Source organism: Anomaloglossus baeobatrachus, chromosome 4, assembly GCF_048569485.1.
Source record: "Anomaloglossus baeobatrachus isolate aAnoBae1 chromosome 4, aAnoBae1.hap1, whole genome shotgun sequence".
NCBI lineage: Eukaryota > Metazoa > Chordata > Amphibia > Anura > Aromobatidae > Anomaloglossus > Anomaloglossus baeobatrachus.
The window spans coordinates 400,200,355-400,272,443 of NC_134356.1; positions in this window are offsets into that span (position 1 = coordinate 400,200,355).

The window sequence follows — 72,089 nt, forward strand, 5'->3', positions numbered from 1 at the left end:
TTGTAGCGCCACCTTTTGCTGCGATTACAGCTGCAAGTCGCTTGGGGTATGTCTCTATCAGTTTTGCACATCGAGAGAATAAAATTCTTGCCCATTCTTCCTTTGCAAACAGCTCGAGCTGAGTGAGGTTGGATAGAGAGCGTTTGTGAACAGCAGTTTTCAGCTCTTTCCACAGATTCTCGATTGGATTCAGGTCTGGACTTTGACTTGGCCATTCTAACACCTGGATACATTTATTTGTGAACCATTCCATTGTATACTTTGCTTTATGTTTGGGATCATTCTCTTCTTGAAAGACAAATCTCCGTCCCAGTCTCAGGTCTTCTGCAGCCTCCAACAGGTTTTCTTCAAGAATGGTCCTGTATTTGGCTCCATCCATGTTCCCAACAATTTTAACCATTTTCCCTGTCCCTGCCGAAGAAAAGCAGGTGCAAACCATAATGCTGCCACCACCATGCTTGACAGTAGGGATGGCGTATTCAGGGTGATGAGCTGAGTTGTTTTTATGCCAAACATATCATTTGGCTTTGTGCCCAAAAATTTCAATTTTGGTTTCATCTGACCAGAGCACCTTCTTCCACATGTTTGGTGTGTCTCCCAGGTAGCTTGTGGCAAACTTTAAATTACACTTTTTATGGCTATCTTTGAGAAATGGCTTTCTTCTTGCCACTCTTCCATAAAGGTCAGATTTGTGCAGTGTACGACTGATTGTTGTCCTATGGACAGACTCTCCCACCTCAGCTGTTGATCTCTGCAGTTCATCCAGAGTGATCATGGGCCTCTTGGCTGCATCTCTGATCAGTCTTCTCCTTGTTTGACATGAAATTTTTGAGGGACTGTTGGGTCTTGGTAGATTTGCAGTAGTATGAAACTCCTTCCATTTTAATATGATCACTTGCACAGTGCTTCTTTGGATGTTTAAAGTTTTAGAACCAAATCCGTCTTTAAACATCTCCACAACAGTATCATGGACCTGCCTGTTGTGTTCCTTGGTCTTCATGATGCTCTCTGCACTTTAAACAGAACACTGGAGACTATCACAGAGACTGTGCATTTATACGGAGACTTCATTACACACAGGTGGCTTATATTCATCATCATCAGTCATTTATGACAACACTGGATCATTCAGAGATCCTCAATGAACTTCTGGAGTGAGTTTGCTGCACTGAAAGTAAAGGGGACGAATAATATTGCACGCCCCACTTTTCAGTTTTCTATTTTTTACAAAACTTTAAAATAAGCAATACTTTTTATACAACTTCACAATTGTGTCCCACTTGTTGTTGATTCTTCACCATAACATTTCAATTTTTAACTTTATGTTTGAAGCCTGAAATGTGGGAAAAGGTTGAAAAATTCAAGGAGGCTGAATACTTTCACAAGGCACTGTGTGTGTATGTATACATATCATTATCGTGAAGTATGTATATTGGAAGAATTATGTCATTTTTGCCAGAATTTTCAAGGCAATAAGTCATCCAAAACATTTGTTGCTAAAGAAGAAAATTTGCTGATTCATTATAATACTCATGGGATAGGAAAATACTCCCTTACACACTTGACTGATTATGTGACTGAATGATCTTCACACAAGCCATTTTTGGCTTGGAAAAACAGGATGAATTTCATTATTTTTGTGACATCTTTCTTAAACGTGTTGTTCCAAGTGCTTTTTAGTTCTGTAAAGTAGCCCATAACAAAAAGCCTGAACAAAAAGCTATGCCTTAAGTATGCTGTGTTTTATTAACCAAAAATAAAATACACTAAATGTGTGAAAAAGCTACAAAATAATGCATTGGCTGTGATGGTTTTATTATCTAGGCTTACATGTAACCACTGGCTACAGTGTTTAATGCTAAAAAGAAAAATAAATAAATGAGCAAACTTGTTGAAAATGCCAGAAATAAAACTGAAAACATGGTTGTTAAAAAAAAAAAAAATCATCGGAATGTTCCCTATAGGCTGGAACAGCAGCCACTGCCAGAAATGTTTGGGGAGGAAAAGTACGTCTTTTAATCCGTAAAATATGGTATGTAATGCAATTCTCTTACTATAATTATTATTGCTGTTTTTAGTAGTACTAATTTAATAGTAGAATTCTTTTTGTCTTTTTAGAAATTAAAATCATTTTACTATTCAATTTTTAATTACTATTTATTGAAAGTTTTAATATTTTTTCCATCCTATTCCAGTCGGTTTCCGTAAAGATTTTAACTAGAGTTGAACAAGTACCTTACTATTCGTACTCGCTATACTCATATCGTGTACTGTCTATTACTCGCATATTCATTGTGAATAGCGTGTGCAATGCAAGCCAATGGGGAAAACTTCGCAAAGTAACGAGTAACCCGAATGTTGTACTATTTGCTACTCGCATGAATAGTACGGCATTCGAGTTACTCGTTACTTTGCGAGTTTTTCACCATTGACTTGCAATGCACACACTATTTGGAATGAATATGAGAGTATTAGATAGTGCAAGATATGAGTATAGCGAGTACGAATAGGTAGGTACTCGCTCAACTGTATTTTTAACTTAAACATAATTTGTTCCACTTATACTGAAAGGATTGGCTGGAAGCACTCTTAATAGCAACAATGGCTGGAAAATTTTCAGGCATGCAGCTTTACTGCTGATTACCACTGTTTTCAGATGTCCATAAAGTTTTGCAACCAAGCCTGAGAAACCTCAGAATTTGGTCTATAGGAACTAGAGATCAGCGATGTTCGAAGTTCGCCAATTTCATGTTCGAGTGATTTTCGGGGGTGTTCGAACTCGAACTCGAGCTTTTTGCTTATTTCATGAAATAATTAAAAAACAAATGACGTGGGCTTCGCCATATTTTTGTGTCCAGCCAGGTACAACTAGGCATCTGGGGATTGGAATCCACAGCACAGGTTAGCCAGAGCTTTCTGGGCCCCTCTGCTGTGAATTGCAATCCGCAGCTGCCCCAGAAATTGGCGCTTTCATAGAAGCGCCATCATCTGGCGCTGTATCCAACTCTTCCAACAGCCCTGGAGCCGGGTGGCTTGCTGGGTGATTATGAGTTAATACTAGCTTTGTTTTACTAGCTAGTATTAAGTCAGAGATTCTTAATATAAGGCAAGTTTGACCCAGCCATTAAGAATCTCCAATAAAGGGTTAAAAACAGACACCACACAGAGAAAAAATACTTTAATAGAAATAAATACACAGACACACTTAGAGACTCCAAGTTTATTACTCCCTCTTATCCCTCTATGATCCTGCTCTTCTGTCTTCTTTCTCCTTCAACCCATGCAGCTCTGCTACATCAGCAGCGCTGCATGGGAGGAAGACGCTGCTGTTCCCGTGCAGTGTTTTCACTTCATGAGTGACCAGAGGCTGCTGCCTGTAAGCGTTGACGTCACCGCTGACAGGCGCGTTGCTATGGCAACGGTGATCTCCGTTATTGACCGGCTGTGGCAGCCGGTGACTAATGGAACGGGGAAGTAGAACGGGGAGTCGACCGTGTGCCAGAGCATGTCGCCGGTACACGGAGATACACAAACGATCACCGCGTACTGTAGAGATGCACTGACAGGTCCTAGCAGGACGTCAAAGCTACGTGACCAGTCTGTAGCCAATGAGATAATAGACACATGACTGATCACATGGCTATTTTGACGGCACGATAGGTCCTATGCTGGTGCTGATTACCGGGAGGATGCAGCCATTATGGAAGGAAAAGCGGCGGGAGACAGAGTGCAGGACGCATCGCGGGGACAGGTGTTATGGAAATGTTTATTAACTCTATGTGTACATTTATAATGTGTTTTTATGTGTTTGTGTTTGCCTCCCATTGGTTTCAATGGGGTTCGAGAGGTTCTTCGAACGGCTCGCCGAACCAAACTTGAACGCGGCCTCTGTTCAACGAACCGAATCGGACTCGAGCCTCTAGAGGTTCGCTCATCTCTAATAGTGACCTTGCTTTTCTCCTAAATTGCAGTCTCTTGAGTCAATTAAACCTTGTATTTTAATGAGGTAAAATACATCAGACTTGAGCACATGTGATGTGATGCTGGACATGGTTGTCACTAGGAGGTCTCTGTCAGCATTGCCGACTGTTAAGGTGGCATCAGGATCTGAAGACACTTCAGATTGCTTTACTCTGCCTGCTAACTTCTCTGATGTCTATGATCAGCACAGGGTCGACTCAGGGACCTCTGGTTCATGTTCAGATTAGCAAGAGTTAATCTCTGCTGGACTGCTTGTTAGTCTTCTTGGTAATATGCTAGGGGAGAGCCAGTCACGTTCATGCTCCTCCTATATAAGCTGGCTTGACACTTCTTTTAATGCCAGCTGCAGTGTCTTTATACTGATCTGGTAAGATATTGTGATCCAGAATTTTTGATAGTACTTTATTGCTGTTTGGTGTTGTGGTGTTAACCCTTGTTGTACTTTTGTTGCTGCATTACTTTCTTTGCTTTGAATGTGCAGTGTCACTGAGTTTTTGATATGCCTGTCTGTCTCCTCTGTGTCTCCATAACACTCCTGCACCTCCCTGACTTCGGGTGCAGCTATTCTTAAAGTGCCAGCACACCCTAACCCGGCAGTGACTCTCAGCCTATGGCTAAGAGGCACTTGAGATTTAAAGCATCCTCCCCCTATTGGAGGTGCCTGGGAAATGTGTCTATCCTTTAGAGATGAGTTGTTATTTGTCAAGTCCCTTACCCTGGTGTTGTATTGCCGTATTGGTGTATCCTAGTACTGTCATATACTCGCTGTTGCACCTATTCATACCAGCTGTACCTGCCATACCCACTACTACATCTATCCATACCATCTGGACCTGATGTACTTGCCTACACCTGCCATCCAGCCTGCATCAGACCACTTCAGAGATTTGCCTTATCTGTACCTCATGACCCCTGGGGCCAGATATTGCAGTACCATGTCTCCCTGAGTAGCAAATGATTGCTATTGGCAGCCAAACCTAACCTGACCATCAGAGGCTCAGGTGAATACCCTGTCTGTGCCTAGACATGCCCCTCAGGTGAATAGGTGCTACAGCCCAGTGGGTCTACTCCCGCTCAGAACTGTGGGAATGGATGACAATGACCCAGTTACAATGACACAGTTATAAATGGTTGTCTTTTTTTTTTCTTTAAGTCCCCATTATGTACACTACTGATCTTGTTTTCATGACTATCTGTACTTTCAGGGAATAATAGTTAATTCTTAATAAAGCTGTTGTTTTAAAAGTAATTGATTGGCTTCTTTAGTTTGCAAGAAACCTAATGATTCTCTCCATACTGTATTATTATCATAGTTAATATTATTAATATTTAACGGCCTTCAACTCGATCTTGAGCCATGATGACTTGATGGATAAATGCGCTGTAGGAAGATCGATCTTGTATAAGCCAAGATAGATCCACAGGGTCTTATCCAGCATTATCTTGATTGTATCAAGCCATCAGGTTGCTAGTCTTTCACATCGCCTATTCCTGTCCATTCTTCAGACCATTATGTCCTTCTCCAGTGATTGCTTTCTTTGTATAATGTGTACAAAGTAGGCAAGTGAAAGCTTTATGATTCTTGCTTTAAGAAACATGTGTGACTTGGTTTGTTCCAAAATTGATATGTTTGTAGTTCTTGCGATCCATGGTATTGGTAACATCCTTCTCCAGCATCACATTTCAAATGCATTGATTTTTCTTCTGTTCCTCAACTTGAAGACCGAGTCCAGTGACTTAACCCCTTCAGCCCCCAGCCTATTTTGACCCTAAAGACCAGGCCACTTTTTGCAATTTTGACCAGTGTCACTTTATGAGGTTATAACTCTGGAACGGTTCAATGGATCCCGGTGATTCTGAGATTGTTTTTTCGTGAAATATTGGGCTTCATGTTACTGGTAAATTTAGGCCGATTTTTTTTGCATTTCTTTGTGAAAAAAAACTGAAATTTCGCGAAAATTTTGAAAATTTTGTAATTTTCAAACTTTTAATTTTTATGCTCTAAAACCAACGAGCTATATAACACAAAATAATTAATAAATAACGTTTCCCACATGTCTACTTTACATCAGAACAATTTTGGGAAAAAAAAAAATTAAGGAAGCTAGAGGGGTTCAAAGTTTATGAACAATTTCTCATTTTTACAACAAAATTTACAATGGCACTTTTTTTAGGGACCACATCACATTTGAAGCGATTTTGAAAGGTCTACATGACACAAAACACCCAAAAGTGACACCATTCCAAAAAAGGCACCCCTGAGGCTACTCAAAACCACATTCAAGAAGGTTATTAACCCTTCAGGTGCTTCACAGTAACTAAAGCAATGTGTGTGTACTTTTTGCAACAAAAATGTTAATTTAGCCTCAAATATTGCATATTCACAAGGGTAGCAGAATTAAATGAACCCCCAACATTTGTTGGGCAATTTCTTCTGAACACGCAGATACCTCATATGTGGCGAAAAACCACTGTTTGGGTGCACGACAGGACTCGGAAAGAGCGTCATTTGACTTTTTGAACAGAAAATTAGCTGGAATCGTTAGCCGCACCATGTTGCGTTTGGAGAGCCCCTGAGGGGCCGAAACAGTGGAGCTCCCCTACATGTGACCCCATTTTGGAAACTAGACCCCTCATGGAATTTATCTAGATGTTTATTGAGCACTTTGAACCTCTGGGGGCTTCACAAAAGTTAATAAAGTTGAGCCGTGAAAATAAAAAACAACATTTTTACCACAAAATTGTTGCTTCAACAAGGTAGCTTTTTTTCACAAGTGTATCAGGAAAAATTGCCCCATGAAATGTATGGTGCAATTTCTCCTGAGTACACAGAAACCTCATATGTGGTGGAAATCAAATGTTTGGGCGCACAGCAGGGCTCGGAATGCAAGGAGCGTCATTTGACTTTTCAAACGCAAAATTGTCTGGAATAATTAGCGTATTCCATGTTGTGTTTGGAGACCCCCTGAGGTGCCGAAACCTTGGAGCTCTCCCATGTGGAGACACGGGGGTCAGTGGCTTTCTTTAGAAAGACAGCATGGCCCAGGGCTCATCCCAACTGAACGCCGACCTCCTTAACCGTGGACGGAACACTACTCAGACAACACAGGGTGAGGGAATCACAATATTAAGACTTTATTGGATCCCCAAACAATTAACGGCACATAGCACATAACCAGCAAAACACACAAATGTAACAGGCAACAGAGTCTCACCCTTCCGCTGGCTCACCAGGGATTAGAATGTCTGTGCCTCAGAGCTTCCAGGGATACTTACTCCAATCCAGAAGCACCCGCTTTCGGCGGGCACCCACTAAGAATGGAATAACGCCAGATTTAGGAAGCTGGCTGAGGTCTGCAAAGTCTGTAGCCAGGTGATCAAATTGTCCCAACCTGGGTTTCTTTCTTTAGTAGACTCTGGTATGATGATATAATCCTGGCAGCCGGAGTCAAAATCCCTAGACTGTGGTTATGGTCTCCAATCGGAATCGGAGTCCCTAGATTGAAGCGATGTAGCCAAGTGATCCTCTAGTCAGAGCCAAAGTCCCTAGACCGAGTCCACAAGGCATCCTGGTTCTGATCCCCTAGCCAGCTCCTAAGAGCTTAGACTGGATCATGCAACATCCATCAACCCTGGTGACTCCAAGAAGTCCCCTTTTATAGCCATAGCCTTCCCTTAGGATATACTGTGCCCTTATCGGATTGGTTGTACAAGGTTGCTTCTCTTATTGGATGAATTTCAAGCTATATTCAAATATCCAGAGACAAGGGTAAGACAGGTAAGTTACATCACATCTAGCAATTCACTTAGTAATACAATGGGAAGTTCGCATAATTGAGTTATCTGGGTGTCTGGCCTTCAGTGGCCAAAACAATTACATGAGTCAACAAAAACTTCAATACTAAACTCCCAAAAGTCTTGTAGAACAATGAGGGATTATTCCCCATCTATAAACAAACTGTCTTCATGTCTGGCTGAATGTTAAGAAAGTTAACCCATTCTAGGCACTCAGAGTCCATGTCGTCACACCCCACACGTGACCCCATTTTGGAAACTAGACCCCCATGGCATAAAAAAAAACAGGGCGCATGCACGGCTGTTCTGTAAAAAGGGGGGGGACTAAGTGGGATGGAAAAAAGAAGTCCTGTCCAAAGTCGAGTACGACTGTAGGACGCTTGCTGATCAGGTACCTAATTGTTCAAGTTTTGTCTATTTTTTTTTTTTATTTGGGGTGCACAAAAAAAGCAAAAACTCGAGCAACAATTACGAACCTGATCAGCCAATCACGTAGCTGATCAGCACTTGGCGGCAAGCAGGTGGGGGAGGAGGGGGGGGAGAGGGAGTGGGAGATGCGATTGGGAATAGTTAGAAAAGAGCCACGAACAATACTTACAGGATGGATCAGAACAGCGGCAGATGGGGGGGCCTCAGATGGCGGGGCAGCAGATGGGGGGGCAGCGGCATATAAAGGGAGCATCTGTGAATGTGAGACGACGGCAGCTGGGATAGGTTGGCGGCGGATGGGAGAGGGCGCAGTGAATGCAGGAGCGACAGAGGATGAAGGGAAGTGGGGGATGGGTGGGACAGAGGGAAGGGGAGTGGGAGGTGAGATTGGGGATAGTTACCTTACAGGATGGATCTAGGCAGCAGGATCACAGGAGATGAAGGAGGCAGCAGATCAGGGAGGATGAAAGGGGGGAGAGGGAGCGCAGATCACGGGGGTGACAGGTGAGCGGAGAGCAGGCAGCAGATCATGGGGGTAACAGGTGAGCAGAGCACAGATCACGGGGGGGAGAGGTGGGGGGACAGCACATCACGGGGTGACAGGTGAGGGAGCACAGACCACGGGGTGACAGGTGAGGGAGCACAGATCACGGGGGTGACAGGTGAGGGAGCACAGATCACGGGGTTGACAGGTGAGGGAGCACAGATCATGGGGGTGACAGGTGGAGGGGAGCTGGGAGCACAGATCACAGGGGTGACAGGTGGGGGGAGCACAGATCATGGGGGTGACAGGTGGGGGGGAGCGGGGAACACAGATCATGGGGGTGAGAGGTTGGGGGGAGTGAGGAGCACAGATCACAGGGGTGAGAGGTGGGGGGGAGCAGACAGCACATCAAGTGGATGAGGGGGAGGGGGCGGGCAGCTGATCACGGTGGTGAGGGGGCAGGCAGCCAATCACGAGGGGAAGGGGCCGGGCAGCCGATCACGAGGGGGAGGGGGCGGGCAGCCGATCACGGGGATGAGAGGTGGGGGTGCGGCAGCAGATTGGGGAGACAGGTGGCAGATGGAGGAGGGCGGCGGCGGCAGATCAGGAGGCTTTTCACCGGTTTGATACAGTACAATGGCAGCACGGCAACTTCCTGGTCCCATGCTCCAGTCACATAACCGCATGGGACTGGAGCTTGTCGCCCTGCCATTGTACTGTATACACTCACTGTACTGGTGTGTTCCAGGACCGACAAGTGAAGCTGAGGGGGGCGGTCACTGGCAACAGGTCCATGGTGATTGGAGAGATCGGTCACAAGGCCGGTCTCTCCAATCAGAGCTGCTGGAGCAGGGGGAGGGTGATCCAGCTGAGGTCACCCAACTCCAGCCAATGGTCAGTGCTATAGCTGCACTGAATATGGCTGGATTTCACTGTTTCAGCCACTTTCAATGGCTGAAACATTACAGTGGCTGTGATTGGCTGAGCGGCGTTTGTCAGCCAATCACAGCCTCCATAGGTCCGGGGAGCAGGCACCACCCCTCCTAAGGTCAGGCACAGGTCCCCTCCTTCCCGAATCTGTGGTTTGTGTGAACCGATCGCAGTCACCGGCACTCCAGTGCCAAAATTCCGCCATGATGGATAGATCCATCATGGGTCTTTAAGTAGCAGGGCACCATGATGGATCTATCTTTCTAAGGTCGTGAAGGGGTTAATTATTGATTTGCCTATAACTTTTGTCCTATAGACTTTTGGTATTATCACTGCACCTTGAGTGATCATTGATCCAAGTAGGTACAACTTCAAGTTTGCCACCATCCATCCTAAATGTGTCCCAGTCATACCTGACAGTAGTCAATATTTTTGTATTCTTTGCATTGGATGTTCGAGCTTTCCATGTTGACATTCTGTAATAAGTCTTTAATTCTATCTATGCTTTTTGGTCTCCATGTTTTATCATCTGCGTATTTAAGGTAGTTGATAATTCATCCAACAATTTTGATTCCTTCTTTTTTGGCAAGTCAAGGCTTCCTGAAAACAGCTTCTACATATAAATTAAAGAAAACTGGTGACAAGATGCATCCTTGTCTGATGCTTCACTCTACTTTGAACCATGCCATGTCACTGTGATCCATTCAGTCTGTTGATTCTTGGTCGATGTAAATGTTCATAATGTGGCTGATCAGATAGTTTGCACATCCATAGCCTTCATGTTATTCCAAAGTTTCGGGTGATCAACACAAACAAAAGCTTTACTGTAATTGATGAAGCAAAAAAAGAGCTCCCAGTTAAATTCTTTGGGATTTTCCATTATCCATCTAGTGTTAGCAATTACATATCCTGTTCTTCTGGCTTTTCTAAATCCTGCTTGTTCCAGTGGCAGCTCTTTGTCAAAGTAAGGCTATAGTGGTCTTTGTAGGACCTTCAGTAGTTTTTTACTGGCATGATGGATCAGCGTAATAGTCCGACAGTTTCCACAGTCGGTATCAACTCCCTTCTATTGAGTAGGAATAAATATCGATCTTATCCAGTCCTTAGGCCAGTTACCACTAATCCATATCTGTTGATACAGGCATGTTATGACATCAACTGTTGTTTCCAAAGACCTTATTATCTCCTAGCTAAATCCAGATCTTTGTTTTTTGACAGAAGCTTTATCACAGCAATGACTTTGTTCTTCAAGATTTGGTTAGCTAAGTTGGTTAGCTATCATTTTCAGTATCAATTTCTTCCTGTATTACGGAGTTCTTCTTGTAAAGATGCTCTGTGTACTCTTTCCATCTTTTCTTGATCTGTTATGGCACACTTAGGCTATGTGCGCGTTTTTCGGGTGCGTTTTTGGCCTCAAAACTGCATGACTTTGCTTCCCCAGCAAAGTCTATGAGTTTTCATTTTTGCTGTCCGCACACAACCTTTTTTTAAGCTGCGTTTTTTACCTTAAAAAAAAATGGATATGTCAATTCTTTCCTGCAATTTTCTGCGTTTTCCCACCATGCAATGCATTGGAAAACCGCAGAAAAATGCAGAGATCAAAAACGCAGCAAAACGCAGCCAAAAACGCACCAAATCGCGGTAAAAACGCATGCGTTTTTTGCCGCTTTTTTTGCCGCTAGTGCATATTTGTGCGTTTTTAGCAGCCAAAAACACACAAAAACGCAGAGTCAAAAAAACGCAGTGTGTGAACTTAGCCTTAGTTTGTGCCCATTGGAATTTTTAAACATTACAACTCTTGGTTAAAACTTTTGTTGTATCTCTTTGATCTTTTGGTATGCCTTCCTGGTCTTGCCCTTCAGATGTTTGTTTTCTATCTCTGTACATATCTTTTGGTAATAAATTTCTTTGTCTGTTCAAATGACTCTCTTTAGTCTTTTATTGATAATGTCCTGAATATTTTCCAATCCTTTCTCTGTAATCTAGTAAGCCGGCTACTGATCTGCAGAATCAAGCAGCACAGACTTTATCAATAAATTTGAAAAGTACTGTGATGTAAGGTAAGACAAATGTAGATCTAACACGGGATCTGGGGCTGCTACTTATTGCCATAACATGTAATTTCCATGTTGCTGAATAATATTTTCTATATTAGTAGAGATGAGTGAACCTCAGGCTCGAGGCTCTGGGTTTGGGCTCAGAAAATGATGTGAAAATCCACATGGTGAGTATCGTGCTGTGCTGGTGTCTGAGTGATTACCTGCATTGTCCAAGCTGTTGGAAATGTTTGTTCGTCTCAAAATAGGCTTTCATTCAACGTACTGAGATGGTTTATTCAAGGAGACTAAAGGCCCCGTCACACTAAGCAACATCGCTAGCTGCTAACGAACAACTTTTGTGACGTTGCTAGCGATGTTGCTGTGTGTGACATCCAGCAACAACCTGGCCCCTGCTGTGAGGTCGTTGGTTGTTGCTGAATGTCCTGGGCCATTTTTTAGTTGTTGCTGTCCTGCTGTGAAGCACAGATCGCTGTGTGTGACAGCGAGACAGCAACAACTGAATGTGCAGGCAGCAGGAGCCGGCTTCTGCGGAGGCTGGTAACCAATGTAAACATCGGGTAACCAAGAAGCCCTGTCCCTGGTTACCCGATATTTACCTTTGTTACCAGCCTCCGCCGCTCTCACTGTCAGTGCCGGCTCCTGCTCTGTGCACATGTAGCTGCAGGACACATCGGGTTAATTAACCCGATGTGTGCTGTAGCTAGGAGAGCAGGGAGCCAGCGCTAAGCATTGTGCGCTGCTCCCTGCTCTGTGCACATTTAGCTGCAGCACACATCGGGTAATTAACCCGATGTGTGCTGTAACTAGGAGAGCAGGGAGCCAGCGCTCAGTGTGCGCTGCTCCCTGCTCTCTGCACGTGTAGCTGCGTGCACTGGTAACCAAGGTAAATATCGGGTTGGTTACCCGATATTTACTTTAGTTACCAAGCGCAGCATCTTCCACGCGGCGCTGGGGGCTGGTCACTGGTTGCTGGTGAACTCACCAGCAACTCGTGTAGCGACGCTCCAGCGATCCCTGCCAGGTCAGGTTGCTGGTGGGATCGCTGGAGCGTCGCAGTGTGACATCTCACCAGCAACCTCCTAGCAACTTACCAGCGATCCCTATCGTTGTTGGGATCGCTGGTAAGTTGCTTAGTGTGACTGGACCTTAAAAAATAGAAACACCGCCCACCTTGCTCCGGAAATGGCCTAAAGCAAAACATTTCCAGAGGTGGGCGGAGTTTACTTTTCTATTAATTCTCTGTGAATAAAAGTAATGGTGTGTACATAATAGGCAAATAACAAAAATTAAAAATATTTTTTTTTAACAAAGAATAGAGGCAACTAATTATCCGAAGGGAAAGAAAAGCAGCATAACAGATAATAATATACTTGAACTTATATACATTCTAAGGCCATTTTCCCGGAATTTCGGTCAGCAATTTTTCTTACATTTTTTAAGCCAAAATCAAAAGTAGGTCCCAAATACAGAAGGTGTGAGTCTTTGTATTGCATGCTATTTCAATAGTTCCACTGCTGACCCTAGCTTACACAAATGGTGATGAAAATCAGTGTCTAAAATACTGTTGTGTGAAATATCTATATTTTTCATTAGCTGTTTTGCATCAAACACATCACAGCATTCATTATCTATTTCCTTCTGTTTCCCAATGTTCTATTCATCTTCCTAAGTAAAATAAATGAAATTACAACATTAATTACATTTATCTATGCATGCACGTATGAACTATTATCCTAATAATTGTAGTAAGAAGCCCGCACATATCCTACTTAAGAAAGAAATAGTGTATCTAAGTGAAATAGCTATGGAAATTACCTTGAGATGGAAAACATGATGTATAAGGATTAGACAAGGGTTGAAATGTGAACAAATCACATTGAAAAGTGCCTTGCCATTTTGTTCAAATTGTTTTGAAAAGGAAGAGGAAATTAACTGCCCTTTAAATAGTAAAAATAAGATAAGGGATTTCTGGCCTACATAAATCTAATAGTGAAAGTTGGACCTAAAAATATATAAATCGTATTTAAATTATTCATAGGGTTCTCAAGAAATCTAAACTTATGTGGGCGAGGAGCAGTTCCTGGGTATGTGAACTTCTGTCAGATAATTGTGGAAGCAATTAATAATCTTCAAAAAAATGAACAAAATGTTTGTTTCAAGTGGTAAGCAATGTATACTGAGAAATTTCCATTTTTAAGTGGAGTAGTTTTATGTATTTTACAAAAAATGAACAATGCAATTTTCTTCATTTCAAGTACATTTAAGCTCTGAATCAATAACACTGGAATGTCATTCAACAGTCTTAATACAGCAATAAGATGAACCAAATTCATTAAGAGGCACACGCCACTTCATGAACTCAGCACATCTTCTCAGAATTGTCTCCTCCCCAGCTCCCCTCATTTTGGCAGAGCTGCCCAAAAGTGGCATGTAAATGACTCGCCCACTTCAGGGCCTTAGGTGACTTGGTGTCGGGCCGGTCTAGTCCGGGATAGTCAGCGGTGGCGGGGCCCAATTCCGTGACCCTGAAGTTTATGAAAGTTTATGAAAGATTCGTGACGCCACCTGTGGTAATTTGCAGCTATGGAACCGCAGCTGCTGGAAGGGACCTCTGGGGCTGATGTTATAGCAGCTGCGGTGTTTCTTGCTCTCCACAGGTAGAGCGGGTACCCCGGGGCAACCTTTGGAACTTTGTAGGTTCTATGGTGTTGTAGATGCAGTGCAGGATAAAGCAGACGACACAGGGCTTGCAGTTAGGATCTTTACTCACTGTTTGGTCTCAATTCGGCAGCTGTCCGGTTGCCCACAGTATGCTGGAATCCACTGTCAGGTGCCTCTGCCGATCCCGGGTAGTTCAGAGGTCAATACCGGTGCACCCCTCCTGTGTCTCTTTCCTGACTGACTTCCTAGCTTTGACCGTTGTAGCTGTGCTGGTCCTGGCCTCCACCACAGGGCCTGAACAAAGGGAGCTAACCGCAGTTGTATCTTGCCCCCTTCACAGGCTATCTGTGGCAGGTTGTGGCCCTTCGGTGTTACTTTTGAGGAATTGTCTTTCTTCCCTCTGTCTGGGGACCGTCCCCGAATGCAGCCAGATCCGTCCACCCGATCTTCCAGTGGAACAGACCACGAGCCAATATGCCCTTCCGTGGCCCTGGGATCCTTTCTTTCTCGGTGTCACCTGGGCCTAACTAGACCCCAGGATCTCCACCAGGAACTTCCTTCTGTCACTTTCTCCTCAGACTGTACTCCTTCACTCTCCTGAGGTAACTACCTCCCTCTCCTCCTCCCTCTGTCTAACTGCCCTTGAACTTCCTGGTTTCCTTGTCTACTACTCTTTCTGACTCCTCCCACACACCCACTGGCTAGGCCCCACCCACACTATTGGGACCAGAAATGGGACTTACGGCCCCATGAATACATCTATGGGGGTTGCTGCCACTATCCCTGACCCTGTGTATGCCTACCAATTGGTGTGTGAAAGTTTAGTCTGTGGACCGGCAAATGACCTCATTCTTACTCAGGATGGGACATCACACCTCTGGCTGAGGTGCAATATCTCTGTGGCGACGGAAGCCTCAGGGGCGCCACATAAACACCAAAAGTATCACATTTTTTACACAACTTTACATCTCAAAATAATTTTGCTACTTTTCAAAGTGATTTATTACAGTTTTCTGATGTAAACATGCAGATGAATCTGGGCCCTAATATTGTTTAGCTATAGAAAATATCACTGCTTACTGGGGAAAATCAAAGATTTAAACCTACAGCAATAAAGTACCAAATATCTTGAAAATTCATCTCCAAATCTGCATATGACACACTTGGATTAAATCCTGTGTGGAAAAACATGTCATAAACCGAATTTCTGCTAATTCACAGTCATCGCCGAAGGTGTTAGCACTCAAAACTGTTCCAAAAAGTGAAGTCTTTCTCCTAAATTATTGGAATTACATATGTTTTGTTATACACATGTTTATTTCCTTTGTGTATATTGGAACAGCACAAAAAAAAAATGAGAAAAAAATGAAATTGAACATGACTTCATACATACCCCCCAAAATGGGAAGGAAAAATTGCTGGCCCTTTTCCAAAATTGTGGATAAAGCAGAGGTTTATCTAAGTTTTCAGGCAACCGGCACAATAGTTCTGTTTGGTGCCCCCCACATGGGGTTTAAACAGCCGCCATGTGGTTGACCTGATGCAGGAGCAATCGAAGTAAGACTTTTAGGGGTACTTTGCACGTTGCGACATCGCTACTGCGATATCGTCGGGGTCAAATGGAAAGTGACGTCGGTAACGACGTCGCAATGTGTAAAGCCTAGGAGAGAAGATGAACAGCGTGAAACAGTGAAACAGTGTGTGAAGCCGCAGGACTGACAAACATCCCCTTACCTGCACCCGCCGTCCACCGGCAATGCGGAAGGGAGAAGGTGGGTGGGATGTTTATATCCCGCTCATCTCCGCCCCTCCGCTTCTATTGGCCGGCCGATTAGTGACGTCGTGGTGACGTCGCGGTGACACCGAACGCACCACCTCCTTGAACGAGGGATTCTTCGGCAGTCACAGCAATGTCGCCAACCAGGTAAGTGCGCGTGAAGCTGCCGTAGCGATAATGTTCGCTACGGCAGCTATCACAAGATATCGCATGTGCGACGGGGGCCGGTACTATCGCGCTCGGCATCGCTATCATCGGCTAGCGATGTCGCAGCGTGCAAAGTACCCCTTAGGGTTGATGTCAGCTGTGAATTGACAGCTGGCATGAAGCTCATGAGTCAGTAATGGATAAGAATCTATTAGATAACTCCAATTCTAACCATCAAGTGTAGAGTTAAAAAACACAGAAGGGGAAAAAAAGTTTATTTAAATAATAACATTCGGGAGTCCCTCATTCACCAATATTTTAAGAAAAAAACTCCTCGAAGTTCCAACGTAATCCAATTGGGGAATAAAGATTCCTCCACATTCCCTCGTTCATCAATTTATTAATTAAAAGGAAATCCTCAAAGTTCTGATGTATTCTAATGCTAAAATGTCCCATGACGCCCATCATCCTAATTTTGAGAACGTTCTCAGAATGAAGCTCCATAAGTTATTGCCAGTAAGCGGCATGCACAGAATTTTTCATGAGCGTAAGAAATTCTCAGAGCATTCTCAGAGCAAATCTTCATAGGTGTTGATGGACATCGTAGGATGATACACCATTGTATTATGTCGGACGTTTGAGGATTTCTTTTTAATGAATAAATTAGTGAATAAGGGAGTGTGAGTGAGTCTTTATTCAAATAAACTATTTTTTCCCTGTGTCTATGTGTTTTTTAACTCTACACTTTCAGCTTTAGTAATGGGGGTGTCTGACAGATGACTATCCATTACTAAACCCTGAGCTTGATGCCAACTGTAAATCCACAGGTGACATCAACCCCAAAAGTATTACCTCAATTGCCACTGTATCAGGGCAATCAGGAAAAGTTGCACAAGTGCCAGAATTGTTGCATCTAATGGATGCACCCCTTCTGGGGCGGCTGCGGGCTGCTACTTTTAGGCTGTGAAGGGACAAATAACCATGGGCCTTACCAGCCTTATAATACCAGCCCCCAGCTGTGTGCTTTACCCTGGCTGGGTAACAAAAATAGAGTGGGGCCCACCCCATCACTTCATACAACTAGTGATGGGCAATCGCCCTGATGCTCAGGATTCGGAGCCTCGCCCGATCGTTTTGTAAAGATCGGGATCGAGAACGCGAACTTGCATCTGATCACCGAACTCAGGCTTTACAGTTGTGGGATGGGGCAGGGGGGCTGTAAAATAAAGAATATAGTTAATAATAAACATTGTCATTATATTTACAGGTCCAGCAATGCGTCCTGCAGACTCTGTCTCCCGGCCGCTTCTGCTTCCGAGTCCGATAATTGCTGTGCCCCCGGGTTAAGGGACCTTCCGTGACATCATAGCCATGTGACTAGTCTGGTGTGAATGTTGTACTGACATTGGCTTACAGACTAGTCACATGACTATGATGTCATCAAAGGTCCTGTTAACTGAACTCTGACTGTCACTGTGCGAGTGTCGCATCACATCATGGAGCACAAATTCCCAACAGAAGCGGGTCAGCTGCATGTATTTCCACATTCCACATCCAGTATTTGCTACTGTCCTGAGAGAAAAATCGTGTGGGGAGATGCAATGCAAGATGCAACTACAATCATACCCTCACTGTCAGCCTGCTTCTTGCTCTGTACAGAGTGATGTAGCAGAGCTGACAATGCTCTCTCTGCTTATCTCTCTTTAGAGCTGCTTGTCTTCTTTAAAGAGTGATGAAGCAGAATTGACATGGCTCTCCCTGTGGACTATGTCAGACTAAGGAGTTTTTTTTTATAATAAAGATGGAGTCTCTAAATGTTTTTTTGCTTTATTTCTAATAAAAAAAAATTCTATGTGTTGTGTTTTTTTCACTTTTTATTAAAAATTCATGGTGGCCATGTCTAATTTTGCCTGACACTATGAATTTTGGGCTTAGTACCATCTGAGAATACAAAGCTGGCATTAACCCCTTTATTACCCAGCGTGCCACCGCCACCAGGGCCGCTGGTCGAGCCAGTAAAGTGCCTGGAAATGGCGCTAAGAAGCAATGCAAAATTTCTAGGAGCGGCTGCAGGCTGCGAAGAATCCCAGGCCCCGGCTGCCTGGTTTTACTTGACTGGCGATCAAAATATGGCAGGAGCCCACACATTTTGTTTTTTATTATTATTTTTTAAAATAATAAAAAAAAAATAGGCTTCCCTGTATTTTGATTGCCAGCCAAGGTAAAGCCAGGCAGATGGGGGTGGCAGTCCGTAGCCGTCCGCTTTATCTGCACTGAGAATCAAAAATACTGTGGAGTGCTACATCTTTTTTTTAATAATAATAATAGCGGCCACTTAAAATATTGACACTTTGAGCACAATTTGGCCACTTTCACTTATGGATGTACTGCCAGCAGTTTAAATATTAATGGTTGTGTGTTGTGTTACTTAGAAGGCACACCAAATTTATACTGTTTTACAACCAAGCTATACAGTGACTAATTTACATTGTATCAAAGTGTCAGATCTTCAGCGTTGTCCTGTGAAAAGACATACTAAATTATTTACAAAATGGGAGGGGTGTGTTCATTTTTGTGCGGTACTGTGTATACAGTATATATATATATATATATATACATATACTACAGTTCAAAAGTTTGGGGTCACCCAGACAATTTTGTCTTTTTCATGAAAGATCATACTTTTATTTACAAATCAGTTGCATAATGAATAAAAAATACAGTCCAGACATTAAAGAGGTTAGAAATAATGATTTTTACTTGAAATAATAATTTTCTCCTTCAAACTTTGCTTTTGTGAAAGAATGCTCCCTTTGCAGCAATAACAGCTTTGAAGACCTTTGGCATTCTAGCTGTTAATTTGCTGACGTAATCTGGAGATATTTCACCCCATGCTTCCAGAAGCCCCTCCTACAAGTTGGATTGGCTTGATGGGCACTTTTTGCATACCATACAGTCAAGCTGCTCCCACAACAACTCAATAGGGTTGAGATCTGGTGACTGGACTGGCCACTCTGTTACAGAGAGAATACCAGCTGCCTGCTTTTTCCCTAAATAGTTCCTGCATAATTTGAAGGTGTGCTTTGGGTCATTGTCCTGTTGTAGGATGAAATTGGCTCCAATCAAGCGCTGTCCACAGGATATGACATGGCGTTGCAAAATGAAGTGATAGCCTTCCTTATTTAATATACCTTTTACATTGTACAAATCTCCCACTTAACCAGCATCAAAGCAACACCAGACCATCACATTACCTCCACCATGCTTGACAGATGGCGTCAGGCACTCTTCCAGCATTTTTTTCAGTGGTTCTGTGTCTCTTAACTGTTCTTCTGTGTGATTCAAACACTTCAAATTTCGATTTGTCTGTCCATAACGCTTTATTCCAATCTTCTTCTGTCCAATGTCTGTGTTCTTTTGCTCATATTAATCTTTTCCTTTTATTAGCCAGTTTCAGATATGGCTTTTTCTTTGCCACTCTGCCTGAAGGCCAGCATCCCGGAGTCACCTCTTCACTGTAGACGTTGACACTGGAATTCTGCGGGACTTATTTTAAGAAGCTGCCAGTTGAGGACCTGTGAGGCGTCGATTTCTCAAATTAGAGACTCTAATGTACTTGCCTTGTTGCTCAGTTGTGCAGCGGGGACTCCCCCTTTTCTTTCTTCTCTGGTTAGAGCCTGTTTGTGCTCTCTTCTGCAGGGAGTAGTACACACCGTTGTAGGAAAACTTCAGTTTCTTGTCAATTTCTTGCATGGAGTATCCTCCATTTCTAAGAACAAGAATAGACTGTCGAGTTTCACATGACAGTTCTTTTTTCTGGCCATTTTGGTAGTTTAATGGGACCAACAAATGCAATGCTCTAAATTCTCAACTATCTCAAAGAAAGGTCAGTTTTATAGCTTCTCTAATTAGCAAAACTGTTTTCAGCTGTGCTAACATACTTGCACAAGGATTTTTCAATGGATTTCTAAGCATCCATTAGCCTTCTAACACAGTTAGCAAACACAATGTACCATTAGAACACTGGATGGTGGTTGTTGGAAATGGGCCTCTATACATCTATGTAGATATTGCGTTCAAAACCAAACGTTTGCAGCTAGAATAGTCATTTACCACATTAACAATGTATAGAGTGTATTTCTGATTAATTTAATGTTAGCTTCAATGAAAAAAAATGTGTTTTTCTTTCAAAAATAAGGAAATATCTAAGTGACCCTAAACTTTTGAACTGTAGTGTATATATAATGTCTCAGATGAGAGGTTAGTGGAACCATATATCTTGAAGTAAAACGAAGAGGAAAGAATGTATCTCTTTTTTTTCTTGTGCAATGTTAGTCACCTTTATATTTACCAGTAATGGTATTGTGACATTTTTTCCCTTGTTTGTGTTAAACATTCAATATACTGTATCTGGTGAAACTTGACTAGACTGATGATCAAGCGGCAAAAGGAAAAACCCCATAGTTCATTTTGATCTCTACAGAATATGTCATTAAAAAATATCTGAGTCACATAAATGGTTTTCATTTAATCCATAAAAAGATTAAAATAAAGTAACAAAAATAGCACGGTATTTAGTCCTCAAAGTAAATATAACTTAGAATTTCAACAGAATGTACTAGAGCTTTATTTGTCATTTACTTTATTCTGAGGTCATATTTTCTATTCTGTGCATGAAAATTTATTTACATACAGTAGTTAATAGCCTTGATATAACACAAAATTCTATATTTTATCACACGCTACATCACACGACATTGATGTATTCATGTAATTAGGATATTGTATTGAGTTCTAACCTTGCTCCAACTATCTAAAATAAGATTTATTATTATCAAGTGCTCCTGTGTTCCCTATGAGAAAGCCACTGCCAGACATATTTTGAGGTGGCTTATCTTTGGGAGGCAATACGATCAGCAACATGAAATCAGAGATGTCATATTTATATTTACGGACAATAAATTGTCTAGAGACACCATACAAATTAGGCTGGGGTCAGATGGCTGTATAATTAGGATGACGATCACATCAAAATGGCCGGACTGGTTGGCGGCTCTCCAGACCCGAGCATGACAGCTGCATAGAAATAGATGAAGCTGTCACATTTGGGTCAGAAGAGTGGTGGCAGTGCGGGCACTGTAATGTGATTCCCAACCGAGTTACATGGTCCTCTTACCCCGGCTTGGAGTGTCAGCCAAACCCACAAATATTACCAGTTTAGTCATTGATAGTGTAATTTGTTTGGGGCCTTAAGGAAAGTCACATTTGTAAATATTTTGTTTAGCTATTAACCTAACAGATATCACGCATTATACAGTTGAATGACATATGCAAATATGACCAATAGTGAATGGCAAACAGTATCAATTTGTGTTCAGATTATTCGTATTGAATCCCAAAGTAGTACTCCGGTATTCGTCATGAATAGCAAACCTACTGCAAGTCTATTTTTCTTTTCATGACTAGAGATGAGCGATCTTGATTGAAAAAGATCGGAAAATCTCAAAATTGTACGATCCTTTGCGGAATTGACCGAAAAATTTGAAATATTCAGTTTGGATCGGTACATGTTTGGTTTTAAAAAACTACCCTCTCCTGGCCCCATCACAGCCATGTCAAGTATTGTGATTGGTTAGGGAATAACTGTAAAGAAAATGAAGCAAAAGGGTTAAAGCAGGACATACTTATTACGTTTCCCATGGCTGTAATGCTACTCATTTTCCTTATACATATTTACTGCTTTCCCTGCCCAACAGTGTCTCTGATTGGCTGCAGTCAGACCACACACCCACCCTCTCTGCAGTGTCTGTGATTGGTTGGAATTACACATGCTGTCTGTGTCCTTATACTAGTTTAAAATAAATAAATAAAATTAAAAAATGGTGTGCGATCCTATCATATATTGATACCAGCACAGATAAAGTCCATGGCTACAGGCTGCAGCCCCCAGCCATGTGCTTATCTTGGCTATGTATCTAAATAAAAGGGACCGTATATTGCTTTTTATAAATAATACATATACATATAAATAATACATATAAATACAATATAAATATATTGTTTTTTACAAATAATCTTAAAAAATGGAATGCGGTCCTCCTAATTTTGATACCCAGCTTTGATAAAGCTGGCAGTGGGGAGCTGGTATTCTCACGCTTCGGCCCCCCAGCCTAAAAATAGCAGACTCTAGCCACTCAGGATTGCCGCATCCATTAGATGCTATAATCCCAGAACTTTACGCGGCTCTTCCTGATTGCCCTGGTGCAGTCAAAAACGTATGCGGTTTTAATGTGGTTTTTTTTGCCAGGAAGTGTAGATTGGGTGCAGGAATATGGTGTAAAAATTTAGAACCAAATCTGCATCTCTTGCACAAAAATTGTTTTGATGCTGTTTTGGTGTGGTTTTCTGCCAGGAGGGGCAAATTTAGTGCTGAAATGTCTGCAGCAGATTTTACATCAAATGTGCGCCTCTTGGCACAAAACTACACCAAAATAGCGTTAAAACCGTTTTTGTGCATTTTTTTATCAAGAGATGCAGATTTGGTGCTGAAATTTCTATAGCATATTCCAACACCGAATCTACACCTGCAGACAAAAAAAATATATCAAAACCACATCATAGGCTATGATTCATAGCGCATCAGTGATATGAAAGCGCTCTATATTTCCATTAACAGATGACAGACCTGAGTGGGGACTTGTGCTTTTGTCAGTTGAGGTGAATGCTACTTGGTGTCAATATAGGCAACAGAACATTTTGGATCAGTACACATTATTCTGTGCTCTATGCCGAGTACTTACATCAGGGTTTCTATCTACAGCTCCAAAATATGTGATTCAGGTGAAACCCCCGATGCAACCATTCACTAAGGAGGCAGCAGAGTTACTCCGAACTCTGTTTGGCCTCTGTTCAGCTGTGTCCATTGTAGGATGGTGACCAGCTACTCTGATGCTTGTAGTGTCACGAGGTTGATTAAAGGCATTACAAGAGCAGGTTTGAATGTTGCTAGAGATAGGAGTGTCCACATACCTCCACTTGTGGATGGGGCTCATAGCATATAATGTGAGTGCTTGTTTGAGCACATGATCTGACAGAAAGAGACAGTCTCAGGGGAGATGGCCCCTTGTGGGGGTTGCAGCCCCCTGGGAAGTGGCTGTGTGTGCACTGGCTGGAGTCAATGCGTGGGTGTGCACAGTGGTGCAAGCTGGAGGCTTGTGACCAGAGAGTCAGGCCTATATGCACCACTGATAGTGTCAGACAGAGGTATTCTGTATTAGTTAGCAAACAGATTGGCCAGTCTTTTCTGTTATGTCCCATGATGTAATATGTTTTGTCATATGATGTAAGTGGGATCCAGGAGGCTGGAAATAAAAGCCTTATGTTCTCTATATATGAATTGTTTGGGGTCTGTGTCGCTGCCATACTGCACTATGATGCGCAGGGCATTACACCATCTTTTCAAAGGGGAACAAAACTGTTTTTGACCTCACTTTTGCACACATCTGAAAAGACGCGTAAAAACATAGACATGGCTGCATCACAGGTCAAAGTGACTCCCTTTGCCTCAATACAGTGAATTTTTAGTCGGGATAATTGTCTGAATCACGTTTTTCAGAGATTTACATGTAATTCTAGATGTAAAACTCTGCGTAGATCGCAGGATAAATATGAGTCACCCCATACTGCGATCTTTGAGAGTTAAAATGAAGAAATCAACAGAAGTTGAAGAATTGGCTTTATTTATTTATTTTTTATGCCATTTACCTTGTGTATAATTGATTAGGCACCTTTATTTCTCAGGTCAGTGCGATATAAGGTTTATATATAATAACTAAAGAGACAGTTTAAGGCTATGTGCGCACTTTGCTTTTTACCTGCTTTTTTGCTGCTTTTTCAACTGCAGCGTTTAATGCCAAAATGGTTGTGTTCTGCTTTTCAAGCAAAGTCAGAACTTTGGTCAAAAACTAAGCTTTGCAGGGCAAAACCCAAATGGCAAAAACAAAAACATGACAATTGCCATTTGGGTTTTGCACTGCAAAGCTGAGTTTTTGACCAAAGTTCTGCAACAAAAAGGCTGCAGTTTGAACTGCATAGTGCGGACAAGAAAACCAAATTCCCATAGACTTTGCTTGAAAAGCAGAACACAACCATTTTGGCATTAAACGCTGCATTTGAAAAAGCAGCAAAAAAGCAGGTAAAAAGCAGGTAAAAAGCAAATTGCGCACATAGCCTAAGGGGCACTTTGCACACTGCGACATCGCAGGTGCGATGTCGGTGGGGTCAAATTGAAAATGACGCACTTCCGGCATCGCATGCGACATCGCAGTGTGTAAAGGCTGGATGATACGATTAACGAGCGCAAAAGCGTCGTAATCGTATCATCGGTACAGCGTCGGCGTAATCCATAATTACGCTGACGCAATGGTCCGATGTTGTTCCTCGCTCCTGCGGCAGCACACATCGCTGTGTGTGAAGTCGCAGAAACGAGGAACGTCTCCTACCGGCCTCACTGCGGCTTCCGTAGGATATGCGGAAGGAAGGAGGTGGGCAGGATGTTTACATCCTGCTCATCTCCGCCCCTCCGCTCTGATTGGCCGCCTGCCGTGTGACGTCGCAGTGACGCCGCACGACCCGCCCCCTTAACAAAGAGGCGGGTCGCCGGCCACAGGGACGTCGCACGGCAGGTGAGTGTGTGTGTGAAGCTGGCGTAGCGATAACTTTCGCTACGCCAGCTATCACCACATATCGCTGCTGCGACGGGGGCGGGCACTATCGCACTCGGCATCGCAGCATCGGCCTGCGATGTCGTAGTGTGCAAAGCCCGCCTTAGAGCTAAAAATTATTTTTACTAAACCCCTATTAAAATGGTATTCACATTAGTTTGCTCAACAGATGTAGGGGATGAACAGAGACTGATTCACAATTTACACATACAATTTTTAGCCTTTACATAGTTTGTTAACATTAAACTTCCAGGTTATATAGATTTATTTTCTTTTAATAATCAATACAATTCCGAGTTAGATTAAACTATTCATATAAAGTGCTTGTATGCCTTTAATTGTAAAAGTGCATTTGTGCCTATAGTAATACAATGTAATACAACACACAACCTGATAGCTATGCAGCATAATAAATATCAAAATTCCAAGCATTATGATGATATCATTTATTGAAGAATTTCAAAGAACCTACAGTGGGCCAGTAAAACTTAATTTCCATAGATTTTTTTACATAGATATATTGCACAGCGAGCAGGGGTTATTGTGACATTTGGAATTCGCACTAAGTGCAGAGGAGAGAGACTTTGACTACCAGACCGGATGTGGGATCAGATACACCCGTCTGCGGCAGCCGGCCACCATCACCATGGTTTATCACAAGACTTGTGTGCTTTATTTGACAGTGAGTAACATCCCCGGCCTGGCCGGGTGCGCCGGCCCCTGCAATCATCCTCCTCAGCATAGAGACTCTGGGCTCCGGGACATCCATCCCTACCCACAGAGGGGTTAACATCCAGCTGCCAGACCATCACCCCGGGAGTTCCACAACAGCAGCGGTGGTGCTACATATCACCACACACCGTGGGTGGCGTCACAGGCATTTTTGCAAACAACCTGTATAAATACGTCCCCTTTATTCGGAGTGTCCACACGACCCCCCGGGTCCGGAGAACCCCTCGAGCCGTACCGTAGATCCGGATCCGAGCAGCACTGGCTGCTGGCACGGGGCAGCACATAAGTGTCTGATTTTTTCATGCCATTATAATTACATACGGTACTTGAATTTTCATCTTTGACATTGAATTATTACTGCCCTATGTAAACCGGTGATTCCAGACTTGGAACAATATACTGAGGATACAGCTATTTTGCATACTTGGCTAGGCATATACCTTTGCGGTCAAATTGATAATGCACCTCTACATTTTGAAGAGATATTACCTTGTGCAATATTCAAATCTTACAAGAACCCCTACTATTGTGTCGTGCACTGATGTATAATATAGTGAATTCTGGCTGGTTTCATTCTTCTTTCTTAGCATCCTCATCCCGATGCAGTAAAAGCATTCCCTCAGCAGCATCTCCAACTTCTTCCAGCCAAAGTGTCCAGCTCCATCGTGGTATGCTTCCTAGACCACAGACACATACGCTTGCGGGACTACAATCTGGCAGACCTTCTCATGCGTCTTAGGATTAATCAGCCCTCGGTAAAATTTGCCCTGATTTAAGTACAACTGGTCCCTTTCTCTCCACAGCCACTGTGCTTCTGCGGGGGCATCGAGCCCCATCCTGTAAAGGGCCTGTGAGATTAGTATCTTGATTAACCAGACTGCAGGGTCTTTGTCCTGAGCTTCCTGCCACCCATGGTGGGGCATAGGGTTAAAGGTTGCCTCCTGCTGGCCACTATATGGCCTGGCTTCTTTCTCACTGTCAAGTTGATGGAACGCAGGCAACTCAAGTTCTTCCAATTCGTCTTCATCCACCCCTTTATCAGGTGAGTGCGGCATCCGAGACAGCGCATCTGCATTAGTGTTTTTATGGTACTTGATGGTGAAGTCATAATTTGCCAGCCTAGCCACGCAGCATTGTTCTAGGGCAACAAGCTTCGCCGTATCCAGGTGAGTTAGAGGGTTGTTGTCTGCATAGGCAATGAATTTTGCAGAGGTCAGGTAATGCTTAAACCTCTTGGTTATCGCCCAGACGAGTGCCAGGAACTCCAGCTTGAAGGAGCTCTAATTTTCGGGATTTCTCTCCGTAGGTCGAAACTTCCTGCTTGCGTAAGCAATTACCTTCTCCTTGCCATGTTGCATCTGAGACAGGACAGCTCCCAGGCCTTCATTACTGGTGTCTGTGTATAAAATGAACGGTAGGCTATAGTCAGGGTAGGCAAAGATCTCTTCTCCAGTCAGGACCAACTTTAGCTCCTGCTCTTCACTCCAAGTAAACGGGGGACCAGGAATCTGGCCGTTCTTGGTTTGTCCCACCAGGAGGTCTTGCATGGGGGCGGCCATTTTGGTGTAGCCCTTAATGAAATAACGGTAATAACCCACCAGGCCTAGGAACTGCCTCACCTCTTTGATCGTGGTAGACCTTGGCCAATTCTGAATGGCTGTAACTTTCTCTGGATCCGGCGCCACGCCTTTGGCACTCACCACATGCCCGAGGTACTACACTTTAGGCTTCAGCAGATGGCAATTGGAGGGCTTCAGTTTAATTGCGTATTTAGAGAGAGCCTCAAACATCTCAGCGAGGTGCTCCAGATGCGCTTCGTACATCTTGGGGTAGACAATGACGTCATCCAGGTACAGCAGAACGGTCTCAAAGTTGCGGTGTCCAAAGCAGCAATCCATCAGCCTCTGGAAGGTTCCTGGGGTGTTACACAACCCAAAAGGCATGCTGTTGTCCTCGCAGAGACCCATTGGGGTGGTGAAAGCAGTTTTCTCTCTGTCTTCTTCAGCAACGGACACCTGCCAGTAGCCACTAGTAAGGTCAAGAGTAGAGAAATAATTAGCTGTTTTCAGTGAAGCCAATGATTCTTCAATACGGTGAAGAGGGTACGCATCCTTATGCGTTATCTGGTTAATCTTCCGGTAATCTACACACATCCTCATGGTGCTATCCTTCTTCTTTACAAGGACCAACGGAGCTGCCCAGGGACTACAACTATCACGGATGACCCCTGCCTCCTTCATGTTTCTCAACATGTCTTTGGCACACTGGTAATGTGGAGGCGGAATCGGCCCATACTTCTCTTTGGGAACGTGGTGTTGGACCCCCTTGACCCTTCCGAAATCTAGTGGGTGTTTGCTGAATACCTGCTCGTACTCCTGCACTACCCTGTACACCCCTCTCTTGTGGTGTGCAGGTGTAGAGTCAGTGCCTACATATAACTCTCGACACCACTCCTCTAGCTGCTTTGGTGCACTGTCACTGTCTGATTGTTATGCAGTGACGGTGGAGGTTGCCACCTGGATGGCTTCAGTGTTTACGGTAAAGAGCTTAGCAATGGTAGCATAACGAGGTAGCCTAACCTCTTCCTCTCCGCAGTTCATCACTCTCACGGGCACTCTCCCCTTCCGGACATCAATCACCCCTCTGGCTGCCCTTACTGTGGGCCAGTGTTCTGAAGGTAGAGGTTCTACCACTGCCGGGTAATCCTGTCCCCTGGGACCTACTGCTACCCTGCACCAAATCATCATTTCACTCTGCGGAGGCACCACTAGAGGCACTACATCCATGACCCGCACACTACCAATCTCTCCACCTGACATGTTCACCTTTTGCCGCTGCAGGAGGGCCCAGATTTCACGTTGCAGAACCCGCTGCCGTCCTGCTCTTGCCAAGGCAGACAGTTGTTGGAACAAATGCAATACTTCTCCCATGCAGTTCTTAATCACATTTGTCCCTAGGACCATTTTCGGGTTACGATCACTAGGGTCATTCTGCACCACAATGAGTCCTTGATGTTTCAGCTCCATTCGCCCCACCTTTAGGGACACATCCTTAAACCCAACTTGGGTCATAGGGAGTCCATTGGCCGCAATGATGGTTAAGCTAGCATCAGGTGGGGTGAGTTCATTGTCAGACCAATAATGTTTGTACAGTACATAAGGAATAGTTGTTACCTGTGAGCCGGTGTCCATGAGGGCGAACATGGGGATACCATCCACCGCAAGGGAGATAATAGGACGACCTCCAACATACCGGTCACGCCAATCAGTTGGGCCTTGAGGAGCTATTCCTGAGAATTGGCCCTTGGCCTCAGGGGTTGCTCGTTTAAAGGACACCGGCGGAAGTAATGACCAGTCTTGTTGCACTTGTAGCAAACGGGTGGTCCATACCGGTTGCGGTTTCTTCCTCTTTGCATCCAAGGGACGTCTTTCGGGCTGTCAGCGAGCTGAATCTTCTCTGGTGGCTTCGTCTTTGGTAGAAGCTGGAGGGCAGTGAGGATCCAGGTGACGTCTTTGTTCAGGTGCTGAACTTGCGATGTGAAATCTTATGAAGCCTCAGACGTTGCGGGGGGCACTGGTAAGGCCAGTGGAGGGGGTGCCACAGAGATAGGGGCAGTGTCAGCTGGCCAGGGTGATGGAGCGGGAGCACTATCTTCAGACGGCTGTACGGCCTTTATGGCCCGGTCCTTCTGGACCGCAAAGTTCAAGTCCGGGTGCTCCAAGACCCACAGCCGCAGCTGTTTGCGATCCTCAGCGGACCCCAGCCCCTGCAAGAACTGCTCCACCAGCATCTTATTGCTCTCAATCTCATTGATGGAGTCCATCTGCCAGTTACACCCAAGGCTACCTCAATTAGTATATCTAAAAACAATTTTTTAATGAAATAGATTAAAACAATTTAGAATTCCACCTGTGAAAATGTGACACACACAAAACATCCCAGGACCATGATACAGCCTCAATAGTATTCACCTATGGAACACAACGGTTGTTCCAATTTTATATCACTCTCATGGGATTCAACAGTTAGAAAAATCTCTAAATGACGCTCCTTCTCTCTTTCCTCTACCTGCCAATGGAGATATAACCAAGGTTACACGCACCCTAACGGTAAAAAGGTGCCCCCATTCCTCGGCGGCTTTCCCTCCTATGATGTCCCTATACTCCCTTCTTATCGGGTAGTCTAAGGGGCTATACCATCAAATATTAAGGAGATATAGAAAATAGTATACACTTATCTGAGATAATTCAGGTCAAATAATTCGTTAGCGTTTGTTTCTCCCTTGAGGTGAAGGTGTCCCGGCTTTCATGGTCCTCAACCCAATACTATAAAATCAAAAAAGTCTCGACGCGTTTCTCCCCATTACATCCACTGGGGTTCATCAGGAGACGATATTTAATAAGGGGCCCAATCGCCTGTGGAATAAATATATATCAACATAACCCCACATCCAAACCACATGAATTGTCTATAAGATAATGAAAAAAGCAACAATTAACATACCAGAGAGTTTTCAGAGGGCTACTTGTTCTGCAGCACGCACCTTTCCATGCAGATGTATCGCATGGACGACCTGCTCTGTAGCTGCTCACAGTTAAATGCCCCCCATGTAAAACTGATTGGTTAGGTGATTAACCCCAGCCACGCCTACATCTCCTTGGAAACCCTGGAGGTTTATCATAATAAGCCAATTACCAGGCCGGGAAATCACGGCCCTCGCCGGATGTAAACAAACCCATGTGACCTATCAAAGTCACATGATCGCATAAGCCACGTCACCTTATTACCATATGCACGCCCAGCGTGCAAGGTCCGGAAATGACAGCAGCAAACAAGCCTTCCAGCTGACAAAATCTAAATGGGCATAAGACATCAAAAGGGCACAATTTACATAATCCCACATACGGAGCTAAGCTCCGCCCCCTCCGCATCACTCATTCACAAACAAAGAATCCAGGACTAATAGGAGTAAAACGGCACGATCGCCTATACAGCAAACACACTCCCATTACCTCAAGTAAGCACATCCAAACCAGGCTGTAGTTTGCAGACTCCCGGCTATGGAGAAAAACTCCGTCCCCCTCTCTGCATCATTCACTTTAAAGCAAGGGATCCGAGACTAATAGAGGAAAATCGGCACGGTCGCCTGGGGAGCAAATACTCTCCCAATAACAATAATGAGCGCACTCTCCCATAGCCACATAAGGCATAACCCTTCAGAGAGAGAAGGGGAGGGGGGGGGATTTTTAGCACAGCGCAATACATGGGTTCAAAAATGGGGTCAATTAAAGATAATAAGAATCTTAATTGAAAAAGTATAATCCCACGGGGGTGAAAATAATTTCACCACTCCAAATATGGCCTATTCCTTTACGGAATTATACTAGCCGGGCGGGTACAAATCAGAATTTATTTTGATGCAGAACCAACAAAGGTCTCCATTCTAGGACAGAAACCCCCTACAGGAAACATCCAAACGTTAGCTGTTCATTCAAGCCCTTAGGATGTACACAATCAAATCGGTATATCCACCTACTCTCCCTTTGTAGGAGGATTTTATTCCAATTGCCCTTTCTGATCGGCTCTGGGACAACTTCAATGATTTTGAAACCGATGGAATTTAGGTCTCCCCCATGGACCTGTCTAATATGTCGTGAGATTGAGGTGTCCCTCTCATTCCGGATGTCTCCCAGGTGTTCCCCTATCCGCTTTCTCAATTCCCTTTTTGTCTTTCCAATGTAGTTCAGGGGGCAAGTGCAACTCGCCACATATATAACCCCCTCAGTACCACAATTGGCAAAATCTCGAATTAGGTACTCCCGGTTCGTGCTGACGGAAACCACCTTTTTTCCAAGACAAATCCACCTACAAAACTTACAGTGTCCACATCTGTAAATTCCATCAATTTTCCTTTCTAACCATGTCCTTTCTTTTTGGGGGGCCTGATAAAAACTATGCACTAGCCTATCTTTCAGGGACTTTCCCTTACGGAAGGTGATCATGGGTCGTACCCCAACAAAGTCTCTCAAGTTTGGGTCCGCTCTCAAAATTCCCCAATGTTTTTCGAGGATAGTATAGATCTCCCGGTTATGGTTATCAAATGTGCCGATGACCCTGATGATTTTCTCCTTTTCTTCTTTTTGTCTCGCCATCAGTAAATCCTCCCTATCTCTCATCACCGCATTGTTGTAAGCTTTTTTTAGGGTGCTAACTGGGTAACCTCTCCTTGAGAACCTCTGGCAGAGATCTCCTGCCTGTTTGTGAAAGGCTTCACTTGTAGAGCAATTCCGTTTTAACCTTAAATACTGGCCTTTTGGTATCCCTTTCTTTAGGGGTTCCGGATGGTGACTTGTCCAATGTAAGAGACTGTTTGTCGCTGTCTCTTTCCTGAACACCTGTGTTTCTATCTGTCCCTCCGTTCCCCTCATCAGTAGGACATCCAAAAAAGCCAGTTTGTTGATGCCTATATCATATGTGAATGACAGACCCATGTGATTGATGTTGAGGTCTTTAACAAATTCCTGAAAAGAGTCGACCGTCCCGGTCCAAAGGACCAGGACGTCGTCGATATAACGACCCCAGTAGGTGATATATTGGACCCATTTTGAGCAAGGTTCTTGAAACACCATTGTATCTTCCCACCAGCCCAGGTACAGGTTTGCGTAGGATGGGGCACAGGAACACCCCATCACTGTACCCCTGAGCTGGTGGTAATACTTCCCATTAAAGGTGAAAAAGTTATGGGTCAATATGTAATCCATCAATTTCAAGGTGAACCCGCTGTGTTTTTCATAGTGAGTACCTCTACTGTCTAAGAAATGCTTTAAGGCTTTCAAGCCCAGCTCATGCGGGATAGAGCTATATAGAGCCTCTACATCAATTGATGCGAAAATAGTGTCTTGCTCAATGGTCACCCCATTAATTTTTGTCAAAAGATCACTCGTGTCCCGAAGATACGAAGACAAAGAAACCACAAATGGTCTGAGAATAGAGTCCAAGTATACACCAACGTTCTGTGTGAGGGAGTTGATTCCCGCCACAATGGGTCTCCCTTTTAGGGGAGAAATCCCCTTGTGGACCTTAGGTAATGTATAGAACGTTGGTGTAACCGGAAACTTCTCATGCATAAACTCCAACTCATTAGGTGAGATGAGACGATCTCCGAGACCCTCCGACAGGATATCAATCAGTATTTTACTGAACTCTGCAGTGGGGTCTCTCTCTAGGGTCGCGTAACCGTCACGATCACGTAAAATAGAATGACACATTTTCTGATACATCTCGTGATTCATGACGACTATATTACCCCCCTTGTCCGAGGGCTTAAACACCAGATCCTTCCTCTTCGCAAGTGTCATTAGAGCATCCATTTCAACTTTTCCTAGGTTAGGTGGAAATTTAGATCTCATATCTGATAGCTCCCTTAGGTCTTCAGCAACTACCTTTAAAAAAATATCCACACTATCCAGGTCCCCTCTGGGAGGCTGTTTCTCACTCTTCCTTTTAAGAGTAGTGAACGGTCCCAGTCCTGGTTGTCTGAGACCTTCATTGTCCAATTCCAGGAGATTATCAAAAGTCTCCCTATCTTCTGGGGTGATACCTAAAGAATTATATTTTGATGATTCAGTTGTTTCAAAAAATTTTTTCCATTTTAATTTTCTCCCAAATAGGGCCAAATCCTTGGTCCACATGAATGGGTCAAAGCGCTCAGTGGGCACAAATGAGAGACCTTTACTTAAGATATTCATATCCATAGCTGTTAATGTCTGTCCAGATAAATTAATGATTAGATTATCTACCTCCTGTCTCTCCGATTCGGGTTGATAAATTGTTCCCGGGGTCTTAGGTCGTACGGTAAGGTCCGCCCCTCTAAAAAAGAGGCCGGACCACCTGAGGCAGAGGGTACAGATGAGGATGCAGAGGCCATAGGGGGTACTGCTGGTCCCGTTCCCTGCCATCTATTTCTATTACGCCTCTGTCTCCTCCCGCGAGAAAAATTCCTCACGTCACTTGGTGCCCCTCTAAACCTTTCTGAATCTGATGATTCCAAATCAGAGGAGGATGGATCAACACGAGGCCCAGTCCCCTCAGTTAGAAATCTATAGGCCGTTTTATCTTTAAATTCCCCAAGATCTTTAACAAAGTTGTTATGTTTCCTTAATTTCAGAGTGTTATGGAATTTTTCCACAGAGCTCTGTAGAAACCTTTCTCTTCTCTCAAACTCAGGGTCGGACTTGTGTTTCAACACCGCCTCTCTTTGTTCAGCTAGTTTATTTGAAGTTTTTGTCAAAGTCAACCTCTCTTCCGCAAGCAGTAGTTGCATGAACCGTATAGAGGTAGCTTTCGATTCACTTTCCCATTTCTCAAGTAAGCCTGCACTCCTCGATCTAACTGCTGGAGTCACAGTGATACGTAGGCCTTTTGGTACAATCCCCTGTTTGATATAATTTTCAAGGGACTGTACCTCCCACCATAACTTGATATTTTCCCGATAGCAGCTATAAAGTTCGTTAAATAGTTGTTTTAAGTCAAGGGCTCCCCCTGGATAATTGAAATCTGTCCTATCTGAAAACACTTTGTCTGCATCCGATAACCAGGTATTCGTGTTTAAAGGTTCAGACAAAAAACCCGCCATTAATGTTACTCAACTTGAATTTTACACTTAGAAAACAGTTTGAAGGTAGTATATCAATTAGTTACACCCAAGGCTACCTCAATTAGTATATCTAAAAACAATTTTTTAATGAAATAGATTAAAACAATTTAGAATTCCACCTGTGAAAATGTGACACACACAAAACATCCCAGGACCATGATACAGCCTCAATAGTATTCACCTATGGAACACAACGGTTGTTCCAATTTTATATCACTCTCATGGGATTCAACAGTTAGAAAAATCTCTAAATGACGCTCCTTCTCTCTTTCCTCTACCTGCCAATGGAGATATAACCAAGGTTACACGCACCCTAACGGTAAAAAGGTGCCCCCATTCCTCGGCGGCTTTCCCTCCTATGATGTCCCTATACTCCCTTCTTATCGGGTAGTCTAAGGGGCTATACCATCAAATATTAAGGAGATATAGAAAATAGTATACACTTATCTGAGATAATTCAGGTCAAATAATTCGTTAGCGTTTGTTTCTCCCTTGAGGTGAAGGTGTCCCGGCTTTCATGGTCCTCAACCCAATACTATAAAATCAAAAAAGTCTCGACGCGTTTCTCCCCATTACATCCACTGGGGTTCATCAGGAGACGATATTTAATAAGGGGCCCAATCGCCTGTGGAATAAATATATATCAACATAACCCCACATCCAAACCACATGAATTGTCTATAAGATAATGAAAAAAGCAACAATTAACATACCAGAGAGTTTTCAGAGGGCTACTTGTTCTGCAGCACGCACCTCTCCATGCAGATGTATCGCATGGACGACCTGCTCTGTAGCTGCTCACAGTTAAATGCCCCCCATGTAAAACTTCCCCTCAAGGGAGAAACAAACGCTAACGAATTATTTGACCTGAATTATCTCAGATAAGTGTATACTATTTTCTATATCTCCTAATATTTGATGGTATAGCCCCTTAGACTACCCGATAAGAAGGGAGTATAGGGACATCATAGGAGGGAAAGCCGCCGAGGAATGGGGGCACCTTTTTACCGTTAGGGTGCGTGTAACCTTGGTTATATCTCCATTGGCAGGTAGAGGAAAGAGAGAAGGAGCGTCATTTAGAGATTTTTCTAACTGTTGAATCCCATGAGAGTGATATAAAATTGGAACAACCGTTGTGTTCCATAGGTGAATACTATTGAGGCTGTATCATGGTCCTGGGATGTTTTGTGTGTGTCACATTTTCACAGGTGGAATTCTAAATTGTTTTAATCTATTTCATTAAAAATTGTTTTTAGATATACTAATTGAGGTAGCCTTGGGTGTAACTAATTGATATACTACCTTCAAACTGTTTTCTAAGTGTAAAATTCAAGTTGAGTAACATTAATGGCGGGTTTTTTGTCTGAACCTTTAAACACGAATACCTGGTTATCGGATGCAGACAAAGTGTTTTCAGATAGGACAGATTTCAATTATCCAGGGGGAGCCCTTGACTTAAAACAACTATTTAACGAACTTTATAGCTGCTATCGGGAAAATATCAAGTCATGGTGGGAGGTACAGTCCCTTGAAAATTATATCAAACAGGGGATTGTACCAAAAGGCCTACGTATCACTGTGACTCCAGCAGTTAGATCGAGGAGTGCAGGCTTACTTGAGAAATGGGAAAGTGAATCGAAAGCTACCTCTATACGGTTCATGCAACTACTGCTTGCGGAAGAGAGGTTGACTTTGACAAAAACTTCAAAGAAACTAGCTGAACAAAGAGAGGCGGTGTTGCAACACAAGTCCGACCCTGAGTTTGAGAGAAGAGAAAGGTTTCTACAGAGCTCTGTGGAAAAATTCCATAACACTCTGAAATTAAGGAAACATAACAACTTTGTTAAAGATCTTGGGGAATTTAAAGATAAAACGGGCTATAGATTTCTAACTGAGGGGACTGGGCCTCGTGTTGATCCATCCTCCTCTGATTTGGAATCATCAGATTCAGAAAGGTTTAGAGGGGCACCAAGTGACGTGAGGAATTTTTCTCGCGGGAGGAGACAGAGGCGTAATAGAAATAGATGGCAGGGAACGGGACCAGCAGTACCCCCTATGGCCTCTGCATCCTCATCTGTACCCTCTGCCTCAGGTGGTCCGGCCTCTTTTTTAGAGGGGCGGACCTTACCGTACGACCTAAGACCCCGGGAACAATTTATCAACCCGAATCGGAGAGACAGGAGGTAGATAATCTAATCATTAATTTATCTGGACAGACATTAACAGCTATGGATATGAACATCTTAAGTAAAGGTCTCTCATTTGTGCCCACTGAGCGCTTTGACCCATTCATGTGGACCAAGGATTTGGCCCTATTTGGGAGAAAATTAAAATGGAAAAAATTTTTTGAAACAACTGAATCATCAAAATATAATTCTTTAGGTATCACCCCAGAAGATAGGGAGACTTTTGATAATCTCCTGGAATTGGACAATGAAGGTCTCAGACAACCAGGACTGGGACCGTTCACTACTCTTAAAAGGAAGAGTGAGAAACAGCCTCCCAGAGGGGACCTGGATAGTGTGGATATTTTTTTAAAGGTAGTTGCTGAAGACCTAAGGGAGCTATCAGATATGAGATCTAAATTTCCACCTAACCTAGGAAAAGTTGAAATGGATGCTCTAATGACACTTGCGAAGAGGAAGGATCTGGTGTTTAAGCCCTCGGACAAGGGGGGTAATATAGTCGTCATGAATCACGAGATGTATCAGAAAATGTGTCATTCTATTTTACGTGATCGTGACGGCTACGCGACCCTAGAGAGAGACCCCACTGCAGAGTTCAGTAAAATACTGATTGATATCCTGTCGGAGGGTCTCGGAGATCGTCTCATCTCACCTAATGAGTTGGAGTTTATGCATGAGAAGTTTCCGGTTACACCAACGTTCTATACATTACCTAAGGTCCACAAGGGGATTTCTCCCCTAAAAGGGAGACCCATTGTGGCGGGAATCAACTCCCTCACACAGAACGTTGGTGTATACTTGGACTCTATTCTCAGACCATTTGTGGTTTCTTTGTCTTCATATCTTCGGGACACGAGTGATCTTTTGACAAAAATTAATGGGGTGACCATTGAGCAAGACACTATTTTCGCATCAATTGATGTAGAGGCTCTATATAGCTCTATCCCGCATGAGCTGGGCTTGAAAGCCTTAAAGCATTTCTTAGACAGTAGAGGTACTCACTATGAAAAACACAGCGGGTTCACCTTGAAATTGATGGATTACATATTGACCCATAACTTTTTCACCTTTAATGAGAAGTATTACCACCAGCTCAGGGGTACAGCGATGGGGTGTTCCTGTGCCCCATCCTACGCAAACCTGTACCTGGGCTGGTGGGAAGATACAATGGTGTTTCAAGAACCTTGCTCAAAATGGGTCCAATATATCACCTACTGGGGTCGTTATATCGACGACGTCCTGGTCCTTTGGACCGGGACGGTCGACTCTTTTCAGGAATTTGTTAAAGACCTCAACATCAATCACATAGGTCTGTCATTCACATATGATATAGGCATCAACAAACTGGCTTTTTTGGATGTCCTACTGATGAGGGGAACGGAGGGACAGATAGAAACACAGGTGTTCAGGAAAGAGACAGCGACAAACAGTCTCTTACATTGGACAAGTCACCATCCGGAACCCCTAAAGAAAGGGATACCAAAAGGCCAGTATTTAAGGTTAAAACGGAATTGCTCTACAAGTGAAGCCTTTCACAAACAGGCAGGAGATCTCTGCCAGAGGTTCTCAAGGAGAGGTTACCCAGTTAGCACCCTAAAAAAAGCTTACAACAATGCGGTGATGAGAGATAGGGAGGATTTACTGATGGCGAGACAAAAAGAAGAAAAGGAGAAAATCATCAGGGTCATCGGCACGTTTGATAACCATAACCGGGAGATCTATACTATCCTCGAAAAACATTGGGGAATTTTGAGAGCGGACCCAAACTTGAGAGACTTTGTTGGGGTACGACCCATGATCACCTTCCGTAAGGGAAAGTCCCTGAAAGATAGGCTAGTGCATAGTTTTTATCAGACCCCCCAAAAAGAAAGGACATGGTTAGAAAGGAAAATTGATGGAATTTACAGATGTGGACACTAAGTTTTGTAGGTGGATTTGTCCTGGAAAAAAGGTGGTTTCCGTCAGCACGAACCAGGAGTACCTAATTCGAGATTTTGCCAATTGTGGTACTGAGGGGGTTATATATGTGGCGAGTTGCACTTTCCCCCTGAACTACATTGGAAAGACAAAAAGGGAATTGAGAAAGCGGATAGGGGAACACCTGGGAGACATCCGGAATGAGAGGGACACCTCAATCTCACGACATATTAGACAGGTCCATGGGGGAGACCTAAATTCCATCGGTTTCAAAATCATTGAAGTTGTCCCAGAGCCGATCAGAAAGGGCAATTGGAATAAAATCCTCCTACAAAGGGAGAGTAGGTGGATATACCGATTTGATTGTGTACATCCTAAGGGCTTGAATGAACAGCTAACGTTTGGATGTTTCCTGTAGGGGGTTTCTGTCCTAGAATGGAGACCTTTGTTGGTTCTGCATCAAAATAAATTCTGATTTGTACCCGCCCGGCTAGTATAATTCCGTAAAGGAATAGGCCATATTTGGAGTGGTGAAATTATTTTCACCCCCGTGGGATTATATTTTTTCAATTAAGATTCTTATTATCTTTAATTGACCCCATTTTTGAACCCATGTATTGCGCTGTGCTAAAAATCCCCCCCCCTCCCCTTCTCTCTCTGAAGGGTTATGCCTTATGTGGCTATGGGAGAGTGCGCTCATTATTGTTATTGGGAGAGTATTTGCTCCCCAGGCGACCGTGCCGATTTTCCTCTATTAGTCTCGGATCCCTTGCTTTAAAGTGAATGATGCAGAGAGGGGGACGGAGTTTTTCTCCATAGCCGGGAGTCTGCGAACTACAGCCTGGTGAGGATGTGCTTACTTGAGGTAATGGGAGTGTGTTTGCTGTATAGGCGATTGTGCCGTTTTACTCCTATTAGTCCTGGATTCTTTGTTTGTGAATGAGTGATGCGGAGGGGGCGGAGCTAATTCCGTATGTGGGATTATGTAAATTGTGCCCTTTTGATGTCTTATGCCCATTTAGATTTTGTCAGCTGGAAGGCTTGTTTGCTGCTGTCATTTCCGGACCTTGCACGCTGGGCGTGCATATGGTAATAAGGTGACGTGGCTTATGCGATCATGTGACTTTGATAGGTCACATGGGTTTGTTTACATCCGGCGAGGGCCGTGATTTCCCGGCCTGGTAATTGGCTTATTATGATAAACCTCCAGGGTTTCCAAGGAGATGTAGGCATGGCTGGGGTTAATCACCTAACCAATCAGTTTTACATGGGGGGCATTTAACTGTGAGCAGCTACAGAGCAGGTCGTCCATGCGATACATCTGCATGGAGAGGTGCATGCTGCAGAACAAGTAGCCCTCTGAAAACTCTCTGGTATGTTAATTGTTGCTTTTTTCATTATCTTATAGACAATTCATGTGGTTTGGATGTGGGGTTATGTTGATATATATTTATTCCACAGGCGATTGGGCCCCTTATTAAATATCGTCTCCTGATGAACCCCAGTGGATGTAATGGGGAGAAACGCTTCGAGACTTTTTTGATTTTATAGTATTGGGTTGAGGACCATGAAAGCCGGGACACCTTCACCTCAAGGGAGAAACAAACGCTAACGAATTATTTGACCTGAATTATCTCAGATAAGTGTATACTATTTTCTATATCTCCTTAATATTTGATGGTATAGCCCCTTAGACTACCCGATAAGAAGGGAGTATAGGGACATCATAGGAGGGAAAGCCGCCGAGGAATGGGGGCACCTTTTTACCGTTAGGGTGCGTGTAACCTTGGTTATATCTCCATTGGCAGGTAGAGGAAAGAGAGAAGGAGCGTCATTAAGAGATTTTTCTAACTGTTGAATCCCATGAGAGTGATATAAAATTGGAACAACCGTTGTGTTCCATAGGTGAATACTATTGAGGCTGTATCATGGTCCTGGGATGTTTTGTGTGTGTCACATTTTCACAGGTGGAATTCTAAATTGTTTTAATCTATTTCATTAAAAAATTGTTTTTAGATATACTAATTGAGGTAGCCTTGGGTGTAACTAATTGATATACTACCTTCAAACTGTTTTCTAAGTGTAAAATTCAAGTTGAGTAACATTAATGGCGGGTTTTTTGTCTGAACCTTTAAACACGAATACCTGGTTATCGGATGCAGACAAAGTGTTTTCAGATAGGACAGATTTCAATTATCCAGGGGGAGCCCTTGACTTAAAACAACTATTTAACGAACTTTATAGCTGCTATCGGGAAAATATCAAGTCATGGTGGGAGGTACAGTCCCTTGAAAATTATATCAAACAGGGGATTGTACCAAAAGGCCTACGTATCACTGTGACTCCAGCAGTTAGATCGAGGAGTGCAGGCTTACTTGAGAAATGGGAAAGTGAATCGAAAGCTATCTCTATACGGTTCATGCAACTACTGCTTGCGGAAGAGAGGTTGACTTTGACAAAAACTTCAAATAAACTAGATGAACAAAGAGAGGCGGTGTTGAAACACAAGTCCGACCCTGAGTTTGAGAGAAGAGAAAGGTTTCTACAGAGCTCTGTGGAAAAATTCCATAACACTCTGAAATTAAGGAAACATAACAACTTTGTTAAAGATCTTGGGGAATTTAAAGATAAAACGGCCTATAGATTTCTAACTGAGGGGACTGGGCCTCGTGTTGATCCATCCTCCTCTGATTTGGAATCATCAGATTCAGAAAGGTTTAGAGGGGCACCAAGTGACGTGAGGCATTTTTCTCGCGGGAGGAGACAGAGGCGTAATAGAAATAGATGGCAGGGAACGGGACCAGCAGTACCCCCTATGGCCTCTGCATCCTCATCTGTACCCTCTGCCTCAGGTGGTCCGGCCTCTTTTTTAGAGGGGCGGACCTTACCGTACGACCTAAGACCCCGGGAACAATTTATCAACCCGAATCGGAGAGACAGGAGGTAGATAATCTAATCATTAATTTATCTGGACAGACATTAACAGCTATGGATATGAACATCTTAAGTAAAGGTCTCTCATTTGTGCCCACTGAGCGCTTTGACCCATTCATGTGGACCAAGGATTTGGCCCTATTTGGGAGAAAATTAAAATGGAAAAATTTTTTTGAAACAACTGAATCATCAAAATATAATTCTTTAGGTATCACCCCAGAAGATAGGGAGACTTTTGATAATCTCCTGGAATTGGACAATGAAGGTCTCAGACAACCAGGACTGGGACCGTTCACTACTCTTAAAAGGAAGAGTGAGAAACAGCCTCCCAGAGGGGACCTGGATAGTGTGGATATTTTTTTAAAGGTAGTTGCTGAAGACCTAAGGGAGCTATCAGATATGAGATCTAAATTTCCACCTAACCTAGGAAAAGTTGAAATGGATGCTCTAATGACACTTGCGAAGAGGAAGGATCTGGTGTTTAAGCCCTCGGACAAGGGGGGTAATATAGTCGTCATGAATCACGAGATGTATCAGAAAATGTGCCATTCTATTTTACGTGATCGTGACGGCTACGCGACCCTAGAGAGAGACCCCACTGCAGAGTTCAGTAAAATACTGATTGATATCCTGTCGGAGGGTCTCGGAGATCGTCTCATCTCACCTAATGAGTTGGAGTTTATGCATGAGAAGTTTCCGGTTACACCAACGTTCTATACATTACCTAAGGTCCACAAGGGGATTTCTCCCCTAAAAGGGAGACCCATTGTGGCGGGAATCAACTCCCTCACACAGAACGTTGGTGTATACTTGGACTCTATTCTCAGACCATTTGTGGTTTCTTTGTCTTCGTATCTTCAGGACACGAGTGATCTTTTGACAAAAATAATGGGGTGACCATTGAGCAAGACACTATTTTCGCATCAATTGATGTAGAGGCTCTATATAGCTCTATCCCGCATGAGCTGGGCTTGAAAGCCTTAAAAGCATTTCTTAGACAGTAGAGGTACTCACTATGAAAAACACAGCGGGTTCACCTTGAAATTGATGGATTACATATTGACCCATAACTTTTTCACCTTTAATGGGAAGTATTACCACCAGCTCAGGGGTACAGCGATGGGGTGTTCCTGTGCCCCATCCTACGCAAACCTGTACCTGGGCTGGTGGGAAGATACAATGGTGTTTCAAGAACCTTGCTCAAAATGGGTCCAATATATCACCTACTGGGGTCGTTATATCGACGACGTCCTGGTCCTTTGGACCGGGACGGTCGACTCTTTTCAGGAATTTGTTAAAGACCTCAACATCAATCACATGGGTCTGTCATTCACATATGATATAGGCATCAACAAACTGGCTTTTTTGGATGTCCTACTGTTGAGGGGAACGGAGGGACAGATAGAAACACAGGTGTTCAGGAAAGAGACAGCGACAAACAGTCTCTTACATTGGACAAGTCACCATCCGGAACCCCTAAAGAAAGGGATACCAAAAGGCCAGTATTTAAGGTTAAAACGGAATTGCTCTACAAGTGAAGCCTTTCACAAACAGGCAGGAGATCTCTGCCAGAGGTTCTCAAGGAGAGGTTACCAGAGTTAGCACCCTAAAAAAAGCTTACAACAATGCGGTGATGAGAGATAGGGAGGATATACTGATGGCGAGACAAAAAGAAGAAAAGGAGAAAATCATCAGGGTCATCGGCACGTTTGATAACCATAACCGGGAGATCTATACTATCCTCGAAAAACATTGGGGAATTTTGAGAGCGGACCCAAACTTGAGAGACTTTGTTGGGGTACGACCCATGATCACCTTCCGTAAGGGAAAGTCCCTGAAAGATAGGCTAGTGCATAGTTTTTATCAGGCCCCCCAAAAAGAAAGGACATGGTTAGAAAGGAAAATTGATGGAATTTACAGATGTGGACACTGTAAGTTTTGTAGGTGGATTTGTCCTGGAAAAAAGGTGGTTTCCGTCAGCATGAACCGGGAGTACCTAATTCGAGATTTTGCCAATTGTGGTACTGAGGGGGTTATATATGTGGCGAGTTGCACTTGCCCCCTGAACTACATTGGAAAGACAAAAAGGGAATTGAGAAAGCGGATAGGGGAACACCTGGGAGACATCCGGAATGAGAGGGACACCTCAATCTCACGACATATTAGACAGGTCCATGGGGGAGACCTAAATTCCATCGGTTTCAAAATCATTGAAGTTGTCCCAGAGCCGATCAGAAAGGGCAATTGGAATAAAATCCTCCTACAAAGGGAGAGTAGGTGGATATACTGATTTGATTGTGTACATCCTAAGGGCTTGAATGAACAGCTAACGTTTGGATGTTTCCTGTAGGGGGTTTCTGTCCTAGAATGGAGACCTTTGTTGTTTCTGCATCAAAATAAATTCTGATTTGTACCCGCCCGGCTAGTATAATTCCGTAAAGGAATAGGCCATATTTGGAGTGGTGAAATTATTTTCACCCCCGTGGGATTATATTTTTTCAATTAAGATTCTTATTATCTTTAATTGACCCTATTTTTGAACCCATGTATTGCGCTGTGCTAAAAATCCCCCCCCCTCCCCTTCTCTCTCTGAATGGTTATGCCTTATGTGGCTATGGGAGAGTGCGCTCATTATTGTTATTGGGAGAGTATTTGCTCCCCAGGCGACCGTGCCGATTTTCCTCTATTAGTCTCGGATCCCTTGCTTTAAAGTGAATGATGCAGAGAGGGGGACGGAGTTTTTCTCCATAGCCGGGAGTCTGCAAACTACAGCCTGGTGAGGATGTGCTTACTTGAGGTAATGGGAGTGTGTTTGCTGTATAGGCGATCGTGCCGTTTTACTCCTATTAGTCCTGGATTCTTTGTTTGTGAACGAGTGATGTGGAGGGGGCGGAGCTTAGCTCCGTATGTGGGATTATGTAAATTGTGCCCTTTTGATGTCTTATGCCCATTTAGATTTTGTCAGCTGGAAGGCTTGTTTGCTGCTGTCATTTCCGGACCTTGCACGCTGGGCGTGCATATGGTAATAAGGTGACTTGGCTTATGCGATCATGTGACTTTGATAGGTCACATAGGTTTGTTTACATCTGGCGAGGGCCCTGATTTCCCGGCCTGGTAATTGGCTTATTATGATAAACCTCCAGGGTTTCCAAGGAGATGTAGGCGTGGCTGGGGTTAATCACCTAACCAATCAGTTTTACATTTAACTGTAAGCAGCTACAGAGCAGGTCATCCATGGGATACATCTGCATGGAGAGGTGCGTGCTGCAGAACAAGTAGCCCTCTGATAACTCTCTGGTATGTTAATTGTTGCTTTTTTCATTATCTTATAGACAATTCATGTGGTTTGGATCTGGGGTTATGTTGATATATATTTAATCCACAGGCGATTGGGCCCCTTATTAAATATCGTCTCCTGATGAACCCCAGTGGATGTAATGGGGAGAAACGCGTCGAGACTTTTTTGATTTTATAGTATTGGGTTGAGGACCATGAAAGCAGGGACACCTTCACCTCAAGGGAGAAACAAACGCTAACGAATTATTTGACCTGAATTATCTCAGATAAGTGTATACTATTTTCTATATCTCCTTAATATTTGATGGTATAGCCCCTTAGACTACCCGATAAGAAGGGAGTATAGGGACATCATAGGAGGGAAAGCCGCCGAGGAATGGGGGCACCTTTTTACCGTTAGGGTGCGTGTAACCTTGGTTATATCTCCATTGGCAGGTAGAGGAAAGAGAGAAGGAGCGTCATTTAGAGATTTTTCTAACTGTTGAATCCCATGAGAGTGATATAAAATTGGAACAACCGTTGTGTTCCATAGGTGAATACTATTGAGGCTGTATCATGGTCCTGGGATGTTTTGTGTGTGTCACATTTTCACAGGTGGAATTCTAAATTGTTTTAATCTATTTCATTAAAAAATTGTTTTTAGATATACCAATTGAGGTAGCCTTGGGTGTAACTAATTGATATACTACCTTCAAACTGTTTTCTAAGTGTAAAATTCAAGTTGAGTAACATTAATGGCGGGTTTTTTGTCTGAACCTTTAAACACGAATACCTGGTTATCGGATGCAGACAAAGTGTTTTCAGATAGGACAGATTTCAATTATCCAGGGGGAGCCCTTGACTTAAAACAACTATTTAACGAACTTTATAGCTGCTATCGGGAAAATATCAAGTCATGGTGGGAGGTACAGTCCCTTGAAAATTATATCAAACAGGGGATTGTACCAAAAGGCCTACGTATCACTGTGACTCCAGCAGTTAGATCGAGGAGTGCAGGCTTACTTGAGAAATGGGAACGTGAATCGAAAGCTATCTCTATACGGTTCATGCAACTACTGCTTGCGGAAGAGAGGTTGACTTTGACAAAAACTTCAAATAAACTAGATGAACAAAGAGAGGCGGTGTTGAAACACAAGTCCGACCCTGAGTTTGAGAGAAGAGAAAGGTTTCTACAGAGCTCTGTGGAAAAATTCCATAACACTCTGAAATTAAGGAAACATAACAACTTTGTTAAAGATCTTGGGGAATTTAAAGATAAAACGGCCTATAGATTTCTAACTGAGGGGACTGGGCCTCGTGTTGATCCATCCTCCTCTGATTTGGAATCATCAGATTCAGAAAGGTTTAGAGGGGCACCAAGTGACGTGAGGAATTTTTCTCGCGGGAGGAGACAGAGGCGTAATAGAAATAGATGGCAGGGAACGGGACCAGCAGTACCCCCTATGGCCTCTGCATCCTCATCTGTACCCTCTGCCTCAGGTGGTCCGGCCTCTTTTTTAGAGGGGCGGACCTTACCGTACGACCTAAGACCCCGGGAACAATTTATCAACCCGAATCGGAGAGACAGGAGGTAGATAATCTAATCATTAATTTATCTGGACAGACATTAACAGCTATGGATATGAACATCTTAAGTAAAGGTCTCTCATTTGTGCCCACTGAGCGCTTTGACCCATTCATGTGGACCAAGGATTTGGCTCTATTTGGGAGAAAATTAAAATGGAAAATTTTTTTTGAAACAACTGAATCATCAAAATATAATTCTTTATGTATCACCCCAGAAGATAGGGAGACTTTTGATAATCTCCTGGAATTGGACAATGAAGGTCTCAGACAACCAGGACTGGGACCGTTCACTACTCTTAAAAGGAAGAGTGAGAAACAGCCTCCCAGAGGGGACCTGGATAGTGTGGATATTTTTTTAAAGGTAGTTGCTGAAGACCTAAGGGAGCTATCAGATATGAGATCTAAATTTCGAAGAGGAAGGATCTGGTGTTTAATTTGCGAAGAGGAAGGATCTGGTGTTTAAGCCCTCGGACAAGGGGGGTAATATAGTCGTCATGAATCACGAGATGTATCAGAAAATGTGTCATTCTATTTTACGTGATCGTGACGGCTACGCGACCCTAGAGAGAGACCCCACTGCAGAGTTCAGTAAAATACTGATTGATATCCTGTCGGAGGGTCTCGGAGATCGTCTCATCTCACCTAATGAGTTGGAGTTTATGCATGAGAAGTTTCCGGTTACACCAACGTTCTATACATTACCTAAGGTCCACAAGGGGATTTCTCCCCTAAAAGGGAGACCCATTGTGGCGGGAATCAACTCCCTCACACAGAACGTTGGTGTATACTTGGACTCTATGCTCAGACCATTTGTGGTTTCTTTGTCTTCGTATCTTCAGGACACGAGTGATCTTTTGACAAAAATAATGGGGTGACCATTGAGCAAGACACTATTTTCGCATCAATTGATGTAGAGGCTCTATATAGCTCTATCCCGCATGAGCTGAGCTTGAAAGCCTTAAAGCATTTCTTAGACAGTAGAGGTACTCACTATGAAAAACACAGCGGGTTCACCTTGAAATTGATGGATTACATATTGACTAGTGATGAGCGAGTACTAAAAAGCTCGGGTGCTCGAGGCTCGGGCCGAGCATCCCAAGATACTCGTGTACTCGGCCCGAGCAACGAGCCCAATGTTATCCTATGGGAGACCCGAGTATTTTTGTGAAATGACCCCCCGGCAGCATGTAGAAACCCTAAAAATGTCACAAAAGTCTCAGAAGAGTGCTCAAATGACATGGCAACAGCATGGGGAAGACCCCTTGAAGCATTTATCACTCAAAAGTCACAGCTGTGAACAATTTTGTCCGCGTTTTATGCCATTTTTACGGACTCACCAGAAAACCTTGCAAAATGACCCCAAAATGAATTTTCATGGCGGAAATGTTAAGGGCACATACACAATAGTGAGATAGAGCTGGTGTATGTTACTTTTTGAGATTAATACATGAAAGATTTTACATAAACATTGTGTGGCACTCCGATGTCCAAAACGCACGTTTTGTGCTTTTTACTAGTGATGTCGGTCATTTTTTTTTTCATTCTATCTCCCGTCGGTCGGTCTCGCTCTGTCGGTCTCTCTCTGTCTTGTCTGTCCCCCTCTCACAGTCTGTCGGTCATTCTCCCCCCTCTCTCTTACTCACCGTTCGCCGATCACTGCTGCGGCGCTGCACGGCATTCACACTGCTCCTGCGGCTTTTCCTCTTTTGAAAAAGCCGGCCGCTCATTAATCAATCTCGTATTCTCTGCTTTCCTGCTTTTCGGCGCCTATGATTGGTTGCAGTAAGACACGCCCCCACTCTGAGTGACAGGTGTCACACTGCACCCAATCACAGCAGCCGGTGTGTGTGTATACTGTGCAGTGAAATAAATAATTAAATAATTAAAAAAAACGGCGTGCGGTCCCCCCCAATTTTAATACCAGCCAGATAAAGCCATACGGCTGAAGGCTAGTATTCTCAGGATGGGGAGCTCCACGTTATGGGGAGCCCCCCACCCTAACAATAACAGTCAGCAGCCTCCCAGAATTGCCGCATACATTATATGCGACAGTTCTGGGACTGTACCCGGCTCTTCCCGATTTACCCTGGTGTGTTGGCAAATCGGGGTAATAAGGAGTTATTGACAGCCCATAGCTGCCAATAAGTCCTAGATTAATCATGTCAGGTGTCTATGAGACACCCTCCATGATTAATCTGTAAATTACAGTAAATAAACACACACACATGAAAAAATCCTTTATTAGAAATAAAAAACAATAACAAAGTCCCTCATCACCAATTTATTACCCACAACAAAGCCCTCCATGTCCGGTGTAATCCACGGTCCTCCAGCATCGCGTCCAGCTCTGCTGCATGCAGGTGACAGGAGCTGCAGAATACACCGCCGCTCCGGTCACCTCCACGCAGCTAATGAGGTGAGTATAGCGATCAGCTGAGCTGTCACTGAGGTTACCTGGATCCAGCGGTGGATGCAGCGGTGGCCGCGGATAACCTCAGTGACACCAGCTGATCGCGCTACTCACCGCCGCTCCGGTCAGCTCCATGCACCAACTGAGGAGAGTATAGCGATATATTTTTGAGTCTTGCACCCTGTTCACACCATTGGTGTTCCAGACATACGTTCTTTAGTTAGTATGCACTTTTTGTCTGAGAACCCTGCCCCACCCATAGCCATGTCTCTTATTTCACACATATATAGCTTGGTCCCTTGCTTCCCATACAGAGCAAGTTTTTTAACTGCAGGTGAGGTTACACATAGGTTAGGGACCCCAAAAATAGAGATTACCTTGGCGTTTGGTTTTGGGGCTCCTTTGCATTGATCAATACAATGGCTAAATATCTCTCATTTCTATTTTTCATAGCAGTTATGCAGATACCATTTTCATGTTTTTCACTTATTTCAGATAGTCCATTGTATTTTTCAGTCTAGTATTCATATAGCAGTTATGCTTTTCATTATTCCCCTATACATTGTGACTGGTGTGCAACTCTTTATCCTATTGTTTAGTTGTATATTTTTGAGTCTTGCACCCTGTTCACACCATTGGTGTTCCAGACATACATTCTTTAGTTAGTATGCACTTTTTGTCTGAGAACCCTGCCCCACCCATAGCCATGTCTCTTATTTCACACATATATAGCTTGGTCCCTTGCTTCCCATACAGAGCAAGTTTTTTAACTGCAGGTGAGGTTACACATAGGTTAGGGACCCCAAAAATAGAGATTACCTTGGCTTTTGGTTTTGGGGCTCCTTTGCATTGATCAATACAATGGCTAAATATCTCTCATTTCTATTTTTCATAGCAGTTATGCAGATACCATTTTCATGTTTTTCACTTATTTCAGATAGTCCATTGTATTTTTCAGTCTAGTATTCATATAGCAGTTATGCTTTTCATTATTCCCCTATACATTGTGACTGGTGTGCAACTCTTTATCCTATTGTTTAGTTGTATATTTTTGAGTCTTGCACCCTGTTCACACCATTGGTGTTCCAGACATACATTCTTTAGTTAGTATGCACTTTTTGTCTGAGAACCCTGCACCACCCATAGCCATGTCTCTTATTTCACACATATATAGCTTGGTCCCTTGCTTCCCATACAGAGCAAGTTTTTTAACTGCAGGTGAGGTTACACATAGGTTAGGGACCCCAAAAATAGAGATTACCTTGGCGTTTGGTTTTGGGGCTCCTTTGCATTGATCAATACAATGGCTAAATATCTCTCATTTCTATTTTTCATAGCAGTTATGCAGATACCATTTTCATGTTTTTCACTTATTTCAGATAGTCCATTGTATTTTTCAGTCTAGTATTCATATAGCAGTTATGCTTTTCATTATTCCCCTATACATTGTGACTGGTGTGCAACTCTTTATCCTATTGTTTAGTTGTATATTTTTGAGTCTTGCACCCTGTTCACACCATTGGTGTTCCAGACATACATTCTTTAGTTAGTATGCACTTTTTGTCTGAGAACCCTGCCCCACCCATAGCCATGTCTCTTATTTCACACATATATAGCTTGGTCCCTTGCTTCCCATACAGAGCAAGTTTTTTAACTGCAGGTGAGGTTACACATAGGTTAGGGACCCCAAAAATAGAGATTACCTTGGCGTTTGGTTTTGGGGCTCCTTTGCATTGATCGATACAATGGCTAAATATCTCTCATTTCTATTTTTCATAGCAGTTATGCAGATACCATTTTCATGTTTTTCACTTATTTCAGATAGTCCATTGTATTTTTCAGTCTAGTATTCATATAGCAGTTATGCTTTTCATTATTCCCCTATACATTGTGACTGGTGTGCAACTCTTTATCCTATTGTTTAGTTGTATATTTTTGAGTCTTGCACCCTGTTCACACCATTGGTGTTCCAGACATACATTCTTTAGTTAGTATGCACTTTTTGTCTGAGAACCCTGCCCCACCCATAGCCATGTCTCTTATTTCACACATATATAGCTTGGTCCCTTGCTTCCCATACAGAGCAAGTTTTTTAACTGCAGGTGAGGTTACACATAGGTTAGGGACCCCAAAAATAGAGATTACCTTGGCGTTTGGTTTTGGGGCTCCTTTGCATTGATCAATACAATGGCTAAATATCTCTCATTTCTATTTTTCATAGCAGTTATGCAGATACCATTTTCATGTTTTTCACTTATTTCAGATAGTCCATTGTATTTTTCAGTCTAGTATTCATATAGCAGTTATGCTTTTCATTATTCCCCTATACATTGTGACTGGTGTGCAACTCTTTATCCTATTGCCCCAAAAAGAAAGGACATGGTTAGAAAGGAAAATTGATGGAATTTACAGATGTGGAAACTGTAAGTTTTGTAGGTGGATTTGTCCTGGAAAAAAGGTGGTTTCCGTCAGCACGAACCGGGAGTACCTAATTCGAGATTTTGCCAATTGTGGTACTGAGGGGGTTATATATGTGGCGAGTTGCACTTGCCCCCTGAACTACATTGGAAAGACAAAAAGGGAATTGAGAAAGCGGATAGGGGAACACCTGGGAGACATCCGGAATGAGAGGGACACCTCAATCTCACGACATATTAGACAGGTCCATGGGGGAGACCTAAATTCCATCGGTTTCAAAATCATTGAAGTTGTCCCAGAGCCGATCAGAAAGGGCAATTGGAATAAAATCCTCCTACAAAGGGAGAGTAGGTGGATATACTGATTTGATTGTGTACATCCTAAGGGCTTGAATGAACAGCTAACGTTTGGATGTTTCCTGTAGGGGGTTTCTGTCCTAGAATGGAGACCTTTGTTGTTTCTGCATCAAAATAAATTCTGATTTGTACCCGCCCGGCTAGTATAATTCCGTAAAGGAATAGGCCATATTTGGAGTGGTGAAATTATTTTCACCCCCGTGGGATTATATTTTTTCAATTAAGATTCTTATTATCTTTAATTGACCCTATTTTTGAACCCATGTATTGCGCTGTGCTAAAAATCCCCCCCCCTCCCCTTCTCTCTCTGAAGGGTTATGCCTTATGTGGCTATGGGAGAGTGCGCTCATTATTGTTATTGGGAGAGTATTTGCTCGTAAACCAATTTCAATTAATAATTTAGAGGATCAATTTGAAACCATTAAGCTACTCTCTAAAACATAACATTTATTATATTTATATTAAAATACTATAGCAATCAATACAAGATTGGAAAAATTTCCAGATATATCAAAAAACATCAACGTCGTGATTAGTGATAGTTCAGTGAAATCCTAATATAGGTCAGTGGGCAAGGGGTGTACACCACCAGTTGTATTTAATTAGGTATATAGTTATGATAAACTAAGGGGGTCTAAATACTCCCTGATATTAACCCTACCTGGCAACGGAGGTCAATCACACCTTAATTTTTTGGGTGCCCCCCGTTCCTCGGCGGCTATCCCTAATTGCCCCTGTCACTATACTAATAATATTCTTATTAACCCACCACCAGGAAATGTGCTGGAGTGCAGATTCAGTCATATGTCATAATAATTTCAATACACAGGATTATGTCCAAATTTCATGTAAATACTTGAAATTACAATTCTCAGTCTAGAAATTAGCCTGTGCGGCTGTACAACTGAGAACATACATAAATTAATGGGTCTAATCAGAATGATGGACCTATGGTCCCGGTACTTATCCTGCCAGGACTAGCTTGATCGCAGCTTGATCCCATGGGATCAAGCTGCGATCAAGCTAGTCCTGGCAGGATAAGTACCGGGACCATAGGTCCATCATTCTGATTAGACCCATTAATTTATGTATGTTCTCAGTTGTACAGCCGCACAGGCTAATTTCTAGACTGAGAATTGTAATTTCAAGTATTTACATGAAATTTGGACATAATCCTGTGTATTGAAATTATTATGACATATGACTGAATCTGCACTCCAGCACATTTCCTGGTGGTGGGTTAATAAGAATATTATTAGTATAGTGACAGGGGCAATTAGGGATAGCCGCCGAGGAACGGGGGGCACCCAAAAAATTAAGGTGTGATTGACCTCCGTTGCCAGGTAGGGTTAATATCAGGGAGTATTTAGACCCCCTTAGTTTATCATAACTATATACCTAATTAAATACAACTGGTGGTGTACACCCCTTGCCCACTGACCTATATTAGGATTTCACTGAACTATCACTAATCACGACGTTGATGTTTTTTGATATATCTGGAAATTTTTCCAATCTTGTATTGATTGCTATAGTATTTTAATATAAATATAATAAATGTTATGTTTTAGAGAGAGTATTTGCTCCCCAGGCGACCGTGCCGATTTTCCTCTATTAGTCTCGGATCCCTTGCTTTAAAGTGAATGATGCAGAGAGGGGGACGGAGTTTTTCTCCATAGCCGGGAGTCTGCAAACTACAGCCTGGTGAGGATGTGCTTACTTGAGGTAATGGGAGTGTGTTTGCTGTATAGGCGATCATGCCGTTTTACTCCTATTAGTCCTGGATTCTTTGTTTGTGAATGAGTGATGTGGAGGGGGCGGAGCTTAGCTCCGTATGTGGGATTATGTAAATTGTGCCCTTTTGATGTCTTATGCCCATTTAGATTTTGTCAGCTGGAAGGCTTGTTTGCTGCTGTCATTTCCGGACCTTGCACGCTGGGCGTGCATATGGTAATAAGGTGACGTGGCTTATGCGATCATGTGACTTTGATAGGTCACATGGGTTTGTTTACATCCGGCGAGGGCCCTGATTTCCCGGCCTGGTAATTGGCTTATTATGATAAACCTCCAGGGTTTCCAAGGAGATGTAGGCGTGGCTGGGGTTAATCACCTAACCAATCAGTTTTACATGGGGGGCATTTAACTGTGAGCAGCTACAGAGCAGGTCATCCATGCGATACATCTGCATGGAGAGGTGCGTGCTGCAGAACAAGTAGCCCTCTGATAACTCTCTGGTATGTTAATTGTTGCTTTTTTCATTATCTTATAGACAATTCATGTGGTTTGGATCTGGGGTTATGTTGATATATATTTAATCCACAGGCGATTGGGCCCCTTATTAAATATCGTCTCCTGATGAACCCCAGTGGATGTAATGGGGAGAAACGCGTCGAGACTTTTTTGATTTTATAGTATTGGGTTGAGGACCATGAAAGCCGGGACACCTTCACCTTAAGGGAGAAACAAACGCTAACGAATTATTTGACCTGAATTATCTCAGATAAGTGTATACTATTTTCTATATCTCCTAATATTTGATGGTATAGCCCCTTAGACTACCCGATAAGAAGGGAGTATAGGGACATCATAGGAGGGAAAGCCGCCGAGGAATGGGGGCACCTTTTTACCGTTAGGGTGCGTGTAACCTTGGTTATATCTCCATTGGCAGGTAGAGGAAAGAGAGAAGGAGCGTCATTTAGAGATTTTTCTAACTGTTGAATCCCATGAGAGTGATATAAAATTGGAACAACTGTTGTGTTCCATAGGTGAATACTATTGAGGCTGTATCATGGTCCTGGGATGTTTTGTGTGTGTCACATTTTCACAGGTGGAATTCTAAATTGTTTTAATCTATTTCATTAAAAAATTGTTTTTAGATATACTAATTGAGGTAGCCTTGGGTTTAACTAATTGATATACTACCTTCAAACTGTTTTCTAAGTGTAAAATTGGAGTCCATCTGCCTCAAGGTACACAAGGTGATCTCCAGCCTCAAGGAATAGTCCCGGATGCTATCTTGAGGTGCTGTCGGCAATGGTAGAACTGCATTCGTAACTCCGCTTCTGTGCGGATTTCAAAAGTGACCTGTAACTTGTGAAAAATGGCGGTTACCGAGGCCTGGTCAGCATCAGCCCAAGTCTCCACTTCTTGCTTGGCGGCGCCGGTCAGCTCCCCCAGCACTACCGCTGCACGCTGTTTGCCGGTCATGGCGTACATATCAAGGATGGCACATATCTTCTTCTTGAATACCTGCAGGGCATCGGGTCGTCCATCATGCTGAGGTAGCCAGGCAGCGCCGGGCACGTAAGGTAAGGTGATCGGCATGACTTGGGTGACTGCCGGAACCATAGGACCCGCCGCTCCTGCGACCAGAGCAGTAACCGCTGCATCTTCACCTGCCGCTTCGTTCGCGGGTGCCGCCACTCTGGTGGTGGCCGCTGCCGAGTTATCGACGACATTTGGCGCGGACATCTTCCCGCTGCTCCCCCTTGGTTTTTCGGGAACAGAACTTTAATCTGGCTTGCTAGTTTCGATTTCGGCCTCAGGGTTTTTTCCTTCTGGCCTTGTTCCCAGGGGGCGGGGCTTCGGCTTCACACCCTTTTCTCGGGGGAAGAAGACGCTGGGCTGTTGTCTTTCGCACCCAAAAATGGCGGCAAAGATGGCGTTTTTCAAAAATTTTGCAGCGGAGCAGCGCTGACAGTCCAGAGCAAGGTGCACTATCAAGTTTCAGGGTGTGCTGCCCCCATGCCAGCAGCCAGTGCTGCTCAGATCCAGATCTACAGTACGACTCGAGGAATTCTCCGGACCTGAGGGGTCGCGTGGACACTCCGAATAAAGGGGACGTATTTTTACGGGGTTGTTTGCAAAAATGTCTGTGACGCCACCCACGGTGTGTGGTGATATGTAGCACCACCGCTGCAGTTGTGGAACTCCCAGGGTGGATGGTCTGGCAGCTGGATGTTAACCCCTCCGTGAGTAGGGATGGATGTCCCGGGGCCCAGTGTCTCTATGCTGAGGAGGGTGATTGGAGGGGCCGGTGCACCCGGCCAGGCCAGGGATGTTACTCACGGTGAAATAAAGCACACAAGTCTTGTGGTAAAGCAAGGTGATGGTGGCCGGCTGCCGCAGACAGGTGTATCTGATCCAACACCCGGGCTTGTAGTCAAAGTCTCTCTCCTCTGCACTCAGTGTGTTGTAGGTAGGACTTCCCGGTGTGAAATACGGGAGTCCGCTCCCGGTCCTTTGGTTGGGAGCTGTGCCCATCTGACGCTGACCCTTGGGATCTACGGGCCCTGGCAGTGGCCCTATCCCTCTCTGTAGGTGGTTGTCTACTTTTCGGGACTTAGGTTGGGACAGGACCTAAAATCCTGCCCTCAATTGGTTAATTAGCTTAGCCATCGGTTCCGGTCCTGGCTTCAGGGTCCAAGTACCACCTCTGTGCACACGGTTTCCGGGTCAGTTCTCCGGTGTCGGTACCGGCGGGCTCCAACCCTGTCCCGGTCCACCTAGCCGTCTTCCCGTCTCCTGCAGACTCTGGATACCATCTGACACCTAGCCAAGGCATCAGGGCTCCAACCCTGGCACTTGTCAGCTTGGAACCTCCACTCCAAACTTAACCTTGAACTAACCTGACTCTTTTTCCTGCCTTGGGCTCTCCAGACCCCTAGGTTCTCTCCAGACCCCTAGGTTGGCGTTCCTTACCGACTGGTCCCGCCCATTGGTGTGTCTGTCCTTGCCTGAGGGGGGTGACTAGGGTTTCAGGTCGGCTGTTTTAACCCTGTGTGGGATAGGTGTTCTGCGGGGGCCTATATGTGTATCTACCTGGTTTTCCAGGGCGCTACACTTACATGATATGTAATCAGTCACCGCCCCACTTCTACCGTCTCAATGTACGTTTCATAAAGTACTTCCTCAGGAGGCGTACGTTGGTGAGGAAATGAACGGCTTTTATTGTACCTGTAACCAATGGTGAGGCAGAAGGGAGAAAGTGTCACCCGCTGTCATGGAGACAGCACGTGCGCAAACACCCCTGATCGCAGCCTGAGCATCCAGCACCGCTGTTTTAGATCCCGCACTCTAACTCACAGATCGTGAAGTGGTGCATATAGGAGATGTGTTGACATACTGAAAGTCGTCGTGCACTGAGTGTGTATATATGCTGTCAATACATAGATTATGCTATACATACTGTATATGTGTAATGAAATGTGTATCATATGAGTGCATAGTACATACTGTAGATATTATAAAAAAATCTATTAGAACCTATGGAAACAGTGATATAAGGATAGTGTAATAAGAAAATGAATAAATAATTTCTGATGTGAATATACACAAGCATATATATGTATATACTGTACTTATAAGACTAAATTTTGAGATTGTACAAAATTAGAGTGCATAATAAGAGAAGTGCACAAAACACAGGGGGAGTATCTATATTTCTGGTGGAAACACTCCTAGCCACATATGTGAGCATATATCCATACATACTGTATATTTATATTCTGATACAAAATTAGGACTACATTTATATACACAAGTCAATCAATATTTATAAAATCATATATCATAATATATGGCATAAATATCACTTATATATACTACATGAATATACAATGTGCATTCAGCCACATAAAATTAAAGATATAAACTTCATATTTTTTAATGTTAATGTAATTATGACTAGATTCTCAACATCCCTCGAATTATTGAATTCAAGGAATGCACCTCCTGAAGATCCATATGTTATTATTTATATTTTCTCGCAATCATCCTCAATCAAAGGGCCCACTATACTAGGTAGTATCCTGATAACCAGGTATCTAAGCAGAACAAATGAATAAGAAAACAATTAAAATCACAGTAAAACAATCGCTTTCCTCCCCAAACTAAAATTAACAAGAACCAGGATAATGTAGAGAGTTTCACAATTTTTTTTGTAGAGGATATCATAGGAAGGATGAGAACGCAAAGTTCTGCAAGGTAATGCAAAATGTTATAGGTTCGGGAATGCTAAAAATGTGTAAATTCCTTACTTTTAACCATGTTCTTACATGCCTTGCATGACCGGCATGGGTAAAAACCCTATATGGTTGTATGTGGAGGTTTTACAATGGTCTTTTGGTAATGACTCTTAACAAGAATATGTTTTAAATTTTGAGACCTCCTCACTGTAATACACAGTCTAGAAAAATAAGGTCAGTAAAGAACGCATTACAGTGCTTATTAACAATATCTGTTAATTGCTTCCAATGGCCATTATAGTTTGTACTCAATTTAATCTCATTTCAAGATTTGTCAGTATCGTTCTGTTTTTGTTTGTCTAGCAAATCCTTGCGAGACACCTCTTTGGCTCTTTTGTATCCATTTCTGAAGGTCTGATGGCTATATCCTCTTTCTCTAAGGGCGGCTTTGCACGTTGCGACATTGCACGTGCGATGTCGATGGGGTCAAATCGAAAGTGACGCACATCCGGCGTCGCAGTCGATATCGCAACGTGTAAAACCTTTTTGATACGATGAATGAGCGCAAAAGCGTCGTTATCGTATCATCGCTGCAGCCGCCGACATTTCCATAATGCCGGTGCAGCGACAGGTGCGATGTTGTTCCTCGTTTCTGCGGCAGCACACATCGCTGTGTGTAAAGCCGCAGGAGTGAGGAACTTTACCTTACCTGCCGCCGGCTGCAATGAGAAGGACGGAGGTGGGCGGGATGTTTACATCCTGCTCATCTCCGCCCCTCCACTTCAATTGGCCGCCTGCCGTGTGACGTTGCTATGACGCTGCACGACCCGCCCCCTTAGGAAGGAGGCGGGTCGCCGGCCAGAGGGACGTCGCACGGCAGGTATGTGCGTGTGAAACTGCCGTAGCGATAATAATCGCTACAGCAGCTTTCACTAGATATTGCACGAGCAACGGGGGCGGGACTATCGCTGCAGCATCGGTAACACATTGTTACCGATGTCGCAGCGTGCAAAGCCCGCCTTAATCTACTATAGAGGTCTTTAGACTTTATGAAAATTTTCTTCTGTAGAGCAGATCCTCTTAGCCCTAAGGAATTGTCCTATAAGTATCCCTCGGATGGTACCGTTAGGATAAGAGGAGTTGGCACATAGAATAGTGTTAGTTTCCGTTGGTTTTCTGAATATATCAGTTTGGAGATGACCCAGGGTCGTTCTACATATCTCAGTATCCAAGAAATTCAGCTTGGGACCATATTGTTAAAGTTAATCTGATGTTCAAATTATTAGTGTTCAATCGTGTTATCATTTCTTCGAGTTTATCATGGGGTCCCTCCCAAATGAACTAGATGTCATCAATGTATCATATACAGTTATGGATACAGTCAATCTGGTCCATTGGGTCACTCACAACAATTTCCCTCTACAAAAATCCAAGAAATAATTTTGCATAAGAGGGGGCAAAAGATGCCCCCATCGCAATTCCTTGCAACTGTAAATATATATCTTCCTTGAATATAAAAAATATCAAAAATCCAGCACTCCAAAATCGTTGAAAGTCACTTCTTTATTTAATCAAGCAATTTGTGTAGAAATTATAATCAATTCTATGATGTTTCGGTCAATTGACCTTCCTCTGATTACACAAAAGCTGGTGGTATGGTATGAATGGGTTAGTATAATTAGATTGAAACACTGCCTCTCCGGGTCTGCGATGCATATTCCTTGAATATAAAGATATTGTGAGCTAGTATGAATTCCAGAAGGATTAATATCAATTCCACCGTTGGTTGCTTGATGTTACTATTCTCAGGAACCATGTCACTGCCTTCAACCATATGTGTGACATACAGTTAGGTCCAGAAATATTTGGACAGTGACACAATTTTCGCGAGTTGGGCTCTGCATGCCACCACATTGGATTTGAAATGAAATCTCTACAACAGAATTCAAGTGCAGATTGTAACGTTTAATTTGAAGGTTTGAACAAAAATATCTGATAGAAATTGTAGGAATTGTACACATTTCTTTACAAACACTCCACATTTTAGGAGGTCAAAAGTAATTGGACAAATAAACCAAACCCAAACAAAATATTTTTATTTTCAATATTTTGTTGCGAATCCTTTGGAGGCAATCACTGCCTTAAGTCTGGAACCCATGGACATCACCAAACGCTGGGTTTCCTCCTTCTTAATGCTTTGCCAGGCCTATACAGCCGCAGCCTTCAGGTCTTGCTTGTTTGTGGGTCTTTTCGTCTTAAGCCTGGATTTGAGCAAGTGAAATGCATGCTCAATTGGGTTATGATCTGGTGATTGACTTGGCCATTGCAGAATGTTCCACTTTTTTGCACTCATGAACTCCTGGGTAGCTTTAGCTGTATGCTTGGGGTCATTGTCCATCTGTACTATGAAGCGCTGTCCGATCAACTTTGCGGCATTTGGCTGAATCTGGGCTGAAAGTATATCCCGGTACACTTCAGAATTCATCTGGCTACTCTTGTCTGCTGTTATGTCATCAATAAACACAAGTGACCCAGTGCCATTGAAAGCCATGCATGCCCATGCCATCACGTTGCCTCCACCATGTTTTACAGAGGATGTGGTGTGCCTTGGATCATGTGCCGTTCCCTTTCTTCTCCAAACTTTTTTCTTCCCATCATTCTGGTACAGGTTGATCTTTGTCTCATCTGTCCATAGAATACTTTTCCAGAACTGAGCTGGCTTCATGAGGTGTTTTTCAGCAAATTTAACTCTGGCCTGTCTATTTTTGGAATTGATGAATGGTTTGCATCTAGATGTGAACCCTTTGTATTTACTTTCATGGAGTCTTCTCTTTACTGTTGACTTAGAGACAGATACACCTACTTCACTGAGAGTGTTCTGGACTTCAGTTGATGTTGTGAACGGGTTCTTCTTCACCAAAGAAAGTATGCGGCGATCATCCACCACTGTTGTCATCCGTGGACGCCCAGGCCTTTTTGAGTTCTCAAGCTTACCAGTCAATTCCTTTTTTCTCAGAATGTACCCGACTGTTGATTTTGCTACTCCAAGCATGTCTGCTATCTCTCTGATGGATTTTTTCTTTTTTTTCAGCCTCAGGATGTTCTGCTTCACCTCAATTGAGAGTTCCTTAGACCGCATGTTGTCTGGTCACAGCAACAGCTTCCAAATGCAAAACCACACACCTGTAATCAACCCCAGACCTTTTAACTACTTCATTGATTACAGGTTAATGAGGGAGACGCCTTCAGAGTTAATTGCAGCCCTTAGAGTCCCTTGTCCAATTACTTTTGGTCCCTTGAAAAAGAGGAGGCTATGCATTACAGAGCTATGATTCCTAAACCCTTTCTCCGATTTGGATGTGAAAACTCTCATATTGCAGCTGGGAGTGTGCACTTTCAGCCCATATTATATATATAATTGTATGTCTGAACATGTTTTTGTAAACAGCTAAAATAACAAAACTTGTGTCACTGTCCAAATATTTCTGGACCTAACTGTATAAAAGGTGCACAAGCTTTCCACGTCAGCTGATACCATGATCATTCCATCGTGTAAATATAGGTTGTCAAAATTACTCAAGGCCACCGTGGTATCTTTAAAGTATGAAGATAAGCTTTCTACCAGAGGTTTCAAATAGAAATCTATTACTTGGCGGACCACCTCATATAGACTTCCATTCCCCGAGACAATAGGTCTACGGGGGGGTCACTAGGATGAGTCACCCCATAGTGCAATCTTTGAGAGGCAAAATGAAAAAAATCAACAGAAGTTGGAAAATTGGCTTTATTTATTTATTTTTCATGCCATTCACCTTGAGGGATGAGTGCTTAAGCACCTTTATTCCTCAGGTCAGTGCGATTGCACTGTTATTAGGTTTATGTATTTTTTCAGGTTTGGCTACTATTTCACTAAAAATACTTTTTACAAACTAAAGGTTTTTTGCATTACTGAATTTTGCAGGCTATAGTTTTTTTTTATTTTTCTGCTACAGTCATATGAAGGCTTGTTTTGCAGGATGAGTTGTAGTTTTTATTGGTACTATTTTGGGCCACATCAAATCTTTCTATTTTGCTTTTTATGAGGCAGAAGCATGAAGAAACAGCAACTCAGGATTTGTTTTACGCCGTTCACCCTGCAGTAAAAGTGATAAGACAGTTTTATTCGACAGGCCAGTACAGAGCTATATTGTGGATTGTTTTTTGTGGGACAAGATGATGTTTTCAGGAGGTACCATTATTTATATTTGACTTTTGATCCAGTTTTATTTCACTTTTTTTGTCAACTATATGATGGAAAGCTAGTTTTTTAAACTTTTTTTTTACCATGTTCACTGAAAGGGTTAACTAGTGTGACAGTTTTATAGATCAGGTTGTTACAGATGCAACAATACCAAATATGTGTATGTGTTTTTTTATTTGTTTTTTTACATAAATTAATGTATTTATTGGAATATATATATTTTTTGTTCTTCACTTTTATTATTTTTTAACTTTTTTTTACTTTTTCCCTTTATGAGACATTACTTTTCATTAGTCTGATCACTGATACAATGCACCGCAATTCTTGATCACAGTAGTGGATTATATCTGTCAATGCAGCACTTGCAGCATTTACAGTTCGCCTCAGATATAATGCATCTGGCATGGTGTGTGAGGCTCTCCGTAGTAGGGTGACCTGGGGTCATCATGGTGATGACCCAGGGTTGCCATGACAATGATCGGGTCACTGTGATTGCACTACAGGGATCCGATCACTCAAGGGAGGAGCTTGATCCTCTCATTGTTAACTGAATGCTGTGAGTACTATTGATCGCAGCATTTAGGGGGTTAAACTGCCAGGAGCGGCACAGGTACCACTCCTGCCAGTGAGAGTAGGGTATTGCACAAATTATAACAAAAAGAAAGTGTTGCATAACCAAAAATATAACCCTTTAAAAGTCAACTTTATTAAATTAATTTTTAAAATATCCAAAAAACCACAGTGCAAATAGTGCAAAGAAAAAGGGAGGAGGGTAAAGTTCACACCCTAATACATATACCTCCCTCCTGTCCACTACCTACCGCGGAGGTCGGCACCCTAATCAGACACGGAAAAGTGGCGCCACCACTCACTGATGGCTATGCACTTTACTGTGCAGTAGCACTTTATTTTGCACTTTACTATGCAGTAGCACTTTATTTAAAAACTGTTTTATTAAGCATATGCACTTTATATGTTAGCAATTCAGGGTTGAAGCTAAAAACCTTGAATAAGGGTTTTGTACTCTATATTGCATTAGCACTTTATTCATTCTTTGTTGAGTATATGCATTATGCACTTTATCAAGCGTATGCATTTCTATGTCAGTAATGTGGCTATGTATTTTTGATTGAATGTAACGTTGTGCACCTTATCTGCTATAGCATAGGCACCCCTTCTTTATCTATTATCTTTAGGGTGTAGGAGGGCAACCTATTGCTAGTCAAGTTTTTTTGGGGGGGCACCATATTATTTACTATCAGGGTGTTGCCCCATCATTATCAGAGGATAGAAGGGATCTATAATTACTGAGACCCCCTTTTTAAACTATCATAACCTCTGTGTGTCTATACTCTAAAACCTGTTGTATGAGTTGGAATGAGGTCCATATGTATGTCCTAAATGTTCTGTCCACTAGTTATGTTTACCACGCCCATACGTCCTTGATCGCTTTTTCATGACTTTTTGTGAGGGCGAGATAGGGAATTTCTAGGGATAGCCGTCGGTGAGTGGGGGCGCCACTTTTCCATATCTGATTAGGGTGCCAACCTCCGTGGTAAGTAGTGGACAGGAGGGAGGTATATGTATTAGGGTGTGAACTTTACCCTCCTCCCTTTTTCTTTGCACTATTTGCACTGTGGTTTTTTTGATATTTTAAAAATTAATTGAATAAAGTTGACTTTTAAAGGGTTATATTTTTAGAGTAGGGTATTGGCAACAAAATAAGCTTACTCGTGATTTGTCTGGAACGCACCGACAATCATGACGTACCAAATACATCCAATGTCGTAAAGAGGTTAACAAAATGTAACATGAGACACAAAGGCTGAATTCTCTTTTTTTGAATAGACACAAAAAGGCAATCAGTAAAATAAGAATTCACAAAGTTTAACTGTAATAGTAATAGGTAACACAATTCAAACACAAGATTACACTGTTATTCATCTGTCTATCATGTAGTATCAAAAAACATGTATGTACTGTATGTAAAGCAATACAAATTATATACCAAGACAGTGACTGCTACTCAAGTATGGCTTTCTTTATTTCTTCTTCAGTCTTTTCAAATGTAATGTTCTATTTTCATATGTTCACCTTAGGTTCAGTGTGGGAGGCTTTCTTTTTTGCATTTATATAGATAAGCAATAATGACGACTGAATGCGTCGAAATATAATTTTGGCTATTTGCGTAGCTTTGGCCAAAAAATTCAAGTTGCATCATATTTATTCAATGCAAATTGATGTTATGGTGTCTGTCTAGCCTCTAGACCTTGTTTCCCAACCTGTGGCTCAAGAGCCACAGGTTGCTTGAGGGATCGGATGGGTGGTTTGTGGCGGTTTAGAGATAATGTAAATATGGTAAGCTGGAGATAGGGTGGTTTTACCTATCATAGGAGGGGCTTAAAGCTAAATGTGACAGTGTTGTAGTACTTGATGAGAGAATACTGAATCAGGGTAAGGTGGGAATCTCTAGATGTAACTATACTGCCATGGTCACTCATTCTTGCTTCTTCAATCTCCAGTCCAGTTCTAAGTGCAGCTTCCTCTGGTATCTCATTTACTGCTCCATCATGTGCAAAGTCCTCCAGTCAGCACTTCAGGTGACATATGTTGGGTTGTTCTAATGTGCGTTGTGAGATCAGAGGTATAGTCAGCGTTGGTAGGCTTGTGAAATAGTGAAGATGAAAGAAGAGAACAATACTCACAGTGGATAAGTAGAGTCTATATTGAGCTACATGAATGGGCTGATCATCATTCATATGTTTTGAAAAATAATATTTGTTAAGCTACCAAATAGCTATGCTCGAAGCAAAAGATTGGAATACATCTATTGTTCAAATTAAAGACATGCACCAAGCTTCAAAGATCATCAATGTTGCTAGCAGAATATCTTCCTAATAAAGTAATGGCATACAAAGATTATACAAATTGTACAATAATATAATATGCAAGTCAGACACAAGCCTGAAAAAAGAGCCCTAATATACTTAACAAAATGTATAAAATAAATCTGAGTATATAAATATTCCTTGGTGCTGACAAAATAATTACTGAACTTAGGAAATATGCCTTAAAGTCCTGCTAATGATGATTTGCATAACCAACTCTTCTTATTTTATAATAGGACATCCTAAAGCGGGCTTTACACTCTACGACATCGCTCAAGTGATCTCGTTGGGGTCACGGAATTTGTGACGCACATCCGCTCGCTTTAGCGATGCCATTGCGTGTGACACCTATGAGTGATTTTGCATCATCGCAAAACATGCAAAATCGCTCATTGGTGACATGGGGGTCAATTCTCAAATATCGTTACTGCAGCAGTAACGAACTTGTTCCTCGTTCCTGCAGCAGCGCACATCGCTCCGTGTGACACCGCAGGAACGAGGAAGCTCTCCTTACCTGCCTCCCAGCCACAAAGCGGAAGGAAGCAGGTGGGTGGGATGTTCGTCCCGCTCATCTCCGCCCCTCCGCTTCTATTGGGCGGTGGTTCAGTGACGCTGCTGTGACGTCGCTGTGACGCTGAACGAACTGCCCCCTTAGAAAGGGAGGCGGTTCGCCGGTCACAGCGACGTCACAGGGAAAGTAAGTAGTGTGACGGGTCCGAGCGATGTTGTGATACACGGGCAGCGATTTGCCCGTGTCGCACAACCGATGGGGCGGGTACCCACGCTAGCGATATCGGTACCGATATCGCAGTGTGTAAAGCGGACTTAAGTCATGCTTGCCTATTCAAAATCTTTTTCGAGTAGAAGATTTGTATGATGCTCAGATCTGTTCCTTCTTTGGTGAAAATCTAGAGGTGCAAATGGGAATAGGAAGAATTGATAGAGTCCCAAACCCTTTAATGATGAAGCATTCACTCTGAGCTGAGCCAACATCACATGGCCATTTCGCCTTTTTAGAATGATTATAACATTTCAAGAAAGTATAGAAAGTATAGATCCTCAACAAAATAGATTTGATTTGAGTTGAACTGTGAAACCTTATGTCATGGGTGATTTGGGGAACACAGAGTAACCTATGCTGGCCCTAAGGCTAGGGCCCCAAAGCTCAACCTCACACCCGGAGGTACCCTTAAAGGTAGGGAGGTCCGGGCCTCCAACCTGTGCCCTGTCTCCTGTCCTTGTCACTGATGATAAGACCCCCCTCCATAACCCACCACCCAGGGGTAGGGGCAAGAACAGAAGCCAACACCCCACCAACAAATAAAGACAAAACAGGCGTAACAATGACTACAACTTGTACACATGGCAACAACACACAAAGGAGCCACTAAAAGTGCATGAGGGGAAACATCATAAAAGGGGGGGAGTAAGCAGACTACGGGGAAACCTCTATACCTTAACAAGCACACCTAGAAATGCTGCAGCCAAAAGCAGGGTTTCACCAGCTCCTTACACTGCCTGGCCAAGCTTCCATATGAATGAAAATAACCGGCACCCTCTGGTGGAAGTTGAGCGTATTTATAGGACCTGGGCGTGGCCCCAACCGGAAACACCTGACTCGCAGTCACAAGCTGCTGGAAGGAAAACTGACATTAACCCTCTCCTCCCTAAAGGAAAGAGAATACATTTAATAAATAGAGTTCCACAAGATAAAGTGAGACTCAGACTCAGAACCTGTCACCAAAATCTGCAACAGAGGAAAGTCCGGGACACCTTAGCACAGCTATAAGTTTTTTGGATGCTGTAAAGAAATTGTAATTTTACTTTTATTTGTTGTAATATTATGGGATCTTTAATTGTATTTTAATTATGTTTTATGCATCACATATTTGTTCAAATCTACAATGGTAGGCTGGTAAAATAGATTAAAAATATATTGCATTTGTCTTATATATAGTCTTCAGTGCTACTGTATCTCTGTAATTCTGGACATTCCTTATTTCAATATCTAAAAATAGTGCAGATTTCATTTAGGTTGTCCATTAAAAAGCACAAAGAATTGAGAAATAAGCTTTTGATTTTTGTAACACCTTTTGACCTTTAAGACAATGACCTAACCCTCCATAAGACTATGGTGTAATTACCTGTCTTATCTTTGTATTTTCATTCTTTTTTATGTTGTTAGTCTTTACCTTCTCATCCAATGAGCAGCTCAGCTATGGTCACATTCAATGTTATGTTGACCTTGACCACACTGTTTCAATAGCACTAACAAGATAACCAAATAATGACTTATTTCTTTTATCCCCGTGACAAGTCATTGTTTAACCTTCTCTTATGTCTTTTTACATTTGACTCCATGCTAATTAACTCAGCTAACTTTGTCTTTTATTTTATGTAGTTATTATTTTGATGCTTGAGTGGTTGAATTCATTTCAACCAGCTTCAAAGTATTTACAAATTTCATTTAAGTTATTCCAAAGTTGAATTAAATTTAGATGGTTTTAATTATCTTTGCATTATCTGTTTATATGGCATAGCAACATTTTTCAACAGAATATTATGTGATTATGAATCACTGCAAGAGACCTACTTAACATATGTAATGTGTTTAGACCTCAAAAAGCAATGTAAGAAAGTGAAAAATGTTTATTTGGGGAATACACTTTAAATCATCTTGTTTATATTACTTGGGATATTTACAATTCTATTTTTTAACTAGCTCACATCAGGTCTATTTGTTAAGAACCTGAAATGATGGTTTGGATAGTATTTTATTTTTGTTTTGCACTTAACCTACCTATAGATGAAAATAAAAACAATGAATGTATGTATACCCTGCAGTAAATAAGTATAGAGTAATAAATGTAAACAGAAAAAAATAGGGTACTTGGTTGACATTTTTTTTTTTACACAAAAATGTGTAAAAGCCATCTCACTGTGACACGTCCATCACAATGATGTCACCACCAGAAAATTTTAACAGAAGAGACAAAAAAGCAATGACCTGGCATTCAAAGACCAGAAGCAAATGAAGGAAAAGAGGATTCACAGGCAGAAAGGAATAGACCAAGTGCACAAATCTAATTAGCATCAAACTTCAAAGGTAACTACAGTAGAAGAGCAAAGTGGAGTTTTTCACAACATATATTATTTTAATCACTATTACAGTGACCGTGTCATTACAGCCAGCCATGTTGTGCTTTACATTGCAGGTTCTTTTTAAGACATTTATCTGAATCTATCCACTTCAAGCAGTAACCAAAACTTTCAAATAATATATCCCAGCATTTAACAATTGATAATATAACTTGATCTTGACTTTTATACCTTTCTTTCATATACTGCTTTAAAAACAGTAATACCTAGATCAGATCAGTTCAATCCCCATAAGGCCTAAGCCATGTAAAGACTGTATGCCAGTCGTTATGATTATTAAGATAAAATGGCACTATGGAAAACCCAGGGACACAAAGATGGGGAATAACAGTTTTTTTTATAAGTCTCAAAACATTTTTTTTTACAAAAAAACCCCAAAGTGTTCTCTTACAACTAATGGGCCACAACAGCCCGGAATAAACAATAACAGTTTATGCAATTTGGAGGACTTCAAGTGTCGGTCTGTAGGGATGAACTGGACTATATTTCCCCCCACTATACCGCTCCCTCTCTTATCTATTAATGGGGCTTACCCAGGTGCACTACTACAGATAATGGCACGTGATCCCTCCAAGTATATGAACTTACAACCACCGGCCCTTATGTTTACAATTCAATCAGGGTACCCGGCCACCTTCCCATATACAGTCAGCAACAAGCAAATATATGTACATGTCCCTCAATTCAATATTGTGTATCTCACTGCCCTGATAGTGTGATGAAGCAAAGGCAGAATAGTCTGTAATTATCAGCACAACACAGCTTAACTTCTAATAACTTCAGAGCAAACGCCTCAGGATAAACAAGACACACAGCTCCTTCTCAGTGAATAATCGGTCGAAGAATAATCTACCTTCTCCTTTATTCTATCTGTCTGTCCCTGACTGACTATTATACACCGATCGGTCTCAGGTCAATTGTTACTCACTGAAGTCTTCACCCAAGAGGGCATCTGTCACCTCAGACTGCTTCTGATTCACTCTTAGATGTTTTTATCCAAACAGTTCTGGAGAAAATTTCACTCAGAAGAATTCCCCTCGTCATGGACAGTAGGAGCTCCAAAGAAAAAAAACGAGTAAGCAGTCCACAAAAGGAAAAAAAACAGGCAATCTTATAAATCCAAACACGGGAAAGCGACAGCCGTCTCTCTCTTGCGCAGTCCCTCAGATCTTGACTGAAATTTTAAACCCTCTCTCTGTGTCTACGTTACCAGGAAAACCTAATGTAACCCCTTACTCTCTAGCAGTGTGCCTGCCCTCTAGTGACATTTAGTGGCCATTTAAGTTATAGCATAAATAAATATATATATATATATATATAATACATTAACAAACATGCAACTTTATCTTATGTACATTTTCACCCTGTTACACTCCACCCCACTTAATATTTGGCATCCTGACAAATCAATTTCTACATCTTACATGCAGTACATATTCTTCAGGGTTGTACCGTATCGGAGGAACACCAGCCGTACTCCTTTCAGATCTTCGTAATTCAGTACCTGTCGTGTTCGTGGGGGCAATTTCCATGTCTGGCGGCGCAACGACACTTGGAGGTAGCTCTGGAGCAACTGGAATCTGCAATGCCGGATCTTGGTCATCTGGTGCCACGTTGCTGAAATCATCACAGCAGTCACACACAAGGTTTTTTGGCTGACCAGTGATTGGTGGATCAGGCGAGACAGGTGGGCATGTGGGTGTGTCAGAGATACACCTTTTCAACCAGTTTCGTTGCAATGCACGACGGGGCCCGACACATCCTTCAGGGATCACAGTGTACACACTTCCCACTGTAAATGGTCTGTCCACCACAGTGTAAGGTGTAGCCTCCCACTGATCGTCGAACTTTCCACCTGGTCGAGTAACCCGTACAAGCACCCTATCGCCCACTAGGAACTCATCTCCATGCACCAGTCCACGATCTCGATGGGGATGGTCCAGCACTCGTTCCTCCACCATCCTGTGGATTTCCTGCAGCTTCCATTAGTGACTCTGAACCTATTCACTGGGTGTGCGATACTCGAGTTCCCCAGGTACTGACAAGTTCAGTTCCTCTACCTCCCTCCCAGGCCGCCCAAACATCATCATGTAAGGGGTAAACCCAGTAGTGCTATGGACTCTATTGTTATAGGCCCACACAAGTACAGGGATGATCTCAGTCCACCTCGCCTTCTGTTGCTGTTTAAGCGTCCTCAACATCTATAGCAGCGTACGATTGAATGACTCACAGGCCCCATTCCCTTGCGGATGGTAGGGTGTCATTCGCGATTGTTTGATGCCATAAAGCTGCAGAAACTCAGTCATGAGTTTACCCTGGAAGCAGGCCACTTGATCTAAATGCATCCATTGTGGACACCCGTAATTCGGGATAAAATGTTTACAGATTGCTTCCACTGTGGATTCAGCGGTCTGGTCCCTGGTGGGGACAACCACGGCAAATTTTGTGAAGTGATCAGTCATCACCAGGCACGAATGATGCCCACTCCTAGAATACCCAATCGTCAGGTAATCTACCATTAACACCTCCAGCGGGGTGGATGTCACAATGGTTTGAACAGGGGCCCTTTGTCCAGGGGAGTTATTCAACTCGCAGGGCTGGCATCTAGCACACACTTCCCTTACAACTTCTTCTAAGCCGGGAGTGTATACAAATCTGTGCAACCATCGATAAGTTTTCTCAGGCCCAAGATGAGCACCCTTGGTATGGGCCTCACGAGCAATTTCTGGGGCTGTCGAGGATGGGATTACCATCTGTCATCGGTATCCTAACTCAGCCGGCAAGTAAATCCAGCGATAAAACACTCCCTCTGTTATTGTCAGTCTGTCCCACTGCTGTAACAACTTTTGCTCCTCCGAGCACAGCTGAACTCTAGCTTTCCCATCAGGCCAAGTCTTCTGATTCACCCACCTCTTTACTCGTGACAGCCCAGGGTCTGCGTTCTGTAGATCAGCCGGTATCCTCGAGATCTTCGTCTACCTCAAGCCCTGGCGCATATCACATTACCCGTGACAGGGCATCCGCGTTGGAGTTTTCTTTGCCGGACCGGAACCGAATCCGGTAGTTCAATTTGGACATTCGCGCTACCCATCGCTGGTCTAACGCTCCCAGTTTGGCGTTCTCCAGATGAGCTAACGGGTTATTGTCTGTCATTACAAGAACCTCCGACCCTGCTACATACTCAGCAAATTTTTCGGTCATGGCCCAGACCAGGGCTAACATCTCCAATTTGAACGAACTATAGTTATCAGGGTTGCGCTCAGTGTCCGGCTGGCATATGCGACAACCCTCTCCCATCCCTCTTGCTCTTGGGCCAACACTTCTCCCAGCCCATGCAGACTTCCGTCTGTATACAGAGTAAAGGGTCAGTCAAAGCAGCATATGCCAACAGAGGTGCGTGTACGAGAGCGGTCCGAATTTGATCAAACGCCTGTTGTTGTCGGTCGGTCCATCGAATAGGCTGATTCCTGGGGCCCTGAGATGTCTTCCTCATTAACTCATTCAATGGTTCAAACGTCTTTGCAAAGTCCTTCACAAACCGACAATAGTATCCGGCCAAACCGAGGAAGGCCCGCATGTCTCTCACAGTCCTGGGGGTGGGCCACTCCTTGATAGCCTCTATTTTGCTCTCGGTCGGACGCACCCATCCGCTGACACCACATGTCCCAGATATTCAATCTAATTCTGGAACAAGCAACACTTCTTGGGTTTAATCTTGAGGCCATTGTCTTTTAGCCGGTGTAGCACTTGCCGGAGCTTTCTCAGGTGATCCTCAAACGAATTTCCAAATATAATTACATCGTCCAGATATATCAACACAGATTCAAAATTGTAATCACCTAGACAGTACTCCATCAGTTGCTGAAATGTGGTCGGGGCATTAGTCAGTCCAAAAGGCATTTGATTAAACTCATAATGTTCCATTGGTAGGATGAAAGCTGTTTTTTGATGATCCTTAGCTGCCATGGGTACCTGCCAATAGCCACTAGCCAGGTCCAATGTGGAGAAGTATTTTGCCTTTCCCAGAGCAGACAGAGACTCCTCAATCCTTGTCAACGGGTATGAGTCACGTGCGGTCTGCGGGTTCAGCTTGCAGTAATCAACACAAAACCGTATGGACCCGTCCTTCTTCCGAACCAGTACAAATGGCGCAGCCCAGGGACTCTGACTTGGGTGGATCATGCCATTATCCAACATTTGCGCTAACATACTCTTGACTTCCTGATAAAGATTCGGGGGAATCTGGCGATATCGCTCTTGGATTGGGGCCACGTCCCCTGTGGGTATCTCGTGTTCTACAGCCTTTGTGCAGCCAAAGTCTTCATCACTCCTGGAAAAGGCAGACTGGTATTCCCATAGGGTAGTCTGTAGTAGAGA